Raw genomic sequence first — 72,089 nt, 5'->3', positions numbered from 1 at the left:
CATGGGGCGGGCCCAGTCCGGCCTGTTGACAATGTGAATATTCACATTGACATATTAACATTCACATTGATAAGAGTATAAAATTGGCCCGCGGCCCATGGGCGGCCAAAAGCCTGCCCACGGCCCGGGACAGGCCCGCCCCGGCCTGGCCCGTTGACAATGTGAATATTCACATTGACATGTTAACATTCACATTGATAGGAGTGTAAAATTAACCCGTACCACGTGGCTGTCCGAAACCCGCCCACGGCTCGTAGGCGGCCCGGGGCGGGCCCGGCCTGGCCTGTTGACAATGTGAATATTCACATTGGCATGTTAACATTCACATTGATAAGAGTATAAAATTGGCCAGCGACCCAGGGCGGGCCCGGCCCGGCCCGGCCCGTTGACAATGTGAATATTCACATTGACATGTTAACATTCACATTAATAGGAGTGTAAAATTAGCCTGTGCCTCGTAGCTGCCCGAAACCCGCCCACGGCCCGTGGGCGGCCCGGGGTGGGCTGACCATTTTTTTTAATTCTTTTTAATTTTTTCTATCAAAATTTTATTATTTTCCATAAAAAAAAACAATAGGCCTCGAACCGAGCCTTGAATGGGCCTTAACCGGGCCGATGGGCCGGGTCGGGTTTCAAAGTGATGGCCCAGGAACTAGCCTAGGGTCTCTGACTAGGCTCGAGCTTGGGCCCAAACGAGCCTTTCTCGGGCCCGATCGGGCCAGCCCACGGGCCAAAAAATTAAGCCCAGGCCCTAGCCCTAGCACAAGGGTATTCGGCCTATGGACGGGCCGATGGATCGAGCCTCGAGTCGGGCCGATGGATCGAGCCTCGGTCGAGCCGGTGGGCCTGGGCATAGCCTCGAGCTTAGGTCGGGCTTGGGCAAGCCTGGCCATTTTTTTTTAATTCATTTTAATTTTTTCTACCAAAATTTTATTATTTTCCATAAAAAAATACATTGCGCCTCGACGCGAGCTGGGCCTCCGACCGAGCCTTGAATGGGCCTTAAGCGGGCCGATGGGCCGGGCCGGGCCGGGCTTCAAAATGATGACCTAGGCCCTAACCTAGGGTCTCGGACATGCTTGGGCCCGGACCAAAACGAGCCTGTCCCGGGCCGTGGGCAGGCTTCGGGCAGCCCACGGGCCGCAGGCCAATTCTACATTCCTAGCAATATGCATTTTAACATGTCAATGTGAATATTCACATTGTCAACGGGCCGAGTCGAGTCTACCCCGGGCCGCGGACAAGCTTCGGGCCGCGAGCAAATTTTTACACTCCTATCAATTAGGGGCGAGTAGCGGATATACCGATCCGTCAAAACCGACCAAACCGAACCGATCCGCTGCATTTTGGACAGATGCGTGATGACGAGCGGACGGTTACGGATTGATTTTCTTCAATCCGCCAATTTGGCGGACGGATGGCGGATTTGACGCTCCTTTGGCCGCAACCGAACCGCCAAACCGCGAGCACCCTTAGTAATTTATAAGACTTTGTGTTTTCAATTGTTTAAATATTTTGTTTTTGTTTTCAATTGAAAAAAAGTTTAAATATTCTGTTGAAAAAAAGTTTTCAACCTGAATATATTTTTTGAATTGAAAAAAATAAACGTATTATTTATCTATATTTTTTGGTTTTTAAATCTAACTCTAAAAATAATAAATAAAAAATATGATATATGCTGCTGGTTTTTGTTTTCAAAAACATATATAAATGTAACAATACAAAGACATACAATCTCTACTATTACTCTGTTTATGGTTTTGGTGGTTTGAATTGTTTTTATATTTGAAGAACCACAAATTGTAATATTTTATGTGGATGAGACATGCTGTGATTGTAATATGTGGATGAGGCATGTAGTGATTGTAATAATCTAAAGTTTCAAACTTTCTTTCTTTGGATGAGGCATGCAGTAATTGTAATACTTTTTAAAATCATTGACTGTAATACTCTTTTTTTTTTTTTTAGGAAGTGCACAAGTTGAACTATATTGAAAATTTATAAAATTTCAAACTGCCAAACCGATTCACATCCATCCGCCAAACCGCCAAACCGCCAATCCGCTCATTCCTCATCCGCTGGATTGGCGAACGGATGCGGATTGATTTTCTCCAATCCGCTAATCTGGCAGACGGATGGTGGATTGGAGGTTCCGCGGCCGCAACCGACCCGCGCCCATCCCTACTATCAATGTTAATGTTAACATGTCAAAGTGAATATTCACATTGTCATGGGTCGGGCCAAGCCCGTCTCGGGTTGCGGTCAAGTTTCGGGCCGCCCACAGGTTGCGGGCCAATTTTACACTCTTATCAATGTGAATGTTAACATGTTAATGTGAATATTCACATTGTCAACGGGCGGGGTCGGGCCCGCCCTGGGTCGCTGGCCAATTTTATACTCTTATCAATGTGAATGTTAACATGTCAATGTGAATATTCACATTATCAACAGGCCGGGCCAGGCCCGCCTTGGGCCGCCCATGGGCCGTGGGCGGGTTTCGGGTAACCACGAGGGGCGGGCTAATTTTACACTCTTAGCAATGTGAATGTTAACATGTCAATGTAAATATTCACATTGTCAACAGGCCGGGTCGGGCCTGCCCTAGGCCGCTGGCCAATTTTACATCTTATCAATGTGAATGTTAACATGTCAATGTGAATATTCACATTGTTAACGGAATAGGTCGGGTCGAGTGGGGCCTGCCCTAGGCCGCTGGCCAATTTTATATTCCTATCAATGTGAATGTTAACATGTCAATGTGAATATTTACATTGTCAACGGGCGGGGTCGGGCCCGCCCTGGGTCGCTGGCCAATTTTATACTCTTATCAATGTGAATGTTAACATGTCAATGTGAATATTCACATTGTCAACGAACCGGGTTAGGCCCGCCTTGGGCCGCTGGCCAATTTTATACTCTTATTAATGTGAATGTCAACATGTCAATGTGAATATTCACATTGTCAACAAGCCGAGCCGGGCCCGCCCCCGGCCGCCCATGGACCGTGGACGAGTTTCGGGCAGCCACGAGGCGCGAGCTAATTTTACACTACTATCAATGTGAATGTTAACATGTCAATGTAAATATTCACATTGTCAATGGGGCGGGCCGGGCCCTCCACGGGGCAACGGCGCGGGTTTTTGGCCGCCCATGGGCCACAGGCCAATTTTATACTCTTATCAATGTGAATGTTAACATGTCAATGTGAATATTCACATTGTCAACAGGCCGGGTCGGGCCCGCCCATGGGCCGTGGGCGGGTTTCGGGCAGCCACGAAGCATGGGCTAATTTTACACTCCTATCAATGTGAATGTTAACATGTCAATATTCACATTGTAATGAGTCAAGTCGAGCCCGCCTTGGGCCGTTGGCCAATTTTATACTCTTACCAACGTGAATGTTAACATGTCAATGTGAATATTCACATTGTCAACGAGCCGGGTCGGGCCCGCCCCGGGCCGCCTATGGGCCGTGGGCGGGTTTCGGGCAGCCACGGGGCGCGGGCTAATTTTACACTCCTATCAATGTGAATGTTAACATGTCAATGTGAATATTCACATTGTCAATAGGCCGGGCTGTGTCACAGCCCCAATTTTTTTTTTTTTTAACGTCATAAGATTTAAATAACAATAACTTGCTAGATAAAATTTTAACTACTAATTAGGAACTTTTAAGTTCTTACATATTCAAAGTCCAACAACAAAATAAAACTACAAGTTCACACACAACGTCACAACATAGTTAAATCCTAATACAAGGGATAACAGGATTTTATTTTGATAAAATCTTGACTCTAAGTTAGCCAAGGTTCGATATTGGCAGCAGCTCCAATTTCAGCCTCAGTCCCTTCTTCGACATAATCTGGCATGAAACGCCAGGGCAACAAAATATATGCCATGAGTTTTGCAACACAGTAAGAAAACGTAACCAACCTACCATTCTTTTTAAGAGAAAAATAATAATATTCTAAACATGAGATAACAATATAATTATACACAGAAATTACAACCATTAGAATAATTTCAGTAATTTTTATAAATTAGGTGACACTCGAAATCTCACCAAAGAGATTTAACTTACCAACCACTAAGCATGGCAACGGTTAATTTGAAACCCTCCCTTGGTCAAATATTTAAGTGTTACCAACCGTAACTACCAGGGATGCCCACGTCCGGAGTTATATACCCAAGTAGTGGCATCCGTGGTTTGCCCCAAGGAAACGGTCTGCCAGGGGTAAGTAACCTCCCTGTGTGCCACCTGCACATCCACCCTTATTCCAAAACCGAATACCAAAAAGGGGTCAAATAAGTCCCGTGCCATCTTAGAGTTTCGCAACACAATTTACGTGAGAATTCTCAAAATCAGGGCTCACCCTAAACAACCGGTGTTAACCGTCAACCCTTAATTCCGTACAGTCTTTAAACCAAGACTCACCCCGAACAACTGGTATTAACCGTCAATTGTTAACTTTGTATATGTCGTTAATCATTTCAGTTAATTTTGATATTAATCACAAATAATTCCAAATTTTTAATCACAAGTAATGTTATACCAACTCATTAAAATTTCCAATCATAAAATATTGCATGTGTCACACAATACTAAATAAAAGTACAGAATTTAAATAAACAATTTATTTAAACCATGGTATGAAATAATAACTTAGATATAAGAATTAAACCATAAACACACACATGCACAAATTTTTGATTTACAAAATTAGACTAGCATAATATTAAAGTGGTGATTTTATCCTGTCCAGAAAAATTTCCAGAGTATATATCTTGCAAATAAAATTATAAATACATTACTTATACAACTCTAAAATTCATATCAATCTACAGGATACTCAATAAACATGTTATGATTATTTTTCAGAAAGCATTTTCCAAAATAACTTATAAATAATTCTAAACAAATTCCAAGGGTGTTTATGACACAGATTTGTCACATTTCCTTACATTAATTCCATGCTTAAATTTATAGATCAAACCCATAATCTAAAAATTTATCATGAAATTAGACTTCTCAAATTTCATCTTTTAGTTAGAAATTACCAGATTTGGCTTAGTATAGAATTTTAAATAAAATTTCAAATACATGGTAAAATCTGTCTCACAGTTTCAGATTTAGTTAGAAATTTGTATAAATTCGTAGAAAGCTCAAAAATTGTTACCAAACTTCCTGGACGAACTAGACATCATTATCAACAACTTTGTAGAAGAAATCATCTCGAAATTTTGAGTATAAAATTGTCTAAAAATTCGAGTAACATTCTGGCAGATTCAAAATAGACTATTTTCATCACAGTTTCAGATTTATTTAAAATTTTGTATAAATTCGTAGAAAGCTCAAAAATTGTTTCCAAAATTTTTTGGATAAACTAGACATCATTATCAACAACTTTGTAGAAGAAATCATCTCGAAATTCTGAATATAAAATTGTCTAAAAATTCGGGTAACATTCTGGCAGATTCAAAATAGACTATTTTCATCACAGTTTCAGATTTAGTTAAAATTTTGTATAAATTCGTAGAAAGCTCAAAAATTGTTTCCAAAAATTTCTGGATAAACTAGACATCATTATCAACAACTTTGTAGAAGAAATCATCTCGAAATTCTGAGTATAAAATTATCTAAAAATTCAAGTAACATGCTGGCAGATTCAAAACAGATTATTTTGATCACAAAATTCCTACACATATATATAAAATTTCTATTTATGAGTAGTCATTTCAATCACAAGGAAGTAATCTGAAAGTTTCACTAATAAAAAGAAATGAGAGGATTGAGAGGGTTTTCTTACTAAAATCTTCAATTAATGAATCCTTCACCAAATCTTTAACTCCTCTTCAATTCTTCACTTTCCCAAGCTATTTCCTTAGCCTTTCTTTACCATTTCCAGCATAGCATATGAATTCTAAGCTTTGAAATCTCTCTCTCTACAATGTCTCAACTTTTAAACCCTTTTTTTTTTTTTTTTTTTTTTTTTTCGAAATGCTCTCAGCACAATGCACAATACATACACCTCATTCTTCCATTACACACCACGTGTGCACATGGACACTAACACATTCCATTGAGGCTCCAGCACATCACTCACATGCACACATACCCACAGCAGATTTCTCAATACACCCACACCCATAAACACTCTCACTTCTAGACTGTTACATAATTCAATTTATATTTTTTCTTAATTTAATTGAGCAACACTTAATTTTAATAAATCTTGATTAACACATAATTAAATTAATCAAACATAATCACAAATCCCACATAATTTAATTGGTCTAATTTGACTTCCTAATTAATTTTGTTTAATTTTATCATTCTGAATCAGATTTCAAATCAAACTCCCAAAAGGCTCCAAATATCAAATTAAACTTATTGAGCTCATCAATTTTGGTTTCTCAAACCTTTACGGCCTTCAATTTCAGATCAAACTCAAAATCTTGATCTATAAATTACATATTCAATTGAGCACCTCATAAATAATTTTAGTTCATAATAATCTAAATTATCAAACCTCACAACTCAATTAACTCCAATTCGGACCCAATTGATCAAACCTTAATTTTATTAAACTGAATCGAATATTTAATTACACTTTCATAGGGTCTAATACTTGAAACTAAACTGATTTAATTTATCAATTTCACCTCCTTAGGCTATTTGAACGTTCAATTTCTAATTCTAAAATAAATCCTTAATAAAATAATTTATAAATAACAAATATTAAACACCCACAAAATTATTATTTATTTATTTATTATTATTATTATTTATTATTATTATTATTATTTTTTTGTTAGTGATTGAATTGGATTAATTTAAAACTAACTTTTACACTAACACATATTTCAGATAGACTTTGGATAAAATTAATTAATTTATTTATTTATCTTCTTTTAAAAATAATAAAATGTGGCTTTTCACAATCTACCCTCCTAAAAAAAAATTTCGCCCTCGAAATTAACTCATACCTTTAGACTCGAAAAGCTGAGGATAATTGGCACATATCATATCTTCTCGTTCCCATATTGACTCTTCCGTCCCACGATGTCTCCAAATTTTGAGTGCGTGAACTATAGCTGCTGACTCCAAGTCATGGATGAGATGATTCTTCGCATGGTTCTTTAATTGCCTTGATCCATATGCCACCACCTTGCCATTCTGCATCAATACGCACCCCAGACCTTCTTTGGAAGCATCACAATACATGTTGTACCCAACGTCACGTTCTGGCACTATGAGAATAGGGGCATTCGTCAATCTTTTCTTAAGTTCTTGGAATGAATTTTCACAAAACTCGTTCCCATTCAAACTTTATCCTCTTTTGAGTCAAATGTGTCATTGGTTGGCCAATTTTGAAAAGTCTTGAATGAATCTTCGATAGTAACCGGCCAATCCTAAGAAATTACGAATCTCAAATGTGTTTTTAGGTTGCTTCCATTCTGTCACTGCTTCTACTTTAGTTGGGTCTACTGATATTCCCTTGTCAGATACCACGTGACCCAAAAGCTTTACTTCCTCCATCCAGAATTCACATTTACTAGCCTTATCTTAAAGTTTGAAGTACTATTCTCAAAGGTTGTTCATTAAGCTCATGAACACGCCTGGTGCATAGGTTAGGTCGAATGGCATCACTACTAGTTCTTAGCGGCCGTAACGCGTTCGAAACGCAGTCTTAAGAATATCTTCCTCCCGAACACGCAAAAAAAAAAAAAGAAAGGAAACACTCAAAATGCATGGATGTGGGGATACGAGGTTTCGAATCCCTGTCCTCAGGCTTAGTCTCTTGCTCTTTCAACCACTAAGCCACGCCACTCCTGTGACAAAATATTCAAACAAATATATATATAGGAATACGAGACACATATATAAAAAAAAAAAACCAAAACAAAACAAAAGAAACACTCGTTGCTATGGGGGCTCAAACCTCTAACCTCAGGCTTAGCCTTTCAATTCTCAACAACCGAACCACTACCCAAGCCACTCTTGTGACCAAATATGTAAACAAATATATATAATACATAGATATACAATTCATATACATATATGCATACAACTCTCCCGCTTCTTTCTCTTCCTTCGAAAACCGCGTTTGACACGCGGGCTTACTTTTGCGTCAGTTGGCTGACAAAAGTAAGCCTCCTCGATTTGCAAGCTCGTCTCGGCTCTCTCTCCCTCTTTGTCTTCTTCCATTCTGTCTTCTTCTTCTTTATCACTCTTTTCTCTTCTTCTTAATGACTCTCTTCTTCTGTCTCTCCTCCATCAATCTTTCATCCCCTTCTTCTCTTCATCTTCTATTTTCTGCCATTTCTCTGCGACTCCCTTCTTTCCTCTCTCTTTCCATACATGGCTTCGTCTCGCCCCCTCTCTCTCTTTCCAGATCTTAATGATCCATCGAGCTCCTCTGGGCCAAGTGCCCCTGCTCTTACTCATCTTAGTCTTCCTACACTAACAGTTGAGCAAGTGATGGCTGCTCAAACTGATATTGAGGCCAACCACTACACGTTGAAGTCGTGTATGGAGACAGTGGCCACGGTCACTAACCTGTCTCACCATCTGCAAAACAAGACGTGTGAGGTACATCGGGTTAACGCCCAACTCACTTTGCTTCAGCATATGTATAAGGATGCGCGAGCGGAGATTTGCGCGCTGAAGGTAGAGAACAAAGAATTGAAACGGAAGGCTACCTCCATGGAGAATAAAGAGGTAAAACGACAGGCCACTTGTATGGCCCGGTTCGGAACGCCGTCGTATTTTGCCTTTGATGGTCAGCGAAGAGTTAACTCTCTTGGTGAAAACACCAAGGCAGGGCCTTCTCTTGAGGCAGGGCCTTCGAAGGTCTCCCAGAGTGAAATTGAGATGAAGAAAACGATGGGAGAGTCAAGCAAATGAGGTCGGTGTATGGCCGTTTGCCGGAGGAGAAAGAAGAACAAGATCCCTCTTTTTTTTTATATATATATATATATATTTTTGGGTCTATTTTTTATTTTATTTTATTTTATTTTATTTTATTTTGGAGTCTCTGTAATCGGGGATGTCCTCCCCAGACTGTAATAAAATCAGTTTGGGTTCTGTACATCAATGGCGTGACTAGTACATCACTCTGAAATTGAAAATAATTTTGTTTGATTTGAATTTGAGAATGATTGAATTTGAACTCCGAATTGGACATTGATTCCATACTGACCTGAATCACAAAATAACTTAACGAAAGAAAAACGAAGCAAAACAATCCAAACACATTTATATACACTGACTGGTATGAATACCCTGACCGGTATGAATACACTGACTAGGTGACTCGAGCGGGAGAGAAGATAGAATCACTGACTCAACTATGCCCCTAATTCATTGCCTTGATTTTTTTATTTATTTATTTTTATTTTATTTTTTCGGTAAAGAAAACTTGAACCAATAGTCTCAGATAATTTAGAGTCATAGACAAGTTAAACGCAAACTAGAGACTCCTAGTTCACATGATTTGCATACGAGATCTACTCGAGTTTGACCTTTTAGCAGTGAAGCTACACTCATTGGTGTTTCTAATCGTTCAAGCTCTAATCCCAAGATTCACACAGTTATAGTAGAGAAGAAAGAGTATGACATGGCTACGACAATAGCATAACTAGCATAGGAATTCAAATGGAATTTGAACAGACGGTACAGTCGAATGACATGATGGTTTTGAACTTTTAATAGGGTTAAGATTATGGAGCTGGTGACCAAACTAGATATTTGAATTGAAATTGTGTTTGGCCATACACATTTCAAACCAAACACCTAAGATTCTTCACCCTGTAAGGATTAAAAGAGTGCAACCGGTTTTCAAGAGAACAACATACAAGATACAATAAACGTGGCTCAAAAATTGCCAATTGATCATCTTAAGGCAATACTTTGTCGAATTGGAAAGGTTCAATGAAGATAGAGAAGTGATGATTTTACATCCGACAAATTTGGCGTCAAACTAGTTAGGATCAAACAAGGATAGTTACTATGATTACCATAAACCTCTCATAAACTATGAGTTACATAATTCTATTCCTTCTAACACATGATACTACTCCTCAATTGAGGTTAAACCTCTACCCACTGTCCTTAGGTATTCCGACCTAGAGCTCTGATACCATGTTGTCACAGCCCCAAATTTTTTTTTTTTAACGTCATAAGATTTAAATAGCAATAACTTGCTAGATAAAATTTTAACTACTAATTAGAAACTTTTAAGTTCTTACATATTCAAAGTCCAACAACAAAATAAAACTACAAGTTCACACACAACGTCATAACATAGTTAAATCCTAATACAAGGGATAACAGGATTTTATTTTGATAAAATCTTGACTCTAAGTTAGCCAAGGTTCGATATTGGCAGCAGCTCCAATTTCAGCCTCAGTCCTTTCTTCGACATAATCTGGCATGAAACGCCAGGGCAACAAAATATATGCCATGAGTTTTGCAACACAGTAAGAAAACGTAACCAACCTACCATTCTTTTTAAGAGAAAAATAATAATATTCTAAACATGAGATAACAATATAATTATACACAGAAATTACAACCATTAGAATAATTTCAGTAATTTTTATAAATTAGGTGACACCCGAAATCTCACCAAAGAGATTTAACTTACCAACCACTAAGCATGGCAACGGTTAATTTGAAACCCTCCCTTGGTCAAATATTTAAGTGTTACCAACCGTAACTACCAGGGATGCCCACGCCCGGAGTTATATACCCAAGTAATGGCATCCGTGGTCTGCCCCAAGGAAACGGTCTGCCAGGGGTAAGTAACCTCCCTGTGTGCCACCTGCACATCCACCCTTATTCTAAAACCGAATACCGAAAAGGGGTCAAATAAGTCCCGTGCCATCTTAGAGTTTCACAACACAATTTACGTGAGAATTCTCAAAACCAGGGCTCACCCTAAACAACCGGTGTTAACCGTCAACCCTTAATTCTGTACAGTCTTTAAACCAAGACTCACCCCGAACAACTGGTATTAACCGTCAATTGTTAACTTTGTATATGTCGTTAATCATTTCAGTTAATTTTGATATTAATCACAAATAATTCCAAATTTTTAATCACAAGTAATGTTATACCAACTCATTAAAATTTCCAATCATAAAATATTGCATGTGTCACACAATACTAAATAAAAGTACAGAATTTAAATAAACAATTTATTTAAACCATGATATGAAATAATAACTTAGATACAAGAATTAAACCATAAACACACACATGCACAAATTTTTGATTTACAAAATTAGACTAGCATAATATTAAAGTGGTGATTTTATCCTGTCCAGAAAAATTTCCAGAGTATATATCTTGCAAATAAAATTATAAATACATTACTTATACAACTCTAAAATTCATATCAATCTACAGGATACTCAATAAACATGTTATGATTATTTTTCAGAAAGCATTTTCCAAAATAACTTATAAATAATTCTAAACAAATTCCAATGGTGCTTATGACACAGATTTGTCACATTTCCTTACATTAATTCCATGCTTAAATTTATAGATCAAACCCATAATCTAAAAATTTATCATGAAACTAGAATTCTCAAATTTCATCTTTTAGTTAGAAATTACCAGATTTGGCTTAGTATAGAATTTTAAATAAAATTTCAAATACATGGTAAAATCTGTCTCACAGTTTCAGATTTAGTTAGAAATTTTTATAAATTCATAGAAAGCTCAAAAATTGTTACCAAACTTCCTGGACGAACTAGACATCATTATCAACAACTTTGTAGAAGAAATCATCTCGAAATTTTGAGTATAAAATTGTCTAAAAATTCGAGTAACATTCTGGCAGATTCAAAATAGACTATTTTCATCACAGTTTCAGATTTATTTAAAATTTTGTATAAATTCGTAGAAAGCTCAAAAATTGTTTCCAAAATTTTTTGGATAAACTAGACATCATTATCAACAACTTTGTAGAAGAAATCATCTCGAAATTCTGAATATAAAATTGTCTAAAAATTCGGGTAACATTCTGGCAGATTCAAAATAGACTATTTTCATCACAGTTTCAGATTTAGTTAAAATTTTGTATAAATTCATAGAAAGCTCAACAATTGTTTCCAAAAATTTTTGGATAAACTAGACATCATTATCAACAACTTTGTAGAAGAAATCATCTCGAAATTCTGAGTATAAAATTATCTAAAAATTCAAGTAACATGCTGACAGATTCAAAACAGATTATTTTGATCACAAAATTCCTACACATATATATAAAATTTCTATTTATGAGTAGTCATTTCAATCACAAGGTAGTAATCTGAAAGTTTCACTAATAAAAAGAAATGAGAGGATTGAGAGGGTTTTCTTACTAAAATCTTCAATTAATGAATCCTTCACCAAATCTTTAACTCCTCTTCAATTCTTCACTTTCCCAAGCTATTTCCTTAGCCTTTCTTTACCATTTCCAGCATAGCATATGAATTCTAAGCTTTGAAATCTCTCTCTCTACAATGTCTCAACTTTTAAACCCATTTTTTTTTTTTTTTTTTTTTTTTCGAAATGCTCTCAGCACAATGCACAATACAGACACCTCATTCTTCCATTACACACCACGTGTGCACATGGACACTAACACATTCCATTGAGGCTCCAGCACATCACTCACATGCACACATACCCACAGCAGATTTCTCAATACACCCACACCCATAAACACTCTCACTTCTAGACTGTTACATAATTCAATTTATATTTCTTCTTAATTTAATTGAGCAACACTTAATTTTAATAAATCTTGATTAACACATAATTAAATTAATCAAACATAATCAAAAATCCCACATAATTTAATTGGTCTAATTTGACTTCCTAATTAATTTTGTTTAATTTTGTCATTCTGAATCAGATTTGAAATCAAACTCCCAAAAGGCTCCAAATATCAAATTAAACTTATTGAGCTCATCAATTTTGGTTTCTCAAACCTTTACGGCCTTCAATTTCAGATCAAACTCAAAATCTTGATCTATAAATTACATATTCAATTGAGCACCTCATAAATAATTTTAGTTCATAATAATCTAAATTATCAAACCTCACAACTCAATTAACTCCAATTCGGACCCAATTGATCAAACCTTAGTTTTATTAAACTGAATCGAATATTTAATTACACTTTCATAGGGTCTAATACTTGAAACTAAACTGATTTAACTTATCAATTTCACCTCCTTAGGCTATTTGAACGTTCAATTTCTAATTCTAAAATAAATCCTTAATAAAATAATTTATAAATAACAAATATTAAACACCCACAAAATTATTATTTATTTATTTATTATTATTATTATTTATTATTATTATTATTTTTTTTTTGTTAGTGATTGAATTGGATTAATTTAAAACTAACTTTTACACTAATACATATTTCAGATAGACTCTGGATAAAATTAATTAATTTATTTATTTATCTTCTTTTAAAAATAATAAAATGTAGGTTTTCACAGGCTGGGCCCGCCCCGGGCAATGGGCGGGCTTTTGGCCTCCCATGGACTACGGGCCAATTTTATACTCTTAACAATATGGATGTTAACATGTCAATGTGAACATTTACATTGTCAACAGGCCGGGCCGGGCCCGCTTCGGGCCGCCCAAGTGCCGTGGGCGGGTTTCGGGAAGCCACGAGGCGCGTGCTAATTTTACACTCCTATCAATGTGAATGTTAACATATCAATATGAATATTCACATTGTTAACAGGCCGGGTAGGGCCATCCCTGGGCCGCTGGCCAATTTAATACTCCTATTAATGTGAATGTTAACATGTCAATGTGAATATTCACATTGTCAACGGGCCGGGTCGGACTCGCCCTGGGCTGCTGGCCAATTTTATACTCTTATGAATGTGAATGTTAACATGTCAATGTGAATATTCACATTGTCAACAGGCGGGGCCAGGCCCGCCCTGGGCCGCCCATAGGCCGTGGACGGGTTTCGGGCAGCTACGAGCCGCGGGCTAATTTTGCACTTCTATCAATGTGAATGTTAACATGTCAATGTGAATATTCACATTGTCAACGGGTCAGGCCATGCCCGCCCCAGGCCGCCCATGGGCCGCGGGCGGGTTTCGGGCCGCCACAGGACGCGGACCAATTTTACACTCCTATTAATGTGAATGTTAACATGTCAAGGTGAATATTCACATTGTCAACGGGCCGGGCCCGCTTCGGCTGGCGGGCAGGTTTCGGGCCGCTCACGGGCCAATTTTACATTCCTACCAATGTAAATTTTAAAATATGAATGTTCACATCATAAAATTACTAACCGTTCAAAAGATATTTATAAGGGTATCAAAATTAAATATAAGGGCATAAGTGTCCAAGAAAATAATGTAAATCAAGAAAATGGACTTTATGGAATAAAACTATACATACATGAGACTAAATGGGTTAAAAAATTACTTCATGGACTTCTTGGGTTAAAACACTTCTAAATAGAATTTATCAATAATTTACCCTATTTATTTTTATATAAAATTTTTAAAATCATAAAATTGAACTGAAACAGACCAATATCTACGAATCGGCCCGCTTGTACAGTTTAACAGTTCGTTTGCGGTTCTCATTTTTTTTGAATCGTAAGAATCAGTTCAATTTCTGATTTATTCTAAAATCAGGCTAATCTAATTCATTAACCCTCCTAAATTTAACTAGAAAAGATCTGATTTTTTTCTTTACCTCCTAAGAATCTGTGACTAGGGCTAAAAGAATGACTCGTTTTGGAACATGGTTTTTTAGTAATTTTTTGATTTTTTAGTTAAAATATGATGTAAAAAAAATTAATATGTTTAGGATGACTTTTTGACTTTTTATGAAAAGATGTGCAAAAAGTAGAGAGAAAATAGAATCTTTGACTTTTTGATATAGGTTGTTGACTTTTTGACTTTTTTAGTAACTTTTTGATTTTTTAGCTAAAAAAGTCAGTTGCCAAACGAGGCCTTAATTCACTATATATATATATAGCTAATGAGAAAATAGAATGAGCTTCAAGGTGATTGTTAACCTAGTTAACTAGGCTGGTTCTATTTTACATAGGGCTGCAAACGAACTGAGCTGAGCTTTGCTGAGTTCGAGCTCGATTCGTTTACTTATTGAGCTCGTTTATTGAGCTCGAGTTCGGCTCAGCTTGTTAATTTTAATTAAACTCGAGTTTGGCTCGGCTCGGCTCGATAATTTTTTTTTAATATTATTTATATTATTTAAATATAAATATTTAAATAAAAAATATTATTTATATTATTTAATATATAAAAAATATATTTATATTATTATTTTTATATATATTTATATATTTTTAATATATAAATAATGTATTTATTATATAATTTAAATAAAGATAAACGAGCCGAGCTTATGCGAGCTCGAGCTCGGCTCGTTTACTAAATGAGCCTAATATTCGAGTTCGAGTTCAAGTTCGGCTCGTTTACTAAACGAGTCAAGCCGAGCCGAGCCGAGTTTGTTCATAAACAGCCCGATTCGTTTGCAATCGTAATTTTACAGAGTTGAAGATTCTTGGTGATCGGGTCTTCTTTCTTGTGTTGTGTTGGTGTTTGTTTGTTTATTTGTTTGTTCTCTTTGGCTGCTTCAAGGAGATTGTTAACGTAGTTAGCTAGGCTGGTTCTATTTCACATAATCAAAGATTCTTGGTGATCAGGTGTTTTTTTCTTAGGTTGTTGTGTTTGTAGTTCTCGTGATTGTTTGTTTGTTTGTTCTCTTTGGCTTTTCGGATTTTATGGCTCTTACGTAATACAAGCTTAGGTGTATATTAACTCACTATAAGAAATGAAAGTTTTAGAGGCAAAAATTTAAGAATAAAATTATTTTTTAGGATAAAATATTTTTATCGCTAAAGTGTTATTATTTTATTTTTAACGACAAAATTGGACATTTAATAATGAATTACTAATCTTTTGGAATTAAAAGTTTTGTTTAACCTTTTTAGGATCAAGTTATTTTGTTCTTAAAAATGCATTTATTAGCAACATTTTTAAAATTTTGTCTTTAAAAACTTATTTTTTGACTTATCATAACGATGTTTTAGTGACTATCATCGCGACAACTGAAATTAGTCTTTAAATATTTTTTGTAACAAAATTTATATTTTTAATTAGTTTCTAAAACCCTTAAATGTTGTATTGTGTATGTAAAACTAATTAATTATATTTGAAATTTGAAACAAAATATATTTAATATAATAAATAAAAAATGTTTACCAAACAGTTGTAATGTGACTTTCATCACTAATTACGCGTTTGATTTCAGCCGGTTTAAAGAAATCGGGACTGGTTTAACTGGGGTTCTTGTCAGCTTGTTTCAAGCATAAAACAAATGGACACTTGATGTTAGTGTTCAAACATATGGTGTTATATGAGAGTAGGAACATATCTTTACATACAAAAACAGAATTAGGAGAAGATTACAGGCCATGACTGCCTATTTCTGTAAAAAATATTATTTGCTATTAAAAATATATATTTAATTTTATATATAAAATAGTCGCCCAATATAAAAAATATGTCTCATTCTTTTCTCATTTTACATTCTCTTTTTATTTTATACTAAGAAAGCATTTTTATCTTATTAGAGATTACTTTTATGATATTTATACTCTTTTTTTTCTATGTGTATGTATATAATTTATATATATCATATCGTATATACATGTATATTTTTGTATGTGATTTTTCACTCCTCCAACGATGAAATCATGATTGCATCTCTGTTTACATACAAAAATAATCCAAGAAGAAGAGTGGGCTTGTTCTCCTTGTTAAGGATTCGTTTGGGAAGTGGGTTGACTTTTTAATTTTTTTGATTACTTTAGTCTGGGGCTAAAAAGTCTGGTTTGTAAAGGGTTTTTGGCTTTTTTGACTTTTTTGTGAGAGAAAAAATATAATGATTATGGGTTGGATGTGATATTTTGTCTTATTGGATTAAAAAACTTATTTTATTTTTTGTGACTAAAATAGCCAAAAAAAGCCCGACTTTTGGCTTCCCAAACGAAACCTAAATATTTTTTTCATATTCAATTGCCCTCACGATTGACTCTTTCCTTCTTATTAAAGCATCTCCAATCGTTTACCAAATTTTTCACCAAATTTGAGTTAAAAAAGACCCATTTTCTCATTTTGATACAGACTGCTCCAATGGTGGACATCAAAACCGACCGGTCAGTCGATCGGTAAGGCATTTTTTTTTTACCTCTTTGAACCTTTTGACCTGTTTGAACCAAAATTTTTGTAGGGGAACCAGTGGATCGGTTGGTCAACCGACCGGGCAACCAGCTGGTTGACCGGTTCAGCTCTTCCAACGGTCAAGAACAGTAATTTGATAAAATCTGCAGCTTATTCTCAGTTTGATGATTTTTTTGTTGTATTCTCATTTTGATATCAATTTGGTGAAACGGTTGGAGCACCAAAAAGTGCTTTTTTCACTAAAATTTAAATTTGATGCCAAGTTTGGTTCACTGTTGGAGATGGTCTTACCATCATTCATCATCTTAGACTTTGTTTGTCATAACTTAAAAAAGTAAAAAAGTTAAAAAGTCATTCTCTTATTTAAGTCACATCACTTATATCACTTCAAACACAACTCATATCCAACTCATATTTTATAAAAAGTCAAAAATATAATTATTTAAATCATCCCAAACCACCCTTAATATCATGTAAAAACAAGTGTTATAAAATAAACAAATATTATTTTAAAATAAAAAATTATACTTTATTTTTCAAAAGTTTTGGAATTAAATATATTTTTATGAAAATTAATTAATTTTGTTTAATTTTCAAATAAAAATAAAAACAAATATTAATAAATAACCCCCAACTACATCATCCTCTCAATTAAAGATTTTTAACTTGTGTGGTTACCCCTTTAGTTACCAAGTTTTTTCTTAAGGAAGGTCTTAAACTTCTCTTTTAAAAAGTAAAATATGAGGCAAGAATTTAAACAATTGCGAGAAAGGACTAACAATTTAACTTGTCAAAATATAACAATTAACTAATAATTTTTTTTTGATAAATAAATAAATAAAAAGCGTATATCATTATCTTACTTAGGTCATACATGGCAATTTTGAAAAATGATTACACTAAAATTTCGTTTGACATTAATTAATATAGTCAATTTTTTTGTATTGAGATTTTTTTAGTTTAGTTTTTTTAGTCTTGTTTGGTTTGAATTTTTTGACTTTTGTAAGAAAAAACAATATAATAATTATAAATTAGATATAATATTTTATCTTATCTTATTAACTTATTTAATTTATTTTATTATTTTATATTTTTTTTAACCCAAAATGATAACCACGGCTAAAACATTTGTTAAATTTTCAAATAAAAATAAAAACAAATATTAATAAATAACCCCTAACTACATCATCCTCTCAATTAAAGATTTTTAACTTGCGTGGTTATCCCTTTAGTTACCAAGTCTTTTCTTAAGGAAGGTCTTAAACTTCTCTTTTAAAAAGTAAAATATGAGGCAAGACTTTAAACAATTGCGAGAAAGGACTAACAATTTAACTTGTCAAAATATAACAATTAACTACTAATTTTTTTTTGATAAATAAATAAATAAAAAGGATATATCATTCTCTCACTTAGGTCATATATGGCAATTTTGAAAAATGACTTTCATCAAAATTTCGTTTGACATTAGTTAATATAGTCAATTTTTTTGTGTTGAGATTTTTTTAATTTGATTTTTTAGCCTTGTTTGATTTGAATTTTTTAATTTTTTTAACTTTTGTAAAAAAAATATAATAATTATAAATTAGATACAATATTTTATCTTATTAATTTATTTAATTTATTTTATTATTTTATATTTTTTTAACCCAAAATGATAACCACGGCTAAAACATTTGTTGTGCGGTCAATCGTATGAAAGTTGGTGACAGCCAATCATTTAAAAGTAGCTGACAAGTGGCTTCACTTTAAATCTAACCCCTAGTACTATATAAATCATTAATACAACATTGGGACTAATACATCTTCTTCTTATTATAATACTAACAATTATAACAGCAATAAATTAAGGTTATAAAGACAAAATTAAAAATAAAAGAATAATATTATGAGTAATGCTAGAGATCTCAAATATTCTATTAAAAGTTTTATCAAATGTCTCACATGGGTGTGGGACCCCACAATGTCGGTCCCATGTGGATCCTACACCCATGTGAGACATTTGGTAAAACTTTTAGTAGAATTTTTGAGGCCTCTAGTATTTTTGTAATATTATATGTATCAATTAGTGTATTATTAGAAATGAAATATTTTAAGTGTCAAAAGTATTATTATTATAAAATCAAAAATTTTGTCCTAGCGACATATTTAGAATTTTTTTTGATAAATGTCTTCTTTTGTTTTTTACTTTTTAGAACGAATTTTTAATGAGGTGCGCCTTTTAATTTTTTTACAATAAAATTTACATTTTTAAAAATAAAAAAATTTAGTTCCTAAAATTGTTATTGGGCGTAATGTATACTTACATAACACCTATCACAAATAATTAATTTAATTAACCACTCGTGTATACTTTTAATTAATTGGCCAAGAATTACTAATTACTTACTTATTTATAAATATACCGTTTATTTTGTGTAAGAGTAATGTTAGGGATCATGGAAAAAAAAATATAAAATGCTTTATGAAAATTTTTCATCATTTGATTAGTGTGTAGTATTTTATTGTATGTGTAATCCAGGGATGAAGAATTTTCATGAACCATTTCATGATATTTTGAGGGGCCTGTAAGGCTTATTACGGGTCTCATTTTGATGATCTGAACCATCCATTTTGTAGGACTTTTAATGTATATCATCCATGAAAAAATTTAAATAAATTTGACAATCGTAACATTTTCATTTTATTATATTTTTCACTAAAAATGGATGGTATATTTCAAAAATATATTTGTCTTCTATTTTTTCGGACATAAATGTGATAAAAACAAAAAGCTACGATAAATGGATCGAACCAATTTTTTTCATGGATAATATATATTGAGGGTTTTATAAAATAAACAGTTCAGATTTTCAAAACGGGACCCATGATAGACCTTATAGGCCCCTCAAGTTCTCTCATGTTGAGATCTCAACATGAGAGATAAGTTCAATCCAAAAAGATTATTTTCGCAATCCGTTAGCGAGACACAATTAAAAAGTTTCGAATTTGAAATCATGAAAGAAGCACACCCCATGTCCCAAGACCTCATTTGGAAACATGCTATTTTAGTAATCTTTTAATTTTTTGATAAAATATAAGATAAAAAAAATTATTATGTTAGAAATAACTTTTTAGTTTTTTATGAAAAAATGTGAACGAGACCCAGCTAACCCATTGGTATTACCCTAATATTTAAATCTTCAAAACCCCAAAAAATAAAATAAAATAAAATAAAATAAATTAATTAATTAAGATTGAAATACTAAAATTAGAACATGGTATCCATAAAACATTTTTTTGTCAATTTTTTTAATATTAGACAAAATTAATATTTATAGGAAAATATTTAAAACTCAAAAAAAATTTCTTACAATTTGATCCATAAAGATGTAGCAGGATACATGTTAACTTTTGATTTGTCATCTACTCAATTGTGTGGGGCCTATTTTTCTTGCCACATCACTTTAGATAAATTTATAAGTCCAATTTGTAGGTCTCTAAGACTACTCTACATCTTTGTAAATATTTATTTTAAAAAATTATATTGAACTAATAATAATAGGCACACGATTTTTGACATTTGCTTTTGAAAATAAAAATGAATTACAAGTGTAGTTTTAAAATAGTTGAACTTTTCTCAAATTTAAATTTAAAATTAAACTTGAAAGAACTATTCATCACAAGTTTTATTTTGATGATTTTTACTATTTATTTTATAAGACCAGCTGTGTATATTATTTATTAAAAAAAATTAGGTCAACACGGTAATTGTAACATTTTTATTTTATTAAATTTGTCTCTGAAAAAAATAGGCAACAAATTTATTTTTTTAAAAAAACCATCTTGTTTTTTAGAAAAACAAATTAAAATTAAAAATATTAAAATTATCGGATCAATCTAATTTTTAACAAAATAAATCAATTTTTTTTTTATAAATAATATACACAAAGAAATTTAAATATGAATGAATATTAACATTAAGGGAAAATTATAACAACAACTCAGAGTTTGAATTTCATTATAAAATAAATCTTGAATTTTTAATTTTATCAATTTAAATTATAATATTTTTTTAATTTATTTTCAATATAAACCCTCAACCTATTTTCATTTAGTAAAATGGATGAAAAAATATTCTATTAATTAAACTCAATTTAGATATACATGAATAAAATATATTTTTATTAAATTAAATGACTAAAATATTTATTTTTCCATCAATTTGACTCAACCGAAATAGATAAGTGGTTCATATTGAAACAAAATAAAAATTTAAATTTAAATTTAAATTGATAAAATTAAAATTTTATTTTATTATAAACACCAAATTCTATCTCGCCGTCGGCCCACAAAAAGTAACAAACAACGCGGTTAAAGCCAAGCTAGTGACCAAAACAGGAGGAAAAAAAATAACTGTTTTTATATTAAATAATATTTCTCATTTCTCAATAAACAAATATGACAAGGGAGTTTACACACCAACTTGAGCAAACAAGAAGTAGAAGCAAACTTGTATATAAACCCACATAACATGTTGAATTAAAACCCAGCAACACCAACATCCCAAGAGTTGAGTTGCAGAGCCATTTCTAGAACAAACACATACACATACATATATAAACACAATAGAAATGGCATCAATACTTGAAGCTGTGCAAACCATGCCCATGGGATTCCTATTCCTCATACCTCTCTCATTATTCCTTCTATCCCGTCTCCGTCGCAAACTTCCATTTCCACCGGGGCCACCGGGCCTGCCGCTGATCGGAAACATGACCATGATGGACCAGCTCACCCACCGTGGACTTGCCAAGCTGGCAAAACAATACGGCGGGCTCTTCCACATGAGGATGGGTTTTCTCCACATGGTGGCCGTTTCGTCGCCGGACATCGCCCAACAAGTCCTCCAAGCCCAAGACAGCATCTTCTCCAACCGCCCCGCCACCATCGCCATCCGCTACCTCACCTACGACCGCGCTGACATGGCTTTCGCTCACTACGGCCCGTTCTGGCGCCAGATGCGAAAGCTCTGCGTCATCAAGCTTTTTAGCCGTAAACGGGCTGAGTCCTGGGAGTCCGTGAGGGACGAGGTGGACTTCGTGGTCCGAAAAGTCATGCTCAACACCAACTCACCCATTAATATCGGCGAGTTGGTGTTTGAACTGACTCGGAACATTACGTACCGAGCAGCGTTCGGGTCCAGCTCCCGACACGGTCAGGACGAGTTTATCTCGATATTGCAGGAGTTTTCCAAACTGTTTGGTGCTTTTAATATTGCAGATTTTATTCCTTGGCTCGGCTGGGTTGACCCGCAGGGACTCAATGAGAGACTCACTAAGGCTCGTGCTTCGCTTGATGGCTTCATTGATAATATCATCGATGAGCACATGCAGAAGAACAAGAAAACGAACGGTTCTGATGAGATCGACACCGATATGGTGGATGATTTGCTAGCTTTTTACGGTGATGAAGCGAAAGTCTCCGAATCGGATGATCTTCAAAACGCTATTAGACTCACAAGAGATAATATCAAAGCCATCATCATGGTAAGCCAAAAACAAATAATTTGCTGAATATTATATATAAAAAAAAAAATTATAAAGAATAATAGGACAAGTATTTATTTTATATCTTTAAAACAAAGTATACATCAAGATAACTTATATTTTTGATAATATTAGTACTGTATTATTTTTATCATATATTCTGTATAATTTTTTTGTAAAATAATTTTTCTTTGCTGAATTGATTGGTTCTTGGAAAAATATTAAGAAAATAAAATGATGACAAGCGGGGTCAAAGTCTGCTAAAAATTGTTTCTGAAAATTTGCTTTAACAAATCTAGACTACAAGAAACCACCAAAATGGTTGTGGTGTTGGTGTCAAAAAGCAAATCATACCACAGTCCAACTAAACTAGTCACGAGTAACGACTCGACAGCTTTCTTAGAACTGTGGTGGGAAGGTTTTGAATTCCAACTTTCGTTGGTTTTCAATTTTGTTTTTTTTTAGCGAAGTGTTTGGGTCCAGCTATATATATTTAATCCCATATATACAGAATAATTACTCAATTCATGCATTTTGAAAAAAACAATATTAATAAAATGGTAAAACGAAATACTTGTATCAATATTAAATGAGCATGTCGTGGGGATCACAATATGATTGGATTGTGGGGAGGAAAATGATATAAAAATCTATTTTTTAAATTATTTTTAAGATTCAGTGATATGAGAAATTAGTTTTGTTTACCTTTTTACATAGTTTTAGGTTATAATTTAACCCTCCAAAAGTTAGCTCAAGAAGTAAGGGAGCGCCCTCACACTTCCTCACGCCCAGCGTGTTCACACAACAACACATGCGGTAAGTTATTACTTTTTCCAAAAGCCTAAACAATTAGAAAATGGATTCAACAAATCAGTCAGGATATAATATCAAAATGTCAGTAACAAATCAGTCAGGATATAATATCAAAATGTCAGTAGAGAGACTTGAACCCAAGATTTCTCTCAATTACAATTTTAATATTGTGTTACATGATCTTGGGTAAAACTCAAGTCCGAAAGCTAACTCTAAAGGTAAGGGTGCCCAGGCGATATCAGACTTACCATTATTTTTATACTCAGGCGATATCAGACTTCACACACCTCATTTTACTTGTAATTTTTCAATTATTAATTACATCACATAAAAAAAAGTATTACTCATACACTCAATATATATATATATATATATTTGTCTCCAATACCATAAGTAAGTCGTATTATGAGCTTAATACCACTTTTTCAAATTATTTTTTGTTTTAATTCATTTTATTTTTTTGTCAAAAAAAAAAAAAAAAACTTAGACAATTTTGGTCTCACAATTTTTATTTGTGTATATCAAGGAATAATGTAAATTAATTCTAAATGTTGGTTTCAATAAATTAGAGTCAAATTTGGATCACATACTGTTTTTTATTGTTTTTTTTATTTTATTTTATGAAAAATACTAGTTTACCAAAATTTTTATATCAGAATACAGTGTCATTTGTGTAATTAAAGACATTTTCATAGGCCTTTTTGTTCTAAATAATAAGCTCAAAACTCATTCAAATTATTGTGTATATAGATTTTGTTTATATATGATTATTTTTTTTTATTGATTTTTTTATTCATAGCATTTTTGGTGAACGCCTTTTTTTTTTTCACTAATGACATCTTACCCGCAATGGAAAGACGATTGATTAAATATTAATTTTTTTATACTTATTTATTAAATCTTGGTGAGAATATTATATTATTTACTTTTCAAAAATTAATTTTCTACCCAACCATTATATGAGTCTTGTTTATATGCCATGATACCACTCATTTGGCGTTAAAATGATCAGCACTAACATTTGTCACTTCATTTTAAATAAAAATAAAAATATTATTTTTGGAAATGAAAAGAAAAGAGGGAGGAAAGTACCTATCACTTGTTTGGATTGGCTTTTGAGATAAAGACATGCCATAAAAAAATTATTAGAAAAAGTCAACCATACAAAATTTTAATTCAAAATTATGTGACGATTTTATTCTTAAACAAATTAATTGATATTTCTTCAAATCTAATAGTTGTCATCTTTATGAATAAAAAAGGTACAATTTTATTTTTTTTTGTATAGTTCTACTCGAGTAATTAGTTAGTTAAATGCTTATTTTGTTCTTTTTTTCAAACAAAAATGTTATATATTCGAATGCTATAATTGGGAACTTATTTTTATCAAATATCTACAAGCCATCTTTCTGAGTTTTATATACAAAAAGTTTGTATAACATTGTGTGACCTCATGTACATTTTTCATTTTAAATTAAAATACTTATGATTAAAAATATATTTCTTTTTAGACCGTATTCCTAATGGATAAACACTCAAACACGTCTCAATTTTATACATTTAAGGAAAGAAAAACTCCTTGTTAGTACGGAACAACTATGAACCCAAATATAAAATATAAGATGTAATATAAATATGAATTTAATATGTTGGGAGTTAAATTCAAGCAACCTTGAGATTAATTCAAGTGATTGTAATCAGCAGTAATATTCTAACTTACTAATCAGCTAACGAATTATTTTTATAAAAAATTTAAATTAAAAATAAATTTAATTCATATATTTTATTTTATTTTTTTGAATATTTTCTAATTATTGTCAATGGTGATGTCATCAGGATGTAATGTTTGGAGGCACAGAAACTGTTGCTTCAGCTATAGAGTGGGCCATGACGGAGCTAATGAAAAGCCCAGAAGACCTCAAACGGGTCCAACAAGAGCTCGCCGACGTAGTCGGACTCAATCGCCGGGTCGAAGAATCCGACTTCGAGAAGCTGACCTATCTCAAGTGCGCCTTGAAGGAGACTCTCCGGCTCCACCCTCCGATCCCTCTCCTCCTCCACGAGACCGCCGAGGACGCTGAGATCTCCGGCTACCACATTCCGGCTAGATCTAGGGTCATGATCAACGCATGGGCCATCGGGCGTGACCCGAACTCGTGGGACGACCCGGATACATTCAGGCCCTCGAGATTCTTGAAGGAGAATGTGCCTGACTTTAAAGGGAGTAATTTCGAGTTCATACCGTTCGGGTCGGGCCGGAGGTCGTGTCCAGGTATGCAGCTCGGACTCTACGGGCTTGAGATGTCGGTGGCTCATCTCCTCCATTGCTTTACGTGGGAGTTACCGGATGGGATGAAGCCGAGCGAGCTTGACATGAGCGATGTTTTCGGCCTCACGGCTCCGAGAGCGACCCGACTCGTTGCCGTGCCGACTCCGAGACTGCTGTGCTCGATTTATTGACCCGAAAGATAACAGTGACTGTGCAATGGAGGGGTTTGTGGACTTTTTTTATTTTATTTTTTTTATAATTTTAATATTGAAGAAGGGAAGTAGCAAGAAATAACTGCGAATAATTGGAAAAGAAAAGGTGGGATTTTAATTTTTTATTCTCGTCTTTTTGTGTGGATATTCAAAGACTCCATTTGTTTTTAAATAAAATTTGGATTTTAATACTCTCTTGTTGTTGTGGTTGTTGTTGTTCATGTTTTTTTTTTTAAAAAACTTTTGTAACCCACATGTTTTTCGATAGGGTCTAGCTTATCTTAAGTTGTGGTCAAAGATTGGATCCGTCCAGTCTGGTCTATGGGATTTATTTTTGGGCCCGTTTTGGTAATCCGAACTGTTCGATATGTAGAACTCGTCGAATACTATATGTCTATAAAAAATTACGTTGATCAGATATTAATAACTATGTGATCAAATCAGTTTTGTATAAAAAAAATAGACGGTGAAAAAATTAACGGTTGATAAAAAACTATTTTGTTCACATAACTATCGATATCCGATCAACGTAATTTTTTACAAGTATATAGTACTCGACGAGTTCTACACATTGAACGGTTCAGATTATCAAAACGGGACCCGTGGTGGGCCCTCAAGGGCCCAACAGTACGGTCCAGTCCGATCTTGAACTGGACCAAAGCCACTGCCTTTTCGATATACTTATTTTTTTATTTATTATGAAAAATGATGTAGAGAAACAGAGAGGTAATGTGATAAAAATACGTTAATAAGGGTTGTTTTGGGAAGATGGTTAAAAGTGACTTTTTGGCTTTTAACCAAGCTTTTGGCTTTTTTAGACAAATGATTTGGGAAGTTGGTAAAAAGTGACTTTTGACTTTTTTGATTAATATTTGTTTATGATGTCAAATCATAATAAAATGACTAAACTACCCCTATTTATTTAAAATATTTACAACTAAACCTATGTAACACATTGTGACCCATGAGGGTAAAATTGTAATTTCACCGTTGGCTAAAAACCAACTTGCCAAATGAAAAAAAAGCCAAAAAAGCCAACTTTTGACTTTTGCTACTAACCAAAAAAAGTGACTTTTAGCCAAGTTCCCAAAATAGCCCTAAGTCAATAAACAACTTATTTGAGATACCCCAAAAAGCGTTTGGAGACTTGGGTTTGGGTTGTTTTGGGAAGATGGTTAAAAGTGACTTTTTGGCTTTTAACCAAGCTTTTGGCTTTTTTAGACAAATGATTTGGAAAGTTGGTAAAAAGTGACTTTTGACTTTTTTGATTAATATTTGTTTATGATGTCAAATCATAATAAAATGACTAAACTACCCCCATTTATTTAAAATATTTACAACTAAACCTATGTAACACATTGTGACCCATGAGGGGTAAAATTGTAATTTCACCGTTGGCTAAAAACCAACTTGCCAAATGAAAAAAAAGCCAAAAAAGCCAACTTTTGGCTTTTGCTACTAACAAAAAAAAGTGGCTTTTAGCCAAGTTTCCAAAATAGCCCTTTATAGTTAAAAAGTTACTATAAGTTGTCGCATCACTTTCTTTAAATTCTCTACATTGTTTCATAAAAAATTAAAAAATCAATTAAAATAATCAATTTTCAAAAAGTAATTTTGTAAATTTTATAAGATCGTTTTTGTAAATTCACAAAAATTTACGTAATTTTATAATAATTTTATATGCGGTGTACATTGCGTACCCGAATTATTTTTTTTAAAATTTGCGTAGTGTCAATATATTTCTCACTACCCCCACTCCTTTAAATCATCATGACATTATCATGACATTAACCAGGATAGCCACCGAAAAAAAAAAACCGGTAATGGTGGTCCAAAGATAAAGAATTTATTATAAATGTGGGGTGACTATTGTGTGTAGGTGTACATCAATTATTGTTGTACAGTTAAATAGATTTATTTTGATAATTTGAATTTTTTATATTTTAAAATATATCAAGTAGAAAATATTTGTAAAAAATCAAGTTAATCGAATATCGTTTACCTATTATCCACTCATATTTGTATCTACAAAAATAAATAACAATTGTAATTTAAAGTATTAAAATGAATATAAATTTGAGCGGATGATTGGATAAACAATATTCGATTAACTTAATTTTTTACATGTATTCTAAAATTTGAATTGTTCAAATTATCGAAATGAACTTCAAAATAAACCCATTTGACTGCACAACAATATCTGTTGTGCACCTCCACAGTAGCCACCCAAATCCATTAATTATGATGGGTCTTGCTAATAATAGTGTGAAGAGTTATCAATAGAAAGTACTAAATATAAATGGAAAAAAAAATAATAATAAATACATTTTTTATATATTTTAAAATAATTTCATACATTTTAATATATTTTTATATATTTTTTAACACACGTTTTCAACAGATCTTAAAAACTTTATTTTAATTTTTTCCTATTATGATTGACAACTTTGGTTGCAGTAAGATCTACTTCCCAAAGGTGGCTTTGATGGTCCACACACGTTACTTTGTAAGGATAGGGATCTGGCATTTTTCAAACTAAAAAATGGTCAAAACAAAACCATCTCATTTTCCTCTTTCTTTTTGACATATTGAAATTGGATTATATTCACAGTGATCCAAAGAATTAAAATTTTAGAAAATTAAAAAAAAAATGTAAGGAAAATATTATTATTATTAGAATACAAGCTTCTTCTTCTTTTTTTTTTTTTTTCTATTATTGTCGCATTTCTTTTCCCTTTCCAAATCTATAATCCAAACACAGCATAAGGCTAGCTATGCTTAAATCAAGAATTTGATCAAAATTTAATTTACATTTTTTTTTCTTTTTTTTTTCCTCCACAAATTCATTCTAGGGTATGGCTTCTGTCTAGTCCGGGATCGGACTAGACCGTGCTGTTGGGCCCATGATGATCCACCACGGGTCCCGTTTTGATAATCTGAACCGTTCAATATGTAGAAATCGTCGAGTACTATATGCCTGTAAAAAATCACGTTGATCGGATATCGATAACTATGTGATCAAAACAGTTTTTTTATCAACCGTTAATTTGTTCACTGCTCAATTTTTTTAATACGAAACTGATTTGATCATATAGCTATCGATATCCGATCAACGTGATTTTTTATAGACATATAGTAATCGACGAATTCTACACATTAACGGTTCAGATTATCAAAACAGGACCCGTGGTGGGCCCCCACGAGCCCAACAGCACGGTCCACTGAACAGAAGCCATACCCTTCATTCTAAAATCCCTTATCCAAAACTCATAAAATCAGCTGCTATGTTTAAGAAGTTTAGGCTCTGTTTGGTTGTGAATTGAAAATGTAATTCTACAGGTGTGTTTCAGAATGATGTTTGGTTGAGTGTTTGGAATCAATTTTCAAAATCTCTGTCGAGAGCTCTGTGCATCAGCAACGTTTTTTGTAATTTTTTTGCCTCAGGGAAGACCGCCCGGATGTCCTCTGCTGTACAGATTTTTTTTTTTTTTTTTTTTTTTTTGCAATTCATTTATATAATCGGGAAAAATATTTTCTGAAAATTTTTAAATTTTTTATGTGCTTTAAAATAATTTTGAATTGTATGTTTAGTTATGAGTTATAAATTTTTGTATAACATATCAAATGTCACATCAACAATTCCCCACTCAAATCAAACCTCTTTTCCAAAACTATTTTCAAAACTCTTTACCAAACAAATTTTCTACACTCAAATCATAATTCTACAACACACAAACTCAAAATACAACTCATACTCTCAAATCACATTTAGGCCTCGTTTGGGAACCCTCCCTTTTAGTCAAAAAGTCAAAAAAATACTAAATTAGCCAAAAAGCCAACAACCCATACCAAAAAGTCAATGATTCTCTTTTCTCTCTACTTTTTGCACATCTTTTCGTAAAAAGCCAAAAAGTCATCCCAAACATACTAGTTTTTTTTAGCTCATATTTTAACTAAATAGCTAAAAAGTTACTAAATTAGCTAGTTCCCAAACGAGGCCTTACAAAACACAACCAAACGGAGGCTTAGTTTTTTTCAAATAGAATTCAAATTAGTAGGTTGGGTAAAGCAATTTTGGCTGAATCCAAAGGATGTTATTTATAATTTACTACTGTTGAATGTATTGATAAGGCCCTTTAACACAAGGTCTGAATTTTGAGTCATGTACTTTCCTAAATTAGAATATATATTATGTTGTAAATAAAATAAATAAACAAAAACGCTTGTTTGTTCTAATATATTGTAAATTATTTATCACTAACTCATTTATAAATAAACTCTTAAAAAGAGAAATAATTATTGCTTATTTTCTGAACAATGTGCTACATCAAATAACAGGAGATAAGGTCGATGTAAAGTCTTATTTGTCAAGGTGGGCATGGTTTTTTTAATTTTTTTTTTTTTTTTAAATTTACAAAATCAGGGTCGGCATTGTTAATTGTGCTATAATTGACAATATTCATGCTTAATATTTTTGTTATGAAAATTGTGAAGTCCACAATTATAGCCAAAAATGGTTTTAGTAACAATGTCTTCTTGCAGATGGACTATGTGGGAATGGAACTATGCAACAACCAAAATGACAGTAGATTTAACAATTTTCTTTCAGTATAAACTATTTTTAAAATAGTGGAAATATTTGAGAAATGTACATTTTGTTTTTCCATGAATAAGCAACTTTTTTGGTTTGCTAACCGGAAGCCCCACTTTGGTGTAAGCTGTGAAAGTGCTTATAACTTTTTATTTTGAAACTAGTTGATGTAATTTATATTTATAATTCATGAGCCAAACATAACCTGAGAAAAGATTATTAAACTTGCCAAACATAAACTAAGAGATAAACATTTTTTAGTTTATGCATTTATATTATCAAATTTAACTTGCCAGAAACTACACCAAATTAGGAATAGTATGGTATTGCACTTCGCCATTTTCTAACACCTCAAATCAAAAAATTAACAATACACATGTAGACTACTCAATGAGGCAACAATACACATCTCATTGGAATTTATTGTATTCTTATTTCAAAGGGCATGATCACAATTGAGCAAATTAAGTGCACCAAACAAAATAAAAGAGAATGTGCACTTATTTGCTTTCAATTTTCCTTCTTTTCCCTTTCGGAAATATACATTACAGTTCTTTTCTTCTTCTTTTTCTTTCTTCCCTTCCTGGTTTCTTCATTTGGGTTATGTTACCAGTAATTTGAAATTCAACAAGGTTTACATCAAGATACGGACTACAGCGAGACCAACAGCAGAGATAGAAACAAGGGTACCTATGCAGTACTTTATCACATCATATTTTGCCGCCTCCAAGTGAGCCCTCAATGCATGAATTTCCTGAGATTTAGATAAGAAAGACAAAGAAAAGTTCAAAAGAAAAGAAAAAAAAAAAAAAAGGAAACAAGCTCATTGACAGAACAAAAACAACATTAGAACTGCAGAACAACACTTACTCGATCAAGTTTATTAGTGAGGTTAGCGGTTTGCTGATTCTGGTTCGCTAGCTCATCCCGTATTCTCCTGCACACAATATTGCCAATATAATTCAGATTCTGACACTGTAAGATATATAGGGGCTGTTTGGTGCAGCTTATAGAGCTGTGTATAACTTTTTTACTTTGAAAATTTGTGGTGCAGCATCTGCTTTACAGCTTATAAGGCAGAAATAGCTAAAACAAAATAATTATTGAAAAGCTGGGGAAGATGTACTTTTAGCATCTATTTTCTAATTAACAGCTTTTAGTTTGCTAGAAACTACACTAAACAAGCCTATAAACTGCAACAAGAGTCTGTTATGGCCAGAAAATAAGAAACTTTTTTTCTACCTACCCCCTTTCAAGATTCAAATCCAAACGCTGACCAGCAGTGACCTTGTCAATTTCATACCTGCATCAAAATTGATTTCACCTTTGAAAATTGAAGCCTGCTATAAATAAAAACAAAATCATACATGGAGCAGACAAATAGTTTGCATTGCAATGAATAGACCTTAGTTCGGTGCGCATATTCTCTATATCAATCCGAAGTTTTTCCGTCTCATGTTGCAACAAAGAAAAATGGTTATCCTGCATCATAGATCAAACAAATGAATAAACAAACCAAGGCAAGGTATCTTTATAGGCCTTTAACTGTTCTAATTGATCATACACCTGCATCATTTAATCCAAAGTTGCAACTTTAAAATTAATTTCAATCATGTTCGAGCAACAAGGCTAGAACACTAGTCACTAAGGTTCTAAAAAGTGGTTGCGGTCGCTATAACGGTGGCGGTGACGCGGTTGCGGTTGCGGTTGCGGGGTGTAAAGGCCGTAGTGTAACGGTTGCGGTAACCGGAACCGTGAATTTTTTTATTTTTCGCACAATTTGAAAAAAACTTACCGATACACATTTTTTTTTATGATCATATTTATTGGGTTAAAAATAAATATTGATCAATTTTTGTAAATTTTTAAGTATGATTCCATATATTTTATATTTTTAAATCATTATAAACTGAGTTTTTTACATTTTATTTTAATAATTAATGACTTTATATTATACAAAAAATCAATCACTAACTATTATATATAAGATAAACAATAACAAAAGTAAGAGAATAAATAAGAGCCCCAATATATATATATATATATATACATATTTTAACCAACCCAAATAAATAATGACCACTCTTATTATTATTATTATTATTTTCAAACAATATATCTAGATAGACACACACAAACAAAATGGTTTAGTGATAGCAGTTGAATAGAATAGCATAGGTCATACAGCTTAAACAAATCAATAACATGTTCTTCATTTTCCTTCCTCTCTCTCTCTCTTGATTCTCCATTTTCTCTTTTTATCTTCCCTCTTCTCTCCCTCTTCTTCCATTTTCAATTTTTTTTGGTGTATTTTTTCGAAAGAAACAATTTGGAACCGTTACGTAACGGTGCGTAACAGGCCGTTACGATTGTTACGGCGCCGTTACAACCACTACGGCAGCCGCTACAGCCGACACACCTGTGAATCTCAATCACATTGCAAAAGCGGCCGTAACGGGTGGCGGTAACCGCCAAAACCGTTACGTAACGGTTGCGGCCGCTTTTTAAAACCTTGCTAGTCACACACCGGAGTTCCCATTAAGGGTACAAATCATGTCTTAAATCTACACCCATATAGAAAAAACTATGTATGAGAGGGTTCAAGAACGTCGTTGGAGAATTCGAAGATCTTTGAAGAAGACTCAAATTCTTTAGAAAATGATGAGAAACTTAGATTCTTCAATAATCACAACTAAGAACACAAAAGCAAAGAGATGATAGAGATAAGAGATTGGGTGAAAAAGAAGGCAAAGTAATTAGAGAAAGAATAATGGCAAGGCTCTCCCATGGATCTCCCACTTTCACTCTCAAGGTTGATAATGGAGAAAGGAAATTAGTTCTTTCCCAAGAGTTATCTCTCCAAAATCCATCCCTTGTAAAGCTATGGGTGGGTGCTATTTATAGGCACCTCATGATGTAGGATGGAGCACATGTGCAAGGCACATGGGGAATATTCTCTCTAACTATCATGTCCGAGGAGGTGACATCTCCGAGGATGAGAAAAAATCCCGAAGAGGAGATCAACCTCTGGGTGAACTCTTCTTCTTAGCCACACCTAACCAATGATCCCCAATCATCCCAAAGGGCCGAGGTAGTCCTAGAGGACCCCACGCCGCAGAAGGATCAGGGGTAGTTCAAGAGAACGCCCTGCCGCAAATATTGTCGAGTCTCGGGAACTCCCTAGGTCGTGTCACCTAGACCCGGGTATAAGCTAGTTTAACCGAAGAGTGAATTTATCTCCACTCACCATCCTCGGGATCGGGTCCTTTGTTCGGACTCTATTACGCCCATGGTTCTGGTACGTAGATCCCGGAAAGCTCCGAGGCCACAAGTATTCTGGGACTCATTAATGGAGCGGCTTCTAAATTGCGTCTGAATCCGTTCGAAGCCAAGTGCTTCGGATCTCTAGGTTCGTGGATCCGAACTCTTTCGAGTCCGAGCCCGAGTAAGTCTCTAAGTTTGTGGATCCGAACCCTTTCGAGGCTTAGAGCGATTCGGCCCGTTTGATGGCAATAAATCTTGGCCCACCAATCTTGGACTTGCGATAAATTCAAGCCCACCAACCTTAGACTACTAGGCCTAATTAATTTAGTGGGCTCAAATTAACTCCTCTTACAAACTAAAAGGCCATTTGTCTCACTTCCTGGTTGTCCAGTTCTGTTAAATCCATTGTTCTTCTGTCTGGAGAAAGGCGAATGCCACATATTGTATACGGTCCTCTGCTGGTCGGGTATTTCCATACCATTGTGCAGACCAACCTAAGCGCAAAAGTAACTACGGGGGTTCATATGCATGGAGATTTTATGAATTTCTCTTGTATTTATTATTATAGTATTATTTATTTTCTTTTTAAATTATAGTTAATGAAGAGTTTTATTTGAATTGGGAGTCTACTAATATTTGTTTCCTTTTTTATTAGGATTTCTTATTTTAAATTAGGGTTTCAAGCCTATAAATATTAAGTCTTCACGTTGTAATCTTTAGCTTTGAGAATAATAATGCTGAGTCAGGATGTGGCCGTTTTTGAGATTAGGCAATTTTTTTTTTTTTTGATAAATGTTTTGAGATTAGGGTTTTGATCATTGTTCTTCTTCTTTCTCCATTCTTGTTCTTCTTGATATTTTTTTTATTTTATCTTCTTTATCAAATTCTCCATATAATCTGGTTTTGAGATCAATCGAATAGTTGAACGGATTTCTTTATAACCATTCTAAATCACCTCCATAGTCAAATCCACATAGAATCTAACCACATGTCCACCCTTTCATTAAGCTTTAATTCTTGAAGGAACAAAAAATTAGGGTAACACAATGAAGCACAATCCTATACGCAACATAAATGAAAGAGAAAATGAGAGTTTAGTTTGTATTTTTTTGTTTTTTTTGGCCTAGTAAAGCAAATTTAGATTTAAAAAAGTGCTAAGCGGACACCACCCAAGTAAACCAAATCAAACCTGAAGTCCTATCAAATGGGATTTACTACATGAATCATTATTCTCTACTCGACTCTATCCAAGGCCATTTCGCTAGTCAAATTAAAGAGGTTCAACACTCACCCACGTCAATCTAGATTTGCCCATTCCTCTAACATTTCCATCTACCGTCACTATATCACATCTCTTCACTAATGCCTCTATTAGTCTTCGTTGTATATGCCCAAACCATCTCAATCTATTCTCTCTCAACTTATCTTCTATCAGTATTACTCCTACCCATTCTTGAATATACTCATTCATAACTCTATCTTTTCTAGTCTTGCCACACATCCACCTTAGCATCCTCATCTTAGCAATACTCACTTATCTACATATTGTTTCTTAGTTTCCTAACATTTTGACCCATACAGCATCGTTGGTTTGATAGCCATTCTATAAAACTTCTCTTTTAGTCTAGTGAGTACTCGTTTATTGCACAGTATCCCAAACGCACTCCGTCACTTAAGCCACTCCGCTTTAATTCTATGAACCACATCCGCTCTAATCTCCCCAACCGTTGTGATAATCGATCATAAATAATGAAAATATTTACTCATAGATAGTTCTTGATTCTCAATCTTCACTTCTCCTCTGCTTCCATTGTTACTGTTACTAAAATTGTACTCCATGTACTCTGTCTTAATTCTGCTTATTCTAAATCCTTTAGATTCAAGTGATTCAAGTCTCCAACTTAGTGTTAACTCCTTCTCTAATCTCATCTACTAACACGATATCATTTGCAAAAAGTATACACCATGGCACATCATCCTGAATATTTCTCGTCAACTCGTCTATAACTAAAGCAAAAAGATAAGGACTTAAGATTGATCCTTAATGTAACCCTACAGTAATAGAAAATTCACTTGTCTCTCCAGCAGGCGATCTAATAGTGGTCACCACACTTGTATACATATCCCTAATCATACACCTTCATATATATCTTTGGTGTAACCCTACAGTAGTAATAATAATAAGGGTTTGGTCAATGAGTGCCCCAAGGACAGTGGTTAACAAAGTTTAAATTGGATGTCCATTGTTACACACACTGTACAAACATTTTAAGCTTCTTAACAAGTGCACTAAGGGCACTCAATAACAAAATCCGAACAACAATATCCTCTATTCTCTTGTAGAGAACATCTTGCCCTCTCTTTGTACTCTTTTTCTTTTAAAACCAAACCACGCCTTAAATCTCATCAAATGAGGTCGGCTACATGAATCCTTCTTCTCTACACGGCCCTATCAAAAGCCATTTTGTTAGTCAAATTAAGTAGATCCATATCTCTATTTACAATGCTAGCCAACGTTAATCTAGACCTACTCCGTCCCCTAACACTCTCATCTACCGTTACAGTATCGCATCTCTTCACTACTGCCTCTGTTGGTCTCCGTTGAATGTGATCAAACCATCTCAATCGATTCTCTCTCAACTTAATCTTCTATCAGTACTACTCCAACCCATTTCCGAATACACTCATTCCTAATTCTGTCTTGTCTAGTCTTTGTCACACATCTACCTTAGCATCTTCATCTCAGTCACACTCATCTTATCTATATGTTGTTTCTTCGTTGCCCAACACTCTGTCCCATACAACATCGCTGGTCTAATAATCGTTCTATAGAACTTACCTTTTAGTCTAGTGGGTATTCATTTATCGCACAGTACTCCAGACGCACTTCTCTACTTATACCATCCCGCCTTAATCCTATGGGCTACATCCACATCAATCTCCCCCGCTGTTGTGATAATCGACCCTACATAACAAAAATGTTCACTCTTAGGCAGTTCTTCGTTCTCAATCTTCACTTCTCCTCTACTTTCATTGTTAATATTACTAAATTTACGCTCCACATACTCTATCTTAGTTTTGCTTATCCGGAATCCTTTAGATTCAAAAGATTTTCTCCAAATCTCCGACTTTGTGTTAACTTCTTCTCTTATCTCATCCACTAACACGATATCGTCTGCAAAAAGCATACACCATGACACGTCATCCTGAATATTTCTCGTCAACTCATCCATAACTAAAGCAAAAAGATAAAAATTTAAGGTAGATCCTTAGTGTAACCCTACAATGATAGGAAATTCATTTGTCTCTTCAGCAGGCAATCTAATAGTGGTCACCACCCCTTCATACATGTCCCTAATCACATCAATGTACCTTTTTGTCACCTTTTTCTTCTCTAACACCCACCATATTATGCGAGTGTTTGAAAACTTGCTATTTTAGTAGGCTATTTTAGTTTTTGGCTATTTTAGGAGGCTAAAATTTGTGTGTTTAGGAAGATAGTTGAATTTTTTTGTAGTTGGATGTGATGTTTGTGAGAGAAAAAGTAAAATGATTATGTATTTGATGTGACATTTTGTCTTATTGGCTATTTTAGTCTATTTTGTCTTTTAGTGCTATTTTAGCCAAAAAAACTAAAAAAGCTTCTTCCCAAACACCCCCTATATCTCGAGGCACTCTATTATATGATTTCTCAAGGTGGATAAACACCTGCAGACATCCCATTTTTGACCGACCTTAAGACTCAGACGTCATCGATTGAGCGCTCGGTGATTGCGTATGTTGTGCTCGTTCTGAGGTTACGGAATCTCGGCTGAGAGCCTTGCCTCCGGACTTCGGGACTCTTTTGTGCTTTGTCTTGATTTGCAAACCAGGTTCTGTTTTCTTTTCCCGAAGGGAGGGAGAGGTCTTGTAGACCATCTCTCAGTGGCCGTAGGCTACTTTTCGTGGACGTAGACCACTTTTCCCGTTTGGAGACCAGTTTCCGATTTTTGGAACCGTCGGCCGCGCGCCTCGATTCAGGACCGCTTAACTTTCTCCGTTTGCTCCGGTTTTTGGCACACACCTTGTTTCCTTTCTCTAGAGGGACACTGTGGCTTGGGAGACCACCTTTGTGGTCGCACGCCACTTTCGATGCTTAACAGTCAGTTTTCGGGACACCCGGCTGCGCATTTTGGCCCCCGAACCCTTGTTTTGCATCCGTCTCGGTTCATTTTTGGCATGGACCCTATTTTCATTGTTTGGAAGGTGGTACAAGGGTAGGAGACCACCTTTTCTCCTTGGAGACCACTTTTCCCCCGCCGGCCAGTTTTCTTGTCAAGTAACTGGTCTCCCTCATTTTTGGGCCACAATTGCTGGTCTCCTACCACACCACTAGCTTGCATTCAGTTGGGAGACCACCAAATGGGGCTGCCGACCACCTTTTGTTGAGTTGACCCTTTTAAACCGGCTGGCCGACCACTTGAACCTTTTGAACTGGTCGGCCGACCACCTGAGCTGGTAGGCCTGCCTTCCTTAGTCTTGTCTCTGTGAGTTGTTGCCAGCTATGCCAGCTGGAAGGCACAGAATGGATCCTCCATACACGTGTATGGAGGATCTTCAAGCTTGTTTTTTAGCTTCTTTGAGAAGCTTTGGACCCTCTTGGCTATAAAGGAGGGCCTCCCCCTCTTTTGTGAAGGTTCAGAATTTGGCTAAGGCATATACATCTATCTCCCTCTATATCTCTCCCTTTAGGCTTAGAAAGTGCTAAGTTCTTGCCCCTTTGCACACTACCTCTTAGCCTAACACCTCCAACACCAACCTAAGCTTCTTGGAGGGTCTTGAGAGATTCTAAGGAGCTGCATTTTTGGTCCATAAGCTGCTGGAGTTGCTGAGCTACAAGGGTAACACCCTATTCCCTCTTTTGAGCTTTATTTTGCTTCATCTTTTAGCCATACTTGCAAGCATTTTCGAGCTTTGGTGTAAACTGAAAAAAGTCTTATTTTGAGGTCCTTAACTTGTTTGTTTAAGATCATTTTTCTGTTGGGGGTCATCTACCCCCTTGCATGCTTCATTTTACTTTGTTTTGAGCCATGCCTTTGAGCCTTTGCATTGACCTTTGTTTGGCCTTCTAGCCACTGAAAATCCATGCTGTTTTGGGTGCCAAAATCAGATAGGGGTGACCCTCTCACCCCTTGTCTTGTTTACTAGCATATTTGGCCTAACAAAGGAGCCCTTATTTGCATGCTTCCAAGCCATGTTTCAGGCCATTTTTGGCGAGTTTTAGGACCTACATAGGCTCTGTCCAGAGCTTGTTTAGCCATATTGGGTGTCCATCTTGCATGTGTAGAACAACCCTCTTCATAACTTATCAAAGGAGCATGCCATTCTTGCATGCATTGACTATGTTCATTGAGTTTTTGGGCTTTATTTGGCATGTCATACCTCTGACTTGTGCTGGTTTAGTGACATCTTGAATGCTTCATATACTTGTAGTGTAAATCCTCTTCACTAGCCTGTATTGCATACTATTTTGGTCTTTGATTCTAGCACTTTTTGGCCATGCCTTAAACTGATTTTATGCATGTTTTGGACTGCCTTAGCTCTGTTTTTATGCCTCATGGTCGAATGATGCTTGTTATGCATGGTTGTAGTGTAATACCCTTGCCTAGCCTTGAGTTTTGAAGCCTATTGCATGCTTATACTGAGGTGTTTTCATGTTTTGGGGCCATTGAGCATGTCATTTCAGAGCCTATACTTGTGCCATATTCCCATGTTTTCCATTCTTTAAACGTGTTTGAGAGTTGTGCATGAATACCTCATTTATGGACCATTGCATGAGCTTCATTTCTATGCATTTCGAGCCATCATTTTAGACCATTTTCCCACTGTCTTGGACTTGCCTAGGGTCTGTTTGGGGTTGGTTTTGCCATTTGTGCATTGCTTTATGTACCTCTAGTGTAATGCGCTTCACTAGTTTCGGTATCCGGGCCATCTAGCATGCATTGTGTGAGGCGTTTACATGATTCGGGACCATCTTGCATGTCATTTCAGAACTGGAGAATGTGTGATTGTATGCCATATTTCATCCCTTGCCATGCTTTGGTAGAGTTGCATTTGGTGCCTTAGGTTTGGTCCCTTACATTTGTGCATATTTGCATGTGTTTTGTTGCCTAATTTCATCATGATTGGCCACTGATTTGAGTGTGGCTGAGACCCATTCATTTTAGTTTAAGTCCATCTTGCATTGTGTACGCCATGTCCATGTTGTCGCATGCTTGATCGTCGCATTGTGTATGCCTTAATTATGCCTTTGTGTATATCCATTGTCATATGTGCGTTGTGTATGCCATATAGCGTCATGAGCATTGAATATGCCATTCGTAGTTCATAGCATTGCGTATGCTAGTTGCACCTTTGCATGTCATTCCTTGCATGTTTGCATGTCTTAGTTGCATTTCGTTTAGGATTGCATGCTAGTTGTTGCATTGTGTTTGCATGCCATGCCATTCTAGTTGTTGCATAATGTTTGGAGTAGGGTTTAGTCCAAACACGGGAAACGAGGGACGTTTCGTACTCCAAGTGACGAAACGTGCCTCGATTCTCGATTGCCGACACTCCGGATTACCCATGATGGAGTTCGGGCTTTGTTGTATTTATATGTGTATTCATTTTACATCGAGTTGTGCAATCCAACTCATCGGTCATCATGCATCGAGATGCGTGATTGGTGGCACGAAGATCGAGGACTACACTCTCTAGAGCTCATGCAATAACGGGGAGAGTGGTCGTGCACACATATGTTGAAAACACTTTGCCATGCCCCTTTCTTGCTCTCTGTTGCAGCAAACCGGAAACCAGCAGCAAAAACTGGTCGGTAGTATCCCTACAACATGGTGGAGTTTCAGCCTTTTGGAGTTTTGTACAATGTTCTGGGACCAGTTGCAAACAGAGGCAAATTGGGGCATCGCAATGGATTTTCTGGCAAGGCGACTCGAGCATACATGCATTCCTTATCATTCAAGACCGAGCTGAGGCAGTCCATTCCATATGTTTTGCATACTAGCTTATTTATTTTAGTTAATTTGTTAATTAATTAGGGTTGTGTAATAATTAGCTATAATTCGTTATTCATTCGGTTGTGTAATATTTATTCGGACCCTCCGAGGAGGGCAATGTTGTAATAAGTGTGCGTGTGTGTAATGCATGTCTTCCAACCCCACGTCTTTCTCCCTTTTATTTACCAGCTTATGATGGTTAGTTTTAGGGCACGTTTAAATTAGCATACTTATGACAGCATGTTTGCATAACATTCATTTGTATTGCACGCACCGGGCTCGGCGCATCATGCTAACTGCATTGTATTTCAATTTCAAGTTGAATACATGTATCGATTGTTGCACCTCATATGCCATCTTAGAATAGCCGAGCCTATTGTAGTTGCATTTTTGCATGTGTTGCATTAGGCATTCTTAGCATAGTTAGGATTCATGCATGTTTTCTAATTAGCTTCTTTCTTTAGCTCGGAGTACTCGATAAGTGTTTATACTTTAGCATCCTTGCATGCATGTGAGTGACTGCCATGACAACATGCTTACCATGAGGCTATGTGCTTATGTGATGTAACTGACTGAATGCCTGTGAGTAAAGGTTGGGTTGCTTGAATTGGAATAATTCGTCGAAACCCGTGTTTTAGCCTACTTGCGAGTAGCAAAACTCAAACCATTTTCCAAACAAACGGATATGCGATGCTTTGTTCCAAATTAGGCGATCTAGTCTATACTTGTGTGCTATGCGTATCACATAGTAATTCTAGATTAATAACCGAAATAAGAACGCATGTGTTTTTAAAAACTCGATATCATGTTTAGTAGTGGCCGATCTTTGATCGGGCGAGCAGGGGTGCTCATTGCATGACCTTCTCCAATCGTATCCAAGTTCCCGAGCCGAGGCAACTTTGGTGATGACGGACACGTGGCCTTAGGCATGAGTCAGGGTTTCCTAAATCCCCCCAAAATAAAATATTTAGGTGGCGACTCTGTATCTGGAAAAGCAGTCCATGTTTGGCACTTCTTTCTTAAAAATCAGTTTTCCAAAACGATTTGCCGAATTTGGACTCTTTGGTGATTTATCGGTTTCTCATAGCACTTTGCGGGATTAGATTCAGAACCATGACATCGAGTCCGAGCTGTAGTAAGCCCAATGAACAAAATGGGATTCCTCCTGGGATGTTCGGGGACGTCCACAACACCATAGCCTTGTTTGGTTTGACTTTGGGAGATAAGTTCTCAAAAAATATTTTGGAAAGAGAATTTAGAAATTTTTATAGTTTGTTTGGTTGTATATTTTGAAAATAGTTTTGGAGTTTGGGAGTTTGGGATAATTTGATATTTTCTTGTAATTGAGTAGATGTATGTGAGAGAAAAAGTGATTGAAAATGAGAGAGGAAAGAGAAAAAGTGATTGATTGATATGTAAGAGAGAGAGTGATTTTGAAAATTTTTTGAAAAAAATTACAAACCAAACAAAATTTTCAAAAATTTTCTCCAAAATCTTTTTTCCAAAGCCAAACCAAACAAGGCCCATGTGAATGTCTCTTTTTTTTTTTATACTTTTCTATTACTCTCCTCAAAAGATAAATCGCTTCCATTGTTGACTTACCAGGCATAAACTCAAATTGATTCTCTGAGACTTCTGTTATATCTCGCAATCGGCGTTCCATCACCCTCTCCCATACTTTCATTATATGACACATTAGCTTGATTCCTCTATAGTTGTTGCAATTCTGAACATCTCCTTTATTCTTATAGATTGACACTAAAATACTCTTTCTCCACTCATCTGGCATGTTCTTAGTCAACAAAATTTTGCTAAACCACCTAGTCAACCAAGCAACTCCTTTTTCACCCAAACACTTCCAAGCTTCAATAGAGATATCATTGGGTCCTAAAGCCTTATTTAATTTCATCTTCTTAAATATAATCTCCACCATGGAGACCATGAAGGTCAAAAAAAAAGTTGTCCTATGATGGTAAATGCAATCCAACCCTAGTATAGTGGTGCAAGTTCAAGTCACGAGAATCAACCTCTCCACAAAACGTGGGTTAAAGCTTCTTACCAACTCTTTCTCCTGTTGCCTTCACAGAAATAGTCTGCTGAGGGAGAGAAGGTGCCTTCACTTCCTCAAGTTCCAACTCAACCATATAGACAGTGCAGCCAAAAGGTCACTTAACAACAGTGAGCACTGTCCACCAACTCTCCAGTAATAACCACAGAGAACATCACAGTAGTTGCACACTGCTCCACCCACTTAAAAAACTGATAGAAGAATTCCATAGTATTCATAACATTAAACAATAACTGCCAATCAAGTGAACTGTATGCCTTCATTAAATCAATCTTAATAGCACACTTAGAAGGTCCATCATGTTTATGATAATTCTTCACCAATTCCTGCATCAATAGAACACTGCCCACAATAGATCTACCTTTGTAAAAGCAGACTGTGATTTATCAATGATGAATGGTAACACTCTCTGCAACCTATTAGCAAGAACCTTAGAAATACACTCTTAGGAAACATTGCAACATGAAATATAGGACAATCAGAGTTCGGGACAAGAGTAATGGCAACCTGAAGCAGGTTATATCCCACAATATCCCAATTTTTATGGGAAGAATTTGCACTACAGCCATCAGGACGTGGACTAAAGGGGTCCTTCACTGCCACTACTTCCAACATGGAATGGTACCAATTACCAATTGTAGAAGTGAGCTGATTAGGGACAGAGAAAGCTACTATAAGACATCAGATGCTGGATATCTCACACGCAGACTTGTTGAAGTAGTTCAACACATTGTTGTACATTGAACAGATTGTGGCACCGTCCAAGGTAGTCCCGTGAGGCCTCCAAATGGGATGACACCAGAAAGAATTCCTCTTTCATTCTAAGGTCTAACGAAGGGTCTACTCTCATTCAAATGAGCAGGACTGCGATCACCGAAAAAAGAGAAAGATGAAGCACAACACAGAAAGGGCTGAAAAAGAAAGGAATTCCACTATTTATACTGAGATTGCTAGGCTTATCAAGCCAAGGTAGGTCTATTCTATTTAGAGCAGAAAGACTCTCTATTTCTTTGAGAAGAGAATTGTTGGTTTGACCGACGGACTACGTGGGAAATACGTGATCTAGGCAAGTCGCTACATGTTCTCCCCTTGCCCTTGAACAATAGAAGAACTACTTATCTTCTCTTAGATAGCGGTCGATCGGTTCACATCCATGGACAATTAGGAAGGCTTATACCATTACGCTCACGAGCAGAATCTTAGCTTTAGCCTACCTTCACACACCTCTGTTACTCTTTAGGAGGCATCCTTAAACAAAAGAGTGGTCTTTCAAGAAAGAACCTTTTCGGGCCGTTAGGTAGTGAGTGAGTAGAGCTGTGGCAAAAAAACATATGTAGTGCTTTCCCTCGTTCTCTAGCTAGATAGCTATTGAACTACCCAAAAGCCAGAAGGGAAAACTACGAGTTGGGCAAAGCATGTGTGACTTTTGATTTCGACTTTGTTACAATGCCCCCTTTTTTTGTGCTCCGTCTTTGCTGAGATGCCATTGCCGGTCGCTTAGATCCGGCTCTACCCAAACTTTTCTGGTTCACCCCAACATTCCCCACTTATTTGACTATTGCTGCGCAATTTTTGGATATCAAACAGACCTCCCTTGAAGGTAATTTTAATATGGGGGATTTCCTTCTCCGCTTTGATAGAGAACAGAGCTCTCTTAATTTCATCTTCAGTCACAATAGCCACGAGCAATTTTAATACTCTTCAGGAACTTTTGAATTAATTGCCTTACCAAGCAATTCAGTAGCATCCACCTTTTGCTCAAATTTGCAGCTCAAGAGCCTTTTATTGTAAGTAACAAACTCATTCTAACTTCATCAGAGCTCTCAAGCCTATTTCCCAATCATCATATAAACTCAAACTCTAGTTTTGCATTCTGTGGCTACAAACCTGCTGATAAAAGAACTTATTTTTCTGATCTCCAAGATGATATCATTTAACTCTGGACTTTTGTTTTTTGAAAGATTCCTCAGCAGAACAAAGCATATAATAATGAACAACCAACTCCTTTTCCTTACTACATGCTTCAGCATTCTGGGGCTCAGTAAAACAGACTTCCTGAAACATCTCAATCTGAAATTTAGCATCCATAACTCTGTTACTAATATCAGAAAATTTGGCCTTGTTAAGGCTCTAAGAAGAGGTTTTAATCTCTTGAGCTTGCAACCAAGTTTAAACATAAGCAACCCTTTAGAAAACTGATCCCAAGACTGCCTTAACACCTGAGAATGATGTTATCTTTCGAATGGGAGCTTGTTTGCAACAATATTGTTAAATGGCCCACTGATGAACTCAAGGGTAGAGATAATGTTCCTTTGTGATGGTGACCTCTCCGACACAATCTACTCCCCTCATCTTTCGTGTAGAAGCTAAACCAGAAAGGTTTCAATGAAGTTGGATTAGTGGGTAGAGATTTGGTTCGACTAAAGACTGCTATTCTTCTTTCCAGCGTTGAAGTTTGGTTGAGTGATCAGAGATGGATCACGACTTTAATGTTATTGCGATTCTTCAAGTGGACTTGGCTAGGCTTCGGTGGAATTTATTGGGGATGTTCATCTTCTGAAGAAAGGGGTTTGCCAATGTGTGAATGAAGCTTAGTGCCATCAACATGTCAAGGATTTTGTTGTTGTTTTGAATTGGAACTCAGTCTCTGAGAAGTGGCAGATTAGTTCCCCAAAAGACTAGTGATGCTTTCATGGAAGCCATGAATTGTTTGGGAAGATGAGCTAAGAAGACAACCAAGCTATCGTTGATACAATTAGTTTAGTTTGGAGAGTTAGGAAGTGGATTGTTCAGTCAGGTTGGTAGTCACACTCACTGTGTTACATTGTCATTGCTCCGGATGTAAATGAGATTGAAGATGAATTTCGTTACACATGGCTGAGCACATAATAGGTGAAAATGCCATGTCTGCCATAAAAAAGCAAGCTTTACTTGGTTGATGCTGGAATGGTTTACCAAAACTGTGTGGAATGCCCTCTCTTTGGTTTATATGAAATTTTCTACATCAACTCGTCCCTTGTTGCGATGTTATGTTTTTGCCTAGCCTTGCAGATTGTCAGAGAGCTATCAATATAGGCAAGGCTTGGCATCCTCAGTCTAAAACTATTTTTGAGTGTCTGTTTGTACTATGTTTTGAGCTTCATTGTTTGATCAATTTTGGGTAATAAAATAAATTGCTTACCAAAAAATATAGAAGAGACGATATGGTCACACAAAGCCCCAAATAATTTTAACATGCATATATGCATACATTTATTGTTTTCATTTAGGCTTTAACTGATTTTAAATTTTTAACTCACAAGAGAGCTTGAAATTTCAATTTATTTTTTAAACAAAAAGTATGAATATCTTGCATTACTAGAGAATAAGGGTTTTCTAAGTTCAAAAGGGTAAAACATGAGGTGATGATCGATTGTTTAGTTCTCAGTGAACATAAATGGGTATTCAAAAGACGAAAAATTCTACCTTCACACGGCCCGACCCTAGCAATGTTTCTAATTCTCTACGACATATTGTCCACTATTGATAACAGAGTTATCTGTGATGGCAAGTGGTATCGGCACCCAACCTAGTGGTGCAGGTTTGAGTCATGAATCAGCCTCTCCACAACAAAAGTGGGGGTAAGCCTGCCTACTTCCTTTCTCAAACTCTTTTGTAAGCGGGAGCTTTGTGTATTAGGTATGCCCTTTTTCACTGATCACAATGCCTTGAGACAGTGTCAAGAATCATTTAACTTTTGGCAACTCCAAAACCAAAATATAAACCTACATGGGAATCAATCAACTCTGCTGTGGTTATGCATCATCTGACAGTATATGTGATGATCAATATCAAGCAAGCATTACATTTTGAGAGTGACACACCATTCGCAAGAATTATTGCATGAATGTTAAATCAAATACCATTATACTCAATCCCTCCATACAAAATTTTCCAACTTACGGTGATGTGACACTGAATGTGTTTGTTAGCAATTCATAGAATTGCGTTAGTAATAACTAATAATAATGATATCATGAAAATGATAGAGAGAAATTCACAAGCTAATAAGATCAATAAAGTTACTTAGTACCTGTGAGCTTTGAACTTCAGACTTGAATTTGGACAAAGTGGACTCCTGAATCATGACACTCTACAGAAAAAACACAAAGCACCCACAAAAGAAAGTCAAATTAAAACAAGACAAATTTCTAGCTTTCAAATAACCCAAAAAAATTTAAAAATAATAATGATAATTCATGAATAGATGAGAAGTATCATACTTTCTGCATTTCAGGCTTGGAAACAAAAGATTGGGCCACATTTTCCAAGCTGTCATTCAAAACTTCAGTAATAGCAGCAGTTATCGCCTCGGCTTGCTTCGAAGGAACTCCTTGAGCCTCCAATCTCCTAACCTAAATTGTAGGTTCATTAGGGTTAAACAAATTGACCCACTTCACATAAAAGAATTCCAATTTCTTTCACAATTGAAACAACAAAACCAGAGAGAGTGAGAGAGAGAGAGAGAGAGAGAGAGAGAGTACAAGTGCTAATGTGTCGACGAGGAAAACGCGCTTTCCGTTGGATTGAACGAGCTGAGAAATGTGTCTAGAATGGGAGAATCGGCAGGGAAACAATGAGGAGGGAGATGAATTGATGGAATTGGCAGAGTGAGGTCTGAATAAGGCAAAGTTGATCCCAGAAATCGAATTGGTGCCGAGTTGGAGTTGGAGTTGGAGTTGGAGTTGGAGTTGTCTCACCCGCATACAAGCCGCATAATAAGCGGCCATCAATCGATTAGAATATCTGATTTCGAAGATGAAAAAGGGAGGCAGGGAGAGAGAGAGAGAGAGAGAGCGATTGATAATGAATTGTCTTCTGAATCTGATTCTTTGTTGTAGATGTTGATCAGAGCAAGACCCTCAAATAGCATGGGTCTCCCCTTTCTCCTCGGGAATCGTGGAAGATGATTGATTTTCACAATCTTCTCTCTCTCTTCTCTCCTCTCTGGTGGTGGTTCTTCTGCGCATCTGCACCTTTGTCTCTTCCCCCTACGTTCTCGAATTACTGCCCGAAATCAAAAACTGCTATAAACAAGCCAACAAAACGAGAAATTATTGCGACGTCTTATTTTTATTTCTTTTATGAAAAGTGGTTGGTAACTCAAAATTTTGTTGTTTAAATGATTTAAATTTGTCAAAATGACATCGTTTTACAATTATTTACGCTCAAAATGATGTCGTTTTGAGCAATTTAAATCATTTGAGTCACAAAATTTTAAGCTAGCATTGTTGTTCTTTTATCTTTTATTATTATTATTTTTTAATTTTTTGATAAATTACACTCATGATCACATGTTTGAAAAAATTATAATTATTTTCATTTTTTTTATACAATTAAATTAATTTTTTAAAATTTTAGGCTTTGAGAAAGTAATAATTTTAGTCTAAAAATTAAAAAGTTATTAAAAAAATTAAAAAATTTATACTAAAAAAGTTAAAGATTTTTTTTACTCTTTATTTTTTGTCCAGTTTTTAATAAAAAATTAAAAAATCATTCCAAACATACAAAAAAAATTTATCTTATATTTTAGTTAAAAAATTTAAAAATTACTAAAATACCCAAACGATGTCTTAATTTACAATAATAATATTTTTCCTTAATAACTTGTTACTCAAAATACTTTATTCTGTGTTTAAAAAAAGAGAAAGCAGTGTAATTATATAAAAAATTATAGTGTGGGTTAATTGTATTTTTTCAGATGTGAGTATAATTTATCATTTTTAAATCTAAAATAAAATAAAATAAAATAAAATGAAAATGAAAATGAAAATGGAAATGGAAATGGAAAAAAAAAAAATATCGCCCACCGTGGGGCTCGAACCCACGACCACAAGGTTAAGAGCCTTGCGCTCTACCAACTGAGCTAGACGGGCTTATACGTTATGATTTGGATATTATATAATTGTTTTGAAAGATTTGGGTTATAGGAATTTTGTTCAGGCCTTGATTAAAATGGTTTTAGATTATTAATCCATGCCACTCGCATTTTAATATTTTATTACAAATTCTGTTTTTCAAATTAAATTATGATGGATGATATTCTATCTAATTTTTTTAATTCCATATAAAACAAACACGAACAAGAGACAATTATTTATTCTATTAATCTAATTGGATAACTAATCATATATTAATCTTATGAATTATTAATCTCCTTACCATTAAACCTATTAAATCAAACAAGGGCCTTTTAGGTCATTATGTTTGTTTAACCTGTACGAGAGTGGAATTAGATTAATAATTCTTATTCTTGTCAAAATTATGTTTGATTATAATAAATGGCATGGAATGACAAATCAAAATGGTTGAATTAACATTTTCCATAGAGAGTTGAGATTATAAATGGAAAGATTATTTTATTCTTAATTTACAAAAATAATAAAGTCAAATTTTTATGCAACGTTTACAAATTTAACAAACAAACATATCTTTTCTTATATCTCTAACTTAATATTATTAAGTAAATAATCCCATCACTCAATCTTACCATACTCACTAACCCAATCTACCTAGTAATGCTGTGTTTGGTTGAGAGATTTAGAGAGGGATTTGAAAAGAGAAATGGAAAAGGTAAGTGAAATGTGAATAAAGCATGCCTATATTTCACCTAGTTTCACACACTTTTTCTCTTTCCCTTTCCAAATCCCTCCCCAAATCCCCCACCAAACACAACATAAGAAAAACAAACATGACCTTAGTTCCAATGATAGAAATTTGGAGGGAAAATGAGAATGTGAATCCAAATTTCTATAATTTTACTGTTTGTAACTAATTAGAATGGGATAATACCTACTAACACTGTAATCATTTTTCTTAACTAAGCAAAAATCTAATCCCACACTACCCCTAATAATCTCATGTTTGTAGATAACCTGAATCATTTAAGAGTAAAAATAATAATAACCCCAAGAAATTCTATTATAGAAAATTTATTATTAAACAACTGCTTAAATAATAATAGCACAATAATTTTATTACTAATAACATAATTTTTTATAATGAGTTTTTCATTCTCTCTCTTTAATTCTTACCATTCAAAGGACACAAGCCCTCTAGTGATATTGCCTTCCAAGAACATGTTAAGCTGACCAATTTGAGCAAGTGCATATTCAAAAAGAAATTTGATACTTGGCATTTCATAATGCACAAGCATTACTGTGTTCTATGAAATATGTTAGAACACACAACACACATTAATGAAGCAAATAGAGTATAAAATGAACCACCAGCTTAAACAAAACAAATGGAATGTGCGAATGCCTTGGCAGCGTGCGATTATGAATGCCTCAGCAGTCTAAACTCGTACATTCATCAGTCTCTGAGGAACTCTACTATCTTATAAATGAACACCGACACTGTACAAAAACAAGATTGTAATGACACAGTTCGGATAAAGAACATAGCTCATTGCATAGAAGAACAAAGCTAAGGTTTAAAGGAATGCATAATTAGGTCAAAGCCAGTTTCTACTTATTGCTATTTTCTTCATAATCTTGTGACCACAAGATTGGGAATTTTACTTGGGTCGACTACGGTACGGATATAGAATGTCATCAAGACGTCGTTTCATGTGATTGCTTACTCTACGCAGGTTCTTGGCCACCCCCGTTGCAACCACGCTTGCATTTCTAGAAAATCTGCAGTTATAAACATAATACAAATTTTAAACCTTGTGAGAATTAACATTGAATTCTAACCGATTGAAAAAGTAATCATATAATTGGCTTGCCTGCTCAAGAACTCATCCCCTACGGAGTAAGCAGGTTATTGTATTCGAGGCTGAGGAAATCCACGAGCATCTTCAAGAAAGAAATACCATATATTAGAGTCACAGTAATTATACCAAAACATAAGCCACATAACATTCCAGGTAATGAATTCAAATCATTAAAAAAAATGCCAGTAAATGGAGAAATTTCCATATGATACAAAATTAGGAGCACAAATAAGAAATAGTCGATAGATAGAACTAGAGGAAAACTTTTCATAACCAGTAAATGCCATGAGGAAAAACAAGATGATATCTTCATTGTTAACATGGCCACTAAAAAGCTTGCAATAATTTTTTTGAAGGAAAGATTTACCAAGAAAATGAAGTCCAAAACCTAGGGAGCATGGATTCAGAGAAATGTTCATGCCCAACAAACATTGGATACCAACACTCATCAAACACGTCCTGTTATTGTTATAGTTAGTTTTTTCTTTTTTTTACCCCCATCCAAAATCAGCATTACTTTGGACACATGCAGAACACTATGGTCTAAACACAGATAAAGCACATCTTGAATCTTGATGCAGGTTTGAAGAAAATAAAATGGGGGCCAAAGATCAAAATCAAAATTACGAATTTGTACATATTAACCCCTCCTTAAGGTTATATAATTTTTGAAACCAGTGGGTACCTGGTCCCACCATGCCACATGCCACATGCCACATGCCACATGCCATTGCCACATCATCTCCAAGATTCCTCCATGTCAATCTCATGAGGTGATATGTGGACCACTCAAATGTGTCGTACTAGCTCCTCCCTTGGTCAAGCTATGTTGTTCCTAAATGAGGTTAACGCACATAGCACCTTAGTCTCAACTCTCAAGACAAGTTACATGAACTTGGATGTAAGTACAGAGTGCAAGATGTGTCTCAACATCAATTCATCTAATTCCGAAGTCTAAGGACACCATGGCATGGCTACATATTTCTATTATATTAACATTCTTTTTCATTTTCTAGGGTAAAATATGTTTATAAAATAACATAGAGCAGTGTATCTATAGCATGGAAGTTCTACCAGAGTTTTACAGTAAAATTCTGCAAGTGAAAATATTTGTCAGGTGCCCTCCAACTAAACATGTTGAACATATATTCATATCATTAACCAAGTGTTGAGTGCCCACTGTCAATACGTCACACATTTAAAAAGTCTATGTAACATGCTTGGGGCCCTTCAGCTCAACCAAGCAAGCTTCCACTTGAGCATGTCCTTTCTACTCTAAGTGATGAAATGCTCAGACCCTCCTTGGCTCAACAAACAAACAACTCTTCACCTTAATGTATCCATCCTATGACGCATAGTCATTTCACTCCAATGGCACCTTAATGTTCTCACACAACATATGTTAGAAATGTTAGACTTAGGGATCCCTCAGGGTAGGTGTTGTGATTTTGACCTACGAGACTTCTAGGGATATGTGATGTGGTGGCTAGAATTCATCCAGTTACTCATCCATGTTCCCAAGGAACCTACTTACTGACCACTCTCAGAGAGAGAAATAGAGATCTCCATATAGGTACATCTATATAGCCTCACCAAGTGGTTATGCCAAGTTTGAGACAGGAACCTCACCATATCACCTGTGGTAAGAGCACGTTCAACCCTAACCACGTTCAACCCTAACCAAGGGCCTAAGAAGCACAGAAATTTCTATGACACGTCAATTTTTGACAAAAATATGCCCACTCTTTTCTTGCTTATGAGATATAAATTCAATGTATAGTTGCATCTTTCAAATTTTAGTTCAAAAAAGTAACCAAGATCGAAGGCACAAAATAGGCAATCGCACACCCTCCAAGTGATCAAGTCGTGTACATATGTATGTGTGTGTATTTAAACAAGACCACAACAGTACAAAATCCCAGAGCTGACTCGATGCATTAGTGCACAAGCACTACCACAAGCTATGCCAAAGGCAGTCTGCTGTGAATTACATCAAAGAAAAGGAAGATATTATAAAAGATTGTTTAACAGAATTGCTACTACTATGGGCTTGTGTAAATGTAAAATCATAAGGCTCCAATTTGTAGGGAAAATAGAGTATTGAGAGAAGTTAAAAGATACGAGGGATGGAGAAGATACCCAAGGAACGGACATTGTCTTTCCTGCAATTAGTTTGGTTGAGCAGGAAGAAGAAAAAAGCAGTAATTTTGTTTTATTTTAACATTCTGTAAGAAGGGCTAAGATTAAAAAGGTTCCTTCTTTCCTTCCTCCTCTCCATCCACATTTGGGCAAAAAGAAAATAGTAGGCTAGTGGAATTAACACCTCTTTATGTTTCCTTCTGTTCTATTTATTTTTACTACTAAACATGGAAATTATCTGCATCCCCTCCTTCCTTTCCTCCCAGTATCTCAACCTACCAAATAGAGCTTAAACTATTAATAAAAGCAATCCACTCCAAAGATTAATGTCACCACGTCAACCTACGAAAATTGTACCCTGCTATGTCCAATGCCTTCGAAATACAATGAAGAACAAGCCTACCAATTCAGAACTCAAAGATTAAAAAGCCAAAACCACACATTAAAAAATAAATAAATAAATAAAATTATAACATGTGCACAAGGTAAAAGAATTATGCCCCACCACAGTAATAACATTATTTCAACACTGTAATTTAGAATTCAATGACATTTTGGCCATCTAAGTTAATTGCAAGCAGTGTTGTCAGTATTCACAATACATATCTTACGATTAAATAGTTTTAGAGAGAAATCGATACATATCATAATGTAATATACAATACATGATACATGATACGATACAAAAATACTTAAATTTTTTTAGCAATTTAAAAAATAATAATAATAATTGAACTTTTTTATGACAATTAATATTATTACAAATTTTCATTAACTTATTACAAAGAATATTTTTGGTACTTATCTTTTATTTTTCTCTACCTTTTTGACAAATATCTACTTATTTGATCTGGTATTAAGCATATTGTGTTGTTGATTTAGACCTACTGACACCGGTTAAAGTTCAAAGTTGTCTACTATGGACAAGTACCTTGAGAACTTAAAAGGTGTAAATTAAATATTAAAACCTAAATGGTTAGTTAAGACAGTATTTTATACATGTTTTAACTCCACTCTTTATTTTATATTATATGCATGAAGTATTGAGAATAATACATTGTATATGCATTTATCTTTAAAATTACTTTTGCAATTTTAAATATTATACATTGTTTGGTGTCTTGTTCTTATAGGATATTTATTTTTCTACCTATTTTTAAAGATGCTAAAGTATCTTAGACACACGATACGATACATGATTTAGAGAAAAAACATGATACTCAATTTGTATTCCGATTTAACAACTCGGATTGCAAGTCAAACTGTTCAAAAGTACAAATAATTATATATGACTTCTTGTTACTATAATTGTTCTAAACTAAGCTTCTTACCTATGATTTCGCATTTCTAAATCTAAATAAATTACCTTCTCTGCTATGAACATGAGCAGGAACAGAGTCAGCAGCATTAACTTTTTTGTCATACAAAACCAGCAGCAAGGGTTAATTATGTCAGTGAAACACAATGAAACATGCGCATGTAAGCCATACACCAACACCACCCTCCTATTTACACCAAAAATTCAAAATTTATATGCTTTATTTAATAAAGCAAATATGCACACTGTTGGTTTAAGTCAAACCTTAACTAACAGGAGCTAGCTCACTGGTCAGAACCCTTACGATCTCACTAGGAGGTCAGGGGTTCAAATCGCAGCACCTGTGTACAGTGTATGGGGTCTTAATCCCCATGTATTTGTTCGGGGTTCCCTCCCCCAAACTTTGGGAGTTTCTTTATATTAATTATACGTTTTATTTGATCTTCACTGTGATTATGATTCATTGAGATTCACTATAATATAATACATCAATCAAAAAAGAAATTCCCAAATGATCAAAAGGCATTAAGAATCACATGTCTCTAATAATCATATCAAGAACTAAGAGGAGTAACATGACGCAAAATGACATAACAACATTGAAAAGTGTATACTTTCATTAGTTTTTGATATATCCTCTAATAAAATTATGCAAATTAAGAGAACCAAAATAGCATGAAAAAAAAGAAGGAAACTCAAGATGATAACCTCTAGGCCAACACAGACCGGCAATTCTGCTTGTGTTTCTTGCACATCTGCTGTAGGATCTTTTCCATTTGAGTACACAGAGTAACCAACACAAGCATATTTGAATTCTGCAAGGCTTCTACCTTCTCTAGAGGCATCCACCTCAGATTCTCCAACAATGCGGCGTGGTACTAGTCATCACACTTGGAAATCAGTATCCATCTGTAGTTGCAGTGAAAAAATTCCAACCAGAAAACATATGTATGAAGTAAACTAATAAGAAATGCATTGTGCAATCCCTAGGGTGTACAACATTCCAGGATCCATACTGTAAAACACATCCTTCAAATAGTTAGTGCAGCAAAAATAGAACTTTGTGAATTTCTACTGGAAAAGGTGACATCATTTCAGTCTAAAAGGTACATTCATACAGGTGTAGAGGCAAAAACTTTTTCCCTCCACAAGTTAAGCAAATCCAAAGCCTCTTAAGTAACTGGCAGTCAATGAAGTACACTGGTAAGGGCTCAAGCACTAAGAACCACCAAACAAAAACAATCACAACATAATAGAAAGTCCACAAATAATAGTGTTCCCAACATAACTCACTCATAAGACATTCAGGATTTTTTTTTTTTTTTTCCCTCTTTTTGAACTACTTTCAGGATTAGTTAACAACCTAAAAAATTGTCAAATAGCAGTGCATTACATTTCATGGACTTTCTGTTTTTTCAGCTACCTAGCACTTTCACACTTATAAAGCTACGGATAACCATGCTCTCTGACGTGTACACTAAGTGTTTATATAAATAGTTGAGATCAATTTCGCAACTGCCTTAAATGGACATTTTGCATATTTACAGTTTTGACATCACCTCACTATATAAACACTCCTTAAATATGTTAGCGAGCATGGTTCATAGCTCTAAAAGTGAGTGTAGAGGTTAAAAAAGGAAAAGAACACGCACCAATTCAAAATTCCTTTTTGATAAGTAAATTTTAAATTTAATTTTCCATTCATGAAACCTTCACGACTAATTCAAATTTGTTCGGCATATTGTTTAAATCTAATTGTATATTCTTGTTATTTACTGAGTGATTATTCTTAGTTGAATTATACGACCGATTCCAAAATTGCTAATTTTCTTTCATTCCTAAAGTTCATAGGGCCACTGGCCACATCAACAATTCAGAGGACCATGCTAGTTGCTTCTGTAAGAACCATATTAGTTCCATTCTATAATGATTTTTTATTTTCAAATCAAATCTATTTTATACAGTTCAAATTCAATTCAAGACATATTTTTGTTGATTTAAAAAATAATTAACCCTTGTTTCAAATGTAAAAATTATTTTAGAAAACATTATGATTTCAAATCATTCAATACTAATGGTTGTTCTGAAAATGATATCTATTATTTACTCAACTTTTTATTCATTTAATAAATTAATTTTCAATTAATAAGGTACCTTTCAAAAGATACCACAACTATTGTGCCTTGAAACCAGAGTTGATCATATCTCTAATCCAAACTAAAATTTGTTTCCACAAATAGGAGTTTTAGTTTCATATTAGCTACAAAACTCACAAAATACCTACTATAAAAAGGGTTTTCTATGCAAGTACATACATATCAAATGGGTATGTATGAAGGAGAGAGAGAGAGACCTTGGGGAAGAGAACGAAGGATGCCGAGGCAGAGACGGTTGCGAGAATTGGAGTTAAGGGTGGAGGAGTAGAGAAGACAACCCTTGCATGACTTTGCCTTGTTGTTCATCTTCTGCTTGAGATTTTCTTCTAGGGTTTGGTTGTTGATTTTAGGCATACAAAAAAAGTGAATATTAAAAAGTGCAGCCAAACAAGCTCCTTTTTTTTTTTCTTTTTTTTCTTTTTTTGTATAAATGACAAAAAAAATTTCTTTTCTTGATGTTTCAAAAAATTTCATTCCCTTTTTTTTGAGTTACAAAAGTTTACTTTTTAAATCCATATAGATTATTATAAATAAAAAAAAAGGATAAATTATAACTTAACTCTATGTGGTTTATCTAAAAAATACAGAATTCTCCTATAATTTCATTTGTAATACTTAAATCCCCTATACTTCGTACCAAAGTGTAATTTTGGACTGACATAACAGAAATTGTAAAAAATCTAAGTTACTCTTATTTATTTCTCTAATTTTCTCCTATTACAAATCAGAATATTCTTTAATTTTTCTTTATATTTTTTGTATGCCTCTTCTTCTTCTTCTTCTTTCTCATCCCATGGCAAATCACACACCTCTCATATTATCATCAAATACATATCTCTCTCTCTAGAATTTAGACCCAAAAATACTCATCTCTCCCTCTCTACAATTTAAATTATACATATATGATATACATATTAACTGGAATATATAATATATATATATATGATACATATTTGATATATGATATACATATATGATATATATATATATATATAGTTTCAATTATACATATTAACTGATATATATAATACCTATTTTAACAGGTATCTTGCATAAGGAAAAGCGATCTTATATTACTTCGTATCTCTCTCTCTATATATATATCCTCCATCAAAACCACGAACCACCCTTTACAAAGTGATATAGATGAAGCAACAGAAGAAGGTAGATGATGAAAAAAAAAAGAAATAGATTTGGAGATGTTTCTTTGAAATGTGTGAAGTTAGTTTTCGGACAACTTTCGACATGCCGAAACAACCCATTTTAGGAAGAAGTGAGAAAACGAGGTAACGTAAGATGAAGTATAAAGTAAGGTGAGGAGATTGGTGAAAGAACGAGATAAAATTGTTAAGAATTGAGAAAATTATGGAGTCCAAAAGCGAAGAAATGTCAAAAAGGGGAAGAAAAAGTGAGTTTGGTTGGTATGAATCCCATCAATGCTATTTCAAAAATCTAAATATTTACACATATTAATTGTTTGATTTTCATGGGTTGGGTTTGTTAGTAATATGAATTATAAGAAGAAAAGTGAGTTTGGATAATTTTTAGAGAGAGAAGTTGTGGTAGTGATTTTGAGTGGTGGTTTTGCATAAAATAAGAAGTTGGTTGTGGTTTTGCATGGAATATGATGGTGGTGATGTTGGTTGGTTGTGATTTTGTATGGAAAGTGATGGTGGTGGTTTTGTATGGAAGGTGATGGTGTTGCATATTTATATAATAAGGGAGAGAGAACCTGTGTGATGGTCCAAGACTGTAACTCATGCTCTGTTGCACTATACCATTCTATGTATATATATGGCAATAAGAGTGTTTTGGTCATTTGTCATATGTTTTTGGGTAGGAAAAACTACTCCACTCACCATTCATGGTCGTGCAACACACGTTCCGTTTAAACAAATAGTTCCGTCGAAAATTACACTTTAGTATGAAGTATAGGGGATTTAAGTGTTACAAATGAAACTATAAGATGACTCCGTATTTTTTAGGCAAACCACAGGGGGTTAAATTATAATTTACCCTAAAAAAAATTATAAAATTTTATTTGTTTTTGTTTTTTCTTAATTTTTTTAAAAATATTTAGATTGTTTTATGATTACAAGTTAAAACTATTTAATAAGTTTTTAAAAAGGTAAATTACAAATACACCTCCTGAGATTTGATTAAAATACGAATCGCTCCTTGTGATTTTGAAAATTACATTTCACCCATGACGTTTCTAAATTTCATAACAAATTACCCCTTTTATTATTAAATCATCAAGTCAATTAACAGTTTTTAATGATGTTAAAAATATGTTTCAATTAATGATTTATGTAATTTTATTACTGTATAGTAGAATAATTATGAATTTCATTTTTTTAGTTAATTTTGCTAAATAAAAAATACTAACAATGAGGTATTTGTAATTATCCAAACTACAAGGGACAATCTATATTTTAAGCAAATATCAAGGAGTGTATTTGTAATTCACTCTTTAAAAAAGGACGCTCGGGTCAAAAATTTAAATTTCGTTTGTCTAGTGGTGTAGGTACTACTTTATTATGGCTCTGTTTGGGAAGCAAGTTTAGATCAAAATAGTTATACAGGATAAAATTGATTATTTTAGTCAAATAAAACAAAATATCACATCTAACTCATAATCATTTTATTTTTTTCACAAAAAGTTAAAAAAATCAAAAAATCTATTCTAAACGAGACTTTTTAGCCTCAAACAATAAAATAAAAAAAAAAAACTAAAAACCAAGCCATTACCATTATGTATTCCCACAAATTTATCTGTTGAATCCATTACCAAACCCAAGTCTCTCTCTTCTTTTTGTCTCTAGAAGCCATCGGCATCCACTTTCATTCTCTCTCTCTCTCTGTCCACTTCGTCTCTCTCTCTCTCTCTCTCTCTCACACTCGCTCATTACCGTTTACGCGCAGCATCCGATGCATGTCAATGCTGGATTGATTGACACCATGTAGACGTCCCCAAACGTCCTGGGAGGGAATCCTCCCCCCCCCGGTTTTGTTCATTGGGCTCACTACAGTTCAGGACTCAATGTCACGGTCCTGTATCTAATCTCGCAGAGTGTAATGCAAGACCGATGAAATCATCAAAGAGTTTAAATCCGGCAAATCATTTTTGAAAACAGATTTTTTGAAAGAAGTGCCAAACATGGACTGCTTTGCCAGATACAGAGTCGCCACCTAAATATTTTATTTTGGGAAAATTTAGGAAACCCTGACTCGTTGCCTAAGGCCACATATCTGTCATCACCAAAGTTGCCTCGGCTCGGGAACTTGGGTACGATTGGGAAAGGTCACTTCGTGAGCACCCCCGCTCGCCCGATCAAAGATCGGCCTCTACTAACCATGATACCGAGTTTTGAAAATATTATGCGTTCTTATTCCGGTTATTAGCCTAGATTTACTACGTGATGCGCACAGCATACAAGTATAGACTGGGTCGCCTGAATTGGAACAAAACATTTCATGTTTGTTTTGAAAACGGTTTGCTACTCGCAAGTAGACTAAAATGTGGATTTGTCACCCTCAGGTGGGCTTAGAAAACAAGATGATTTGCCACTATCTAGTAGGCTTAAAACTCACAATTGGTGAATTGTTCCAATTCGGATAACCCAACCGTCACCCACAGGCATTCAGGCAAGTATATCATATAAGCACATAGCCTCATGGTAAGCATGCTATCATGGCAGTCACTCACATACATGCAAAGATGCTAAAGCGTAAAACTTACCAAGTACTCCAAGCCAAAACAAAAGCTATGTTAGAAATTCATGCGTGATCCTAACTATACAGAAATGCCTAATGCAACACATGCAAAATGCAACTAAGATAGGCTCGGCTATTCTAAACATGGCATATGATGATGCTACAGCTAGCACATATTCAATTTAGAATTTGAAATACAAATGTAGTTAGTATGATGCGCCGAGCCCGATGCATGCAAGACAGATGAATGAATGCAGACATGCTATCATACTGTATGCTAATTGAAACATGCCCTAATCTAACCATCATAAGCTGGTAAATAAAAGGGAGAAAGACGTGGGGTTAGAAGACATACATCACACTCACGCACACTTATTACAATATTGCCCTCGCTCGGAGGGTCCGAATAAATAATACAGTCCGAATAAATAGTACAGTCCGAATAAATACAAAATCCTAATTAATTAACAAATTAATCTAAGAAAGCAGGTAAATTAGCACGCAAATCCATGGACCGCCTCAGCTCTGTTCCAAATGATGAATGATGCATGCTCGAGTTGCCTTGCGCAGAAATCCATTACGATACCCCCATTTGCCTCTGTTTGCAATTGTTTTCGGAAGGTTGCGCAACGCTCCAGAAGGCCGTCGATTTCTGATTTACTGCAACAGAGAGCAATAAAGGGGCATGGCAAAGTATTTCACATATGTATGCATGACTACTCTTCAGGGAGTGTAGTCCTCGATCCTCGTGCCACCAATCACGCATATCGATGCATGATGGCCGAGGAGTCGAATTGCACGACTCAATATGAAATGAATGCACATGAAAACACAACAAGACCTAAACTCCATCATGGGTAATCCGGAGTGTCGGCGACGGGGAATTGAGACACGTTCCGTCACTCAGAGTACGAAACGTCCCTCGTTTCCCGTGCTTGGGCTAACTCCTATCGCAAACACAATGCAAATGAAATGGCATACACAATGCGACTAACATACAACCTAGCATACGCAATGCTATGAGATGGTATGCACAATGCTAGATGTAACATGGCATACATAATGCTCTAAAATGCAACCTAGCATACGCAATGTTATAAATTGAAATGACATACACAATGCACGATGGACTTACACCAACATGAGTGAACCTCAACCGCACTCACATCAGTGGCCATTAGATGAAAATGAGACAACCGAAATGCGTGTACACATGCACGCAAACCGAGGACCGAACCTAAGGCATAAAATATCTCTACCAAGGCATGACGAAGGATGCAAGATGGCATTCAAACATGTAAATTTCAGCACTGAAACATGATGCTAAATGGTCCCGAAACATGGAAATATGGCACCCGATGCATGGAATAAGCCCCGAAACTCAAAACTAGGCACATGCATTGAACCACAAGCGCACAAAGCAAGCATTATTTGATCATGAAGCATAAAGACAGAGCCAAGGCAGTCCCAAAATATGCACATTTCTGGTTTAAAGCATGGCCAAAAGATGCTAACATGATGGACTAACATAGCATGCAACATTGGCTAGCAAGCATGGTTTACATGGCATGTATATGAAGAAAATGAGAACTCATCAAACTAGACAAAAACAGTGAATAAAACATGCCAAAATATGCCCAAATAATCACCGAAATACTGCCAATGCATGCAAAAATGAGGGGCTTCTTTGGAGGGCCTTGCAAGGGGTTGTTAAGCACATATAAGATAGACACTTAGCATGGAAAAACCAACTCTGGAAATGGATTATGAAAGCCCTAAAACTCACCAAATAGGCCCTGAAATTAGTCTAGGAAACATGCAAAGAAAGGCTCATTTGAAAAGCCTTGGATGGGATTGCTCTACACATGCATTGTAGGTATAAAATATGGCCAAAAGGGCCTTGTACAGAGCCAAGGCAGACCCCAAAACTCACATAATGAGGCCTGAAACAAGACTTCGATGTATGCAAAATAGGGTCCCTTTGAAAGGCCCAAAAGACCCCCAAACAAGACAAGGAGAGAGGGGGTCACCCCCCTCTAATTTTGGCCCTCAAAAATGCATTTAAGCCACTGAAAATCCACTGTATTTCAGTGGCTAAGAGGCCAAACCATGGCCAATGCAAGTGCTCTAATGCATAGCCTTAATCATGAAGGGATGAAGCATGCATAGGGGGAAGATGACCCCAAATAGAAATGGGACCTTAACAAAACTTGAAGACAATGTCAAAACAAGACTTTTTCCAGTTTATAGAAAATCTCGAAAATGCTCACAAGTAAGGCTAAAATAGGATGCAAAAATAGCCCTAAAAGAGAGATAGAAGATAAGGGGAAGTAAATGACCTCAAACAGTAAAGTGCCCTTAAACAAAGTTGAAGAGGGGGTCAAAATAAGACACTTTACAGTTTAGGTCAAAGCCCAGAAATGCTTTAAAATAAGGCTAACCAATCATGCAAAAAAATGCAAGTTTAAGGGAAATAGGCACTTACCCTTGAAGAGTAGCAATGCTGGAGCTTTTGGATCAAGTTAGTGAACCTTCAACCTCTAGAAATCAGCTTCAAGGGGCTGGAATGAATGGTGGAGGTGGTAGGCTAGGAGTTGTAGTGTAAAATGACCAAAAACAAGGGTGTTTGAAGGCTTGAAGTAGAGAGATGGAGGGGAAATGGGTGTATATCTCAGCTGGTTTTTTCTAACCAGCCCAAAGGAGGGAGAGGACCTCCTATATAGACAAAGAGGTCTAAAGCTTCTCTTGGAAGCTAAAAACAACTTTGAAGATCCTCCATACACGTGTATGGAGGATGCTGCAAATGGCTCCCAGCTGGCACAGTTGGAACACACTCAGAGAGACAAAACAGAGGGTAGCTGGCCAACCAGTTCAAGTGGCCGGCCGACCACTTGCCTTGGTCGGCCGACCAGGGTTCAAAAGGTTCAAGGTCTAAAGCTGGTCGGCCATGAATCCCTTGAAGTTAGCTTTCCAATGCCGCAAACCTTGCATTAAAATTCCTCCTGTGCAAAAAGTTATGCCTGTTTTGGTGAAGTCGCGCAGATTCGGTCCAACCGGACTTCAACCAACCATATCTCCCCACTCGAACTTGGTTTTAGGAGATTCTTGAGTGTGAAATGAATCCCCGGAAGTCTTCTTTCCAATGGTAATGGCCTCACATCTAAATTCCTCCTGTGAAAAGAGTTATGCCCGTTTCGGTGAAGCCGCGCAGTTTTTGGTCCTCCCAGATTCATGCTGAACCACTTTGGACCACCTGATTTTTCTGATCTGCCATCTGATTTTCTGGTCGGCCATGTGGCCACATTGAAGCCCCAGAAGTTAGCTTTCCAATGGTGCCAACCTTGCATCAAAATTCCTCATGTGCAAAGAGTTATGCCCGTTTCGGTGAAGTGGCGCAGTTTCGGTCCTACCCGGATTCATGCCGAACTTCTCCCAAACTAGTTTTCCTCTCTTTCCTCCTCTTTTCTTCAACTCCAAACCCCTAGACAAGGTGTTTTGAAAGATTTTTCAAATATTTCATCTCTCTTTCATTCATTTCCACTTTGTCCTTGCTCGGTTTACCGAAAAGCGCAACATTCGACAAAATGCGAGCCTCGGAACATCGTAGGAACTTTATTTTCAAAACGTTTTGAAAGAGAGGGTTTTAAGTCTAAAATCTTTTGATCAAGATTGTTTCGGTCCAAGAAAGGGGTATGAAGTTGAGATTTGACTCTCTCATTGTCGAAGAAACTGAACCTTTGCCCTGCACACCTTTCTCCATCAAGTAAACCATCAGTCGCGTCCAAGTCTTAAGGGCGGTAAAAAATGGGGTGTCTACAGTTGCCCCTCTTTGACAGAACTCGAAAGTCAAGAAGTGACGGGAGTGAATGTCAAAGCCTAGAGACGAACCATTTTTGACAAGACCGAAGACTTGGACAAACAAACAAAGTACAGACAAATAAATGGTTGCGCCCGCAGGCTGCCTACGTATCCCTTTGCAAGGAATCAAACCAGCGTAGTTCAGGGGCAAGATGCAAAATGATATACAGAAAGATTTTGATAATTGGACTTATATGTTACGCGAAGCCGGTTTGAAAATTGGACTTATACGCTACGCGAAGCCGGTTTGAAAATTCAGGATTTATGCGATTCACTGTAATGACTAAAATGCAATGTGATAGCTAGGAAAATGGAGGTACCTTACAGGGGCAATTGGCAATGACTTACCTCGGCAATGTCCTACCTCATGCTGATGTGGGAATCTTCTTCTTCTTCTCAGTTGAACTATAGGTACGGCTTTTCTCCCTGACTATGGTTGTAGCTTTCCCTATTCTCCAACAGGGTGACAGACTAGATTGATTCGGTATCCAGAATTGAGGCGCATACATATGCTATCTCACTCTATGGGGCTGCCATACAGATTTCAAGCCGAGGATATACCCTTGGGTATTTAAACCAGACTTTAGTCTCGGAAATCCTGAACCTTTGCGTTCTAGGCAAGAGCCATTCGAACTCTAGTTTCCACCGTCTCAGTTGGTCTCCTAGGAACTCACCACAAACACAGGCAGGTGGCTATACCAGACCACTAGAAGTCGTTCGGGCACGACAAACACCAAAGGAATTGCACCTTTAGAAGATTTAAGGTCTCCTAGACCAAGGAGTGCACAAGACAGTGCGAATGATGCAAAAAAACAATGTGCACAAGACAGTGCGATGCAGAGTGAATGCACAAAACAGTGCTAAGAAGATGTACAAAATAGTGCGATGCTAAAGGTGTACAAAATAGTACGAGCATGGTGAATGCACAAAACAGTGCGATACAGATAAGGTGCGCAAGATAGCGCAATGCGATATGCAAAGCATAAGACAGTGCGATTGAGGTGCGTAAAATAGCGCGAATGTAAACTACACAAAACAGTGCGATGCGCAAAATAGCACGAATGATAAACTGCACAAAACAGTGCGATGCGCAAAATAGCGCGAATGTAGGCTGCACAAAACAGTGCGATGCGCAAAATAGCGCGAATGATAAACTGCACAAAACAGTGCGATTGACGTGCGCAAAATAGCGCGAATGATAAACTGCACAAAACAGTGCGATGCGCAAAATAGCACGAATGATTTGAAATGCACTAAACAATGCGATACGCTAAACAGCGCGAGTGATTTGAGACCCTCTTGCGAGAGGGCGCAATGTTGTAATAAGGGTGCATGTGCGTGTGCGTATGCATGTCTTCCAATCCCCACTTCTTTCTCTCTTTTACTTAACCGCTTTTGATGGTTAGTTTTCGGGCATTTTCAATTAGTATACTTTATGCTCTGCATGCGTGCATCATTCATTTGTCTTGCATGCACCGGGCTCGGCGCATTATTTAAACTGTATTGTATTTCAATATTTACTTGAATACGTGTTTAACAGCATGTTATCAAGTGTTGCATTCATTTGCCATCTTAGATAGCCAAGCCTACTTAGTTACATTTTGCATGTGTTGCATTAGGCATTGTTGACATAGCTAGGATCATGTATTGATTACTAACTAGCTTCTGTTTTGGTTTGGAGTACACTGTAAGTGTTTACACTTTAGCATCCTTGCATGAGTGTAAGTGTTGCCATGATAGCATGTTTGCCATGAGGCTATTTGCTTAAGTGCTTAGCTGTTTGAATGCCTATGGGTAAAGGCTTGATTGCCTGGATTGGAACAACTCGATGATTGTGAGTTTTGAGTCCACTTTGCGAAGTGGCAAAAATCATGTTTTAAAGCCCACTTGAGGGTGGCAAATCCGCACTTTAGCCTACTTGCGAGTAGTACTTTCAAACCATTTTCGAAAAACAAGCATGAGTTATTTTGTTCCAATTCTTGTGATTGAGTCTATACTTGTATGATGTGCGCATCACATAGTAAGTTAGCTTAATAACCGAATAAGAACACATGTATTTACAAAAACAACATATCATGTTAGTAGAGGCCGATCTTTGATCGGGCGAGCGGGGGTGCTCATTTCAGGACCTTCCCCTCTCGTACCCAAGTTCCCAAGCCAAGGCAACTTTGGTGATGACGGACACGTGGCCTTAGGCACGAGTCAGGGTTTCTTAAATTTCCCAAAAACAAAATATTTAGGTGGCGACTCTGAAATTTGGCAAAACAGTCCATGTTTGGCGCTTTTTAATTCAAAATCGATTTTCCAAAACGATTTGCTGGATTTGGACTCTTTGGTGATATATCAGTCTTATATTGCACTTTGTGAGATTAAATTCAGAACCGTGACAAGAGTTCGAACTATAATAGCTAGAACTACAATTCGCGCCCTCTCCGAAAGGGGGGCGCGCGGAGCGAGTTCGGGCGGTCTACAGCCACTTGAAAAAGTGGGCTTAAAATGGAATATTAATTAAACTACCCTAACTCAAGCAAATAGCCTTCATCTACAGGCATTCAAACAATTAAATCATTTAAGCACTTAACCTCATGGAATTCATGCTTTGGACATGGCAACACAAACACTCAATGCAAGATGCTAAAACCTGAAATTACTCATCTAGTACTCCAAGCCAAAACAAAGCAAAATAATTAGAAAATATGCATGTTCCTAACTTTATACGATTATGGCTAATGCAACACATGCGATATGCAACTAATAGGCTTTGCTACTAATTTATGACATGTGAATTAATTTGCTAACATGTGGTCTAAGCATGTATTCAAAGAATTATTTAAATGACAATGCAAGTTTGAATAATTAACCGAGCCTTGGTGCATGCAATACAAATGGATGCAAGGCATGGGAATGCTAATGAAATGTGTACGGGGAGCAAATATTCAGGCGAGCCCGTACTCCTTTTTTCCGAGCTCCGTTTCTGTCCGATCACCTGCGAGCAGATAATGGTGAGTTACCCGGCAGTGTGTGGCCGGAAAAACCCCCCGACGATCAAGTTAGCACACACCTTAGGATGGAGAGAGAGAGAGGAGTGTAAGAGTGTAGGAATTCCTTACAGAATGTTCGTCTGTCATGTATGGGGGGCGCAGACATGCTTATATACCCTCTGCGCCCCATATCCACTCTCAGTCGTCTCCTAATACGTGGCTTCGCTATCCCATCTGTCAGCGTAAACCTTGCTGAACATCATCTAATCTCAACTGCCTGCCTTCTCAGCTGGAGCTCGGCAGCTGAGCTGCTCTATCCACGGCCGTGCTGTGCTTCATACCCAAGCACTTTACTGGCTAAGCCCAAGGAGGACCGGGCTAGGCGGCATCTCGGCAAAGCCGAGCCCGGGGCACCTCCTGTGGTCGGCCTTCCTGCCGATCAAACGATTACCTCGGCAGACCACGCCTTTCCGGGCGCCGGTCACTCAGCTTGACTGGCTCCACCATCGCCTAATCAAGCAGCTCGATCCAACCGAGCACTGCCTTGCCGAGCAGCTTCTTTACGGTCTGGGGCGGCACATACTTGGCCCAACTCCTGCCCGACCCAAGTCCTGGCAGCCCATCTCCGGGCGGATCAACGGTCATCTCGACCCCATGCACCATTAAGCTCTCAACCCGCTCGGCCGTTACCTCGGCCCAATTCCAGATCATAAATCTCCCTCTCAATTGCCCCTTAATTCCGTCCGCTGAAACGTGACTGGGATTACCTAAACTGACCGGGACAATGTTTTCCTCGGTCCGCGGTTTACAGAATGGCGATCAGGCCAGTTACTATTCCTGGCTTTAGAACTTCCCCGGTTCAACTTCTCGGTTTTTCATTCCTGTCTTCAAGACCAGCCCGGCTGGCCCCTCGGTCATCGTCTCGCTTGACCTTCCTGTCGCTTCAACTCTGATGTCGCCATAAATGGGGACACGTGGCGGGCTGCCATTGGTTCTCGAGCAGCCAACCCGCCGTTTTGCCAGAATTTGAATTTGGGCGGTCTCTCTTGTTTATACATACAAGACCCTTCTTCCTCACTTTCCTCCTACTGTCTTTCTTGCTTATCAAGCTTCACAGAGCTATTGCCCATTCTCTGCCGTTCCTGAACTCGAGCTCCAAGGTGAAGAACACATTGCCCTAACTTGGTAAGTTCTGAAACTCCCCTTTTATTGTCATTTTCTTCGATATTTCACACACTAGGGGAGAGAAACGCAGCTTTTAGGATTCGGGCACCAAAAACCATCCCAAACCCTCCATTACTCATGATGTTCTTCATTTTTTCTGAAGAACACTGAAGAACTGGGGCTGACGGGGCTCCTGGTCTTCATTTGATCCAAAAAACCAATCTAACCGAGCAAATAACATGTTTGTCTCAACCCCAGCAAAAACCGAGATAGCAAAAGGAATCGGTCGCTCGACCGGGCTAACATCTGGTCTGCTTGGACGACCGAACTCCTTAGTTAGCTTAGACGACCGAGGTGGTTTGGCACTCTTAATGACCGAGCTAAAGTCCAGCTCCTTTCGCGCGACCGCGTTCACACTTACACTTGCCATCATTTTCCTGCAGAGTCCAAGGGGACCACTGTCCATTCCTGAGGCTCTCCAGGCCGAGCAACAACCAATTACCACAGTGCCAAACCCCTCAGCCGAGCTATCCTAGGCCGGCCACAAATGGGGAAATTTTGATTTCTCGTAGATACTCCGGCTGCCCTAGCCGCATTCAGGGAGGAGTACGGCATCCCGGCCGATGTCCACCTTGAGCTAGCCGAGATTGAGACAACGCCATGGGGCAGAGAGGAGTGCCCTTTCACCGTGCTATCCATCGTCGAAGGAGGTCTTCGTTTTCCACTCAACCCATTGATCACCGAGTTCTTGCGCCGAACCGGACTAGCACCAACCCAAGTATCCACCAACACCTACCGGATAATAAACGGAGTGCACGAGCTAAACAACCGGTTAGGCATAAGCCTAGGTTTAGCCGAGATCCTGCGCCAATACACCCTAGGCCACACCGGCAACGGCCTCGCCTATTATCTTAAGATTAGACCGGGCAGAGAGAAAATCGTGACCGGCACACCAGACAAGGATCTTCACGACGATGATTTCTTCTGGGTGTCAAGCAATTACGAGACAGCCGAGGTACTAGGCTGGATGATAAGCAAAAACTTTGGCAGCACATGTAAGCCGCGCAAATTAGCTCGGTTAATATTCTTTCTTCATGTTTCTGTACTTAGTCATTTTCTTTCTTGTTTCTTTTGCAGCAATCCAAGCCTTGCAAGCCAACTATCATTTCCCTAACGTAGAGGCAATCAGGACCGCGCTCCACTACCACGACCGAGATTGCAACCAATTGCTCGGCTACAGTCCCTCATACAGATACTCCGCCCCCCGCCAGAGTAAAGTCACAGACTTCCTCCGCGCTCCAACACCTCCACCAGATCCAACTCTGCCAGACGTTCCACTCATTCGCTTGGCAGAGGAGCAAGAGATGGCCAAACAAAACAGAATCAAGAACCTGCTCACCGCCACGTCTGCCGAGATGCCGAGCGTTGTCACTCGCTCTCCAGCCGCCGGTCAATCCAGCGGCGCCGTGGTCGCTCTTGCCTCTCTAGCGACCGGGCAGTCCAGCCGAGAACCTGCTCCTCGCCGTGCTGGTAAAAGAGCTCGCGCAGACCCATCTACCGAGCTTGTCGCCGAGCTGACTACCGAGCATCTGAAACTCCTGTCCCAGTGCCGGCTTGGCGTCCACAGCTGAAGCACCGGGGTCAAGACATCCTGGCCACGGCTTCGATCAAGGGCGATAAAGAGCATTTGCTCGCCCTCGATCTTACCAAAGCTCTTCTTCTACCGAGCGACGTAGTCGGCAGCGACCACGTCCCTGACACTCGGTTGGTAAAATCATCAGTCAAGTCTATGGCTAGGGTAAGTTAATGTGCCTCCAAAATTTTCACAAGTGTTTGCCCGGTTCCTTCTCTAATCAACTTTGCTTCTTGCAGGCCATTCAGAAACAACACCTAGTAATGGAGCACATTCATAGACTTCGGCAAAAAGCCAATGACACAGCTAGCCAAGTCCAGAGCCTCCAAGCCGAGCTCGGCCGGGCAAAGTCTTCACTTGAGATGGCTAATGCAGACAACAACAGACTGCTCGGTCAGCTGGATGCGGCCGTGAAAAAACAGGATGAGCTCCAGACCGAGCTAAACGCGCTCAAAAAGTCGCGGAAGAAAGACTGCCGGGCTGCTAACAACGCCGGCTTCAACGAAGTCGAAGAGAGCTATAAGAAACAAGTCTTTGCAACACAAGACATTTACTTCAAAGCTGGCTAGAAGTCCGCCTGCGAGCATCTCGGCCAGGGCTCTGACACCGACGCATTTGCCAATCCTCCTCCTGCTTTGCTACCAGTTTACCTCGTGCTTACGCAAACGACGTCTTCAGCGCTTTGCAAGCTGAGGCCGAGGAAGGGCTTGAAGAGAGAGACGCCGAGACAGGTACAGAGGCAGAGGATGCTGAGGTGCAGGAGCAGCCCGGCCATCACGAGCCCGGTGCCCAAGGCAAAAGTCCAACCATCAACCTTGAGGCCGCCGAGGACGAGTTTACCAATCTCTCCCCCTTAGTTTAGTTTTCTTCTCTTTTTGTATGTTTGCTTTCTGCGTTTCTGATGTAACCGGGCTCTGTCCCCACCTTTTGTATTGACTTTCTATCAATGAACAACTCTAATTTTGCCAAGTGTTTGCATGGTTGTCATCAATTCCATCTTCAGCAAAACATCTCAGTATAAATCATAGATTGAACATACCTCGTCAACCGGAATACATAACTCGGTTGAAGTGCTTAAGCGGAACAAAACAGCAACTTCATAAACCGAAATAACCATCTCGGTTGGTAATAACAAAGTTGAACAAATCACCAACTCTTCCAACCGGAGTAAATCATCTCGGTTGGGATTCCTAAGTTGGACAAAACACCAATTCTTCCAACTGGAGTAAACCATCTCGATTGGGAATCCGAAGTTGGACAAAACACTAACTCTTCCAACCGGAGTAAATCATCTCAGTTGGGAATCCGAAGTTGGACAAAACACCAACTCTTCCAACCGGAATAAATCATCTCGATTGGGAATCCGAAGTTGGACAAAGAACCAACTCTTCCAACCGGAATAAATCATCTCGGTTGGGAATCCGAAGTTGGACAAAACACCAACTCTTCCAACTGGAATAAATCATCTCGGTTGGGAATCCGAAGTTGGACAAAACACAAACTCTTCCAATCAGAATAAATCATCTCGGTTGGGAATCCGAAGTTGGACAAAACACCAACTCTTCCAACCGGAATAAATCATCTCGGTTGGGAATCTGAAGTTGGGCAAAACACCAACTCTTCCAACCGGAATAAATCATCTCGGTTTTCACATTAAAACAACAGCCCAAGTGCTAAAGCAAAATTACTTCTATATATTGACAAAAAGAATTACATTCTGATATGCAGGCCAAAAAATTCCTTTGCACAAGAAAAGAAAGCAAAAGCTTAGAAATAATACAGTTTCAGGTTGGCCGCATTCCATGGCCGGGGTATTGCTCTTCCCTCTAGATCCTCCAAGTGGTAAGCCTCCTTGCCCGTCAGACCGGTGATCGTGTAGGGTCCTTCCCAATTTGCCCCTAGTTTGCCTTCACCTGGCACCAGGGTGTTGCCCATAACTTTCCTCAAAACCCAATCACCAACTTTGAACGGTCTGGGGTGCACCGTCTTGTTATACTTCTTTGAGAGCTCTTGTTGGTAGGCGGCCACATGGATAAGGGCCTTCTCCCGACGCTCTTCCACTAGGTCCAGCTCCAAGGCAATAGCCTCGGCATTCAGTTCGGGCTCAAAACTCTTGCTTCTTAGGGTGGGCATGCCAACTTCCAAAGGTATGACCGCCTCCATACCATAAGCCAAGGCAAATGGAGTTTCCCCGGTAGATCGCCGCGGGGTTGTTCGATATGCCCAAAGGACGCTAGGTAACTCCTCAGCCCATTTTCCCTTTGCCTTCTCCAGCCGTTTCTTCAACCTATCCAGTATAGTCTTGTTTGATGCCTCGGCTTGACCATTGGACTGC

The 72,089-nt window shown here is 36.6% G+C and overlaps 2 protein-coding genes, 1 long non-coding RNA gene and 1 other non-coding gene across 5 annotated transcripts; 1 reads left to right on the top strand and 3 right to left on the bottom strand.

The window, feature by feature from the left end:
* The first annotated feature begins 21,629 nt into the window (after nt 1–21,629).
* Nucleotides 21,630–26,263, top strand: LOC114264873 (cytochrome P450 84A1). The gene is made up of 2 exons (XM_028205592.2): nt 21,630–22,778; nt 25,428–26,263. Exons 1-2 carry the CDS (start codon nt 21,864–21,866, stop codon nt 26,049–26,051), a joined length of 1,539 nt encoding a protein of 512 aa, XP_028061393.1. The 5' UTR covers nt 21,630–21,863; the 3' UTR covers nt 26,052–26,263.
* A 4,779-nt stretch (nt 26,264–31,042) lies between these two features.
* LOC114264880 (protein FMP32, mitochondrial) lies at nt 31,043–48,152 on the bottom strand. Its single transcript, XM_028205605.2, has 7 exons — nt 47,553–48,152; nt 47,292–47,423; nt 47,102–47,161; nt 32,069–32,145; nt 31,910–31,966; nt 31,534–31,600; nt 31,043–31,417 (listed from the first exon to the last, which is right to left on the bottom strand). Exons 1-7 carry the CDS (start codon nt 47,796–47,798, stop codon nt 31,298–31,300), a joined length of 759 nt encoding a protein of 252 aa, XP_028061406.2. The 5' UTR covers nt 47,799–48,152; the 3' UTR covers nt 31,043–31,297.
* A 719-nt stretch (nt 48,153–48,871) lies between these two features.
* On the bottom strand, nt 48,872–48,944 carry TRNAK-CUU (transfer RNA lysine (anticodon CUU)). The gene has a single exon. It is a non-coding gene; the product is annotated as a tRNA-Lys (tRNA).
* Nucleotides 48,945–50,284: 1,340 nt separating this feature from the next.
* Nucleotides 50,285–56,786, bottom strand: LOC145789775 (uncharacterized). 2 transcript variants are annotated; one of them, XR_014328089.1, is made up of 4 exons: nt 56,599–56,786; nt 54,954–55,123; nt 50,801–50,870; nt 50,285–50,708 (listed from the first exon to the last, which is right to left on the bottom strand). It is a non-coding gene; the product is annotated as an uncharacterized LOC145789775 (long non-coding RNA). The 2 variants fall into 2 exon arrangements; XR_014328090.1 differs by having other exon boundaries at nt 54,954–55,154; nt 56,599–56,755.
* Nucleotides 56,787–72,089: the final 15,303 nt, after the last annotated feature.

The sequence above is a fragment of the Camellia sinensis genome, chromosome 4 (assembly GCF_055761805.1).
Source record: "Camellia sinensis isolate YWXY chromosome 4, ASM5576180v1, whole genome shotgun sequence".
Taxonomy (NCBI): domain Eukaryota; kingdom Viridiplantae; phylum Streptophyta; class Magnoliopsida; order Ericales; family Theaceae; genus Camellia; species Camellia sinensis.
The sequence above is the reverse complement of the archived record's forward strand: the minus strand, read 5'-3'. Positions and strand labels throughout refer to the sequence as shown.

Bases quoted from the DNA above. Each gene is read 5' to 3' on its own strand.
- LOC114264873 (XM_028205592.2), top strand. From the start codon at position 21,864: ATGGCATCAATACTTGAAGCTGTGCAAACCATGCCCATGGGATTCCTA. The intron at 22,779-25,427 runs GTAAGCCAAAAA...TGATGTCATCAG, and splicing joins ATATCAAAGCCATCATCATG to GATGTAATGTTTGGAGGCAC.
- LOC114264880 (XM_028205605.2), bottom strand. From the start codon at position 47,798: ATGGCCGCTTATTATGCGGCTTGTATGCGGGTGAGACAACTCCAACTC. The intron at 47,424-47,552 runs GTACTCTCTCTC...CCTACAATTTAG, and splicing joins TCGTCGACACATTAGCACTT to GTTAGGAGATTGGAGGCTCA. The intron at 31,418-31,533 runs GTAAGTGTTGTT...TCTAAATCTCAG, and splicing joins TCACTAATAAACTTGATCGA to GAAATTCATGCATTGAGGGC.